The sequence below is a fragment of the Diceros bicornis genome, chromosome 35 (genome assembly GCF_020826845.1).
Source record: "Diceros bicornis minor isolate mBicDic1 chromosome 35, mDicBic1.mat.cur, whole genome shotgun sequence".
NCBI lineage: Eukaryota > Metazoa > Chordata > Mammalia > Perissodactyla > Rhinocerotidae > Diceros > Diceros bicornis.
The window spans coordinates 20,570,143-20,630,315 of record NC_080774.1 but is presented as its reverse complement, the minus strand read 5'-3'; the positions used below and the strand labels follow the sequence as shown (position 1 = coordinate 20,630,315).

At 49.2% G+C, this 60,173-nt stretch overlaps 3 protein-coding genes across 4 annotated transcripts; 2 read left to right on the top strand and 1 right to left on the bottom strand.

Annotated features, from left to right (window-relative positions):
• Nucleotides 1-305: 305 nt before the first annotated feature.
• TFIP11 (tuftelin interacting protein 11) lies at nt 306-16,564 on the top strand. The gene is made up of 13 exons (XM_058531674.1): nt 306-375; nt 2,405-2,622; nt 4,557-4,710; nt 5,030-5,186; nt 7,021-7,148; nt 8,879-9,031; nt 10,899-11,426; nt 11,553-11,659; nt 12,391-12,559; nt 13,043-13,286; nt 13,789-13,931; nt 14,432-14,597; nt 16,131-16,564. Exons 2-13 carry the CDS (start codon nt 2,414-2,416, stop codon nt 16,484-16,486), a joined length of 2,514 nt encoding a protein of 837 aa, XP_058387657.1. The 5' UTR covers nt 306-375; nt 2,405-2,413; the 3' UTR covers nt 16,487-16,564.
• SRRD (SRR1 domain containing) lies at nt 16,565-28,661 on the bottom strand. The gene is made up of 9 exons (XM_058531096.1): nt 28,649-28,661; nt 27,616-27,996; nt 27,324-27,552; nt 21,747-21,787; nt 20,099-20,358; nt 19,896-19,994; nt 17,978-18,132; nt 17,493-17,538; nt 16,565-17,060 (listed from the first exon to the last, which is right to left on the bottom strand). The coding sequence occupies exons 1-9, from the start codon at nt 28,659-28,661 to the stop codon at nt 16,836-16,838; spliced, it is 1,449 nt and encodes a 482-aa protein (XP_058387079.1). The 3' UTR covers nt 16,565-16,835.
• HPS4 (HPS4 biogenesis of lysosomal organelles complex 3 subunit 2) lies at nt 27,584-53,776 on the top strand. Of its 2 annotated transcripts, none has more exons than XM_058531673.1 (14): nt 27,584-27,607; nt 29,083-29,605; nt 31,310-31,400; nt 32,927-33,070; nt 36,299-36,406; nt 36,807-36,923; nt 38,534-38,628; nt 40,253-40,325; nt 42,322-42,358; nt 43,032-43,128; nt 43,763-44,666; nt 49,285-49,417; nt 49,908-50,016; nt 52,465-53,776. In XM_058531673.1, exons 2-14 carry the CDS (start codon nt 29,565-29,567, stop codon nt 52,634-52,636), a joined length of 2,121 nt encoding a protein of 706 aa, XP_058387656.1. In that variant the 5' UTR covers nt 27,584-27,607; nt 29,083-29,564; the 3' UTR covers nt 52,637-53,776. The 2 variants fall into 2 exon arrangements, with proteins under 2 accessions (XP_058387656.1, XP_058387655.1); XM_058531672.1 differs by lacking the exon at nt 27,584-27,607 and adding an exon at nt 27,627-28,338.
• Nucleotides 53,777-60,173: the final 6,397 nt, after the last annotated feature.

Genomic DNA, 60,173 nt, shown 5'->3' with positions numbered 1-60,173 from the left:
ATACCCCCATTTTACAGATTTAGAATCCCAGACCGGCAAAGGCCACGGCGGCTCGGCGACGTCCAGCAGCCGCGACAGGCTGGGCGTCTCCACGGAGCGGGCGCGGCAGGGAGGCCAGCGCGGCCGGGAAGGCACCCCCAGCCTCTCGGGGGCCAGAACATCCGCGTCTTCTTTCTGGCGTCTCAGCCGGGCCGCTCTAGAGCCAAAGCCGCCGTAGCCTTCCGCTGCTGCCATGGCAACCAGCGCGCCACTTCTGCGGTCGCGCGACGTCATTTCCGGCGCGCCGGGCTCTGCACGTCCGGCTTCCGGCGTCCCGAGCGGCGGGGCTCTCGCGCGGAGCGGGGAGCTGTGTGTGGCCGGCGGGACCCGGGCGAGGTGAGCGGGCCGGGGGCCGGGGAGGGGGCGAAGGGGCGTCCGCGCCGGCGGGAGTGGCTGCGAGGGCTCGGGGAAGGCGGCCTCGCCGTGGGGCTTCCGTTTCGCCGACGGCTCTGCCGAGGGCGGGCCGCCCGGCGTCCCCGGGGAGTCGGGGCCGGGTCGGGCGGGGACCGAGCCTCCGCCGCGAAGTGTGCACAGCGGAGCCCGAGCCTGGGCTGAAGTCCCCGGGTGCCGAGCCCTGCCTGCCGCGGGACCTAGGGCAGGTCGTGTAACCGCGCTCAGCCTCGTTTTCCTTATCTGAAGCCTGTACGGAAACGCCGGTAGTCTCCACCTCGTGGACGGGTCTTGATGCTTGCATTATCGGCCTGAAGCGTCCAGCCAGTGCTTGGCGTGTGTGGAGGCCTCTCTAACTCGTGACAACTCTAATTATTACTCTGCCCAGCGGCGTTATTGACTCCCATGTAGCTGGGACCTCCCAGAACATCTCCCTCCTTGCACTCCTGGATGAGCGTGGGTCCACCAGCACCCAGCCAGTGCACCAGAGACTGGAACAAGCAGGGAGAACTGTGTAACAGAGCGGACCCGAGTGTGACACTGCCTGTGGCGGTAGTGAACTCCTGTCCCCAGAGGCTGCTTGCAGCAGCTGGGCGACAAGAATCACGTCGCTGTCACACAGTGAATGTATTACTGCGTAGTGCACCATGCTTGGCACTTCGTGTGCATTTAATACTCATACACTGAGTACCTGGTAGGAGTGGGATTTGAAGTCAGGCTGTGATTGTAGTACCTGATTTCACACGCACTTTGCTAGGTTCATTCCCTAATCCAGTAATAGTGATGATGATCCTAATCTTGGCACTCCAGTAACAGCTCTTGTTCCTGGAGCACTTATTCTGAGCTAAGTGTTTTTTAAGCACCATCTCATTGAATCTGACTTATAAGCATTCTCAAAGGTTGGTATAGTAGTTAATCCATTTAAGAGACAGCTAAATCTCATCACCCAGCTACCAAGAGTTGAATTCTCTATTCCAACCCATAGATGTCTGACTGCTAAGGTAGTGTTCATAATTAAGACTGCCTTCCAGCTCATCAGAGGAAAACTAAGTCTTAGGGTTTCATCATCAAGTAATGTATTTCAGAAAGCTTATTCTCAAATATCACCCTCCTGGGACTGCCAAGGGTCCAGTATAACTCTTTCCTCAATGATAGAAAAAATAATAAAGTGTAGGGTCCTGGAAGATGACCACCCAGTTTTGGAGGCAATAATATATAGAATAACATACTTATTTAGTTATTTTTGTGTGGTTTGTGTATATGTGAGTGTGTGATTTTTATGACATTGGGACTAGGAAATACATGCTTGAGAATCACGTAGACTGTTGGGACTAGTCTTTTCTTCCATCTGTTATCGTACCGATTGTTTTCTAAATGTTTATGCTGAGGAAGATTCGCCCTGAGCAAACATCTGTTGCCAATCTTCCCTTTTGTTGTATGTGAGCTCCCACTATAGCATGGCCACTGACAGACAAATGGTGTGGGTCCACGCCTGGGAACCAAACCTGGGCTGCCAAAGCAGAGCATGCAGAACTTAACCACTAGGCCATCAGGACTGGCTCTGTTCTATTTTTGCTGAGGAAGATTTGCCCTGAGCTAACATCTGTTGCCAATCCTCCACTTTTCGCTTGAGGCCCTGAGTTAACATCCTTGCCTATTTTCCTCTATTTTGTACATGGGTCGCTGCTACAGCATGGCTGACAAGTGGTGTAGGTCCGCACCTGGGATCCGAACCCACGAACCCAGACTGCCGAAGCGGAGTGCACCAAACTTAACCACTAGGCCACTGGGGCTGGCCCTTGTTTTCTAAAATAAGGTTTTAACGTCTGCTTTGTTGAATTTTAACAACGGTTTTAAGGGACCGTGAGTTTGGAGGAAGTTCTGAAGGCAGCAGGGAGTAGGACTCACAGGGAATCCTTCTCCTGCTATGCCCAGGACTCATCACAGACTGTGCCTTTTTCATCCCTTCCTTTAGTGACTGGCCATGTCACTGTCCCACTTGTACCGGGACGGGGAAGGCCACATGGATGACGATGAGGACGAGCGGGAGAACTTCGAGATCACCGACTGGGATCTCCAGAATGAATTCAACCCCAACCGGCAGCGCCACTGGCAGACCAAGGAAGAGGCCACCTATGGAGTGTGGGCAGAGCGGGACTCGGACGAAGAGAGGCCCAGCTTTGGAGGCAAACGGTACTGGCCGGCATGGGGCTGCCTCCTCTTGCTTTAGGGAAGACGGAGAGGGAGTGGGGGAGATACCCCCATAAATATACTTCTCTCCTGGCCTTACTGAGCCCCTGCGCTATGACATCAGCTAGGGAGGTCCTGTTTCCTCTTTAGGCTAGAGGGCTGCTCCTTCACTGATTTGATCATCAGTTGGTGTCTGTTGAGTGATTACGTGTATTAGGCATTGCGCTATAGACTCAGTCCTTGCCTTTCAAGATCCCAGACTCGAGTGGATGGAGACAGGCGTTAATTAACAACTCACACAATGGAAGTTCGTAACTGATTTAGGACCTAAGGGAGAGCACGTTTTAGGGTGTTGGACCTATTTGGAGAGGTCAGGAAGATTTCTCTGGAGAAGCCATCCTTGAGCTGAATGAAAGAACGTAACTAGGGTAGGAGAGGTGCGGGTAAGCAAAAACCCTTAACGGGAGGCCACAGGGTATATCCGCGAGGACGCGAAAGGCTTTGCGGGCTGGAGTGGAGAGAGGGAGGGGAGCACAGTTTGAGAAGAGGCCGAGGGTCTGTGGTAGAGGTGTGGCGTGGGGCGGGGCTGTGTCTGCACCCTTGGCTGGTGTGCAGAGTTGTCGTGGAGTCACAGTGGAAGATGGAGCTGTGTGAGGAGGCGGTGGTCCCTGCAGAGGGGGAGGCCTGGGCTAGGAGGGGGCAGGGAGATGAGGATTCAGGCCGAAAGTCCCCTCCTCAGTTTGAAGTCACGTGTGCACTGGCTACAGCTCGCTTGACCAGAGTGTGTAGCAGGTGTGGGTGTCTCCCTGTCGCCATCTGTGCCCTGTAGGCTCCAGCCCGTTGCTACTGGGGAGAAAGAGTATAGAGATCAATTCAACCCCTTCTCATCTGGCAGGGAAATGTAAAAGTAGATGGCAAATAGATCAGAGGTGAAGAATTGCATAGTCAAAAGAGAATAATAGCCAACGTCTATTGGCTGCTTGCTTGTTCTAGGTTCTTCACACGCCTGGTGTCATTTACCTTATAAGAAAGGCACCATTATTATCATCTCATTTTACAGATGAATAAACTGAGGCCAAAGGTCACACAGCTAGGCGCTGAGAATCTGGGCCTCTGACTCGAGAGTCTGGGCTCTTAACCACTAAATTTGGGCTCTGTAACCACTAAGCATCTTTCAGGAACAAAGACTCTGAATTTTATTGCTGCCATGGGGATGTTTAATTACTAGGTTGGTCATTTTATAAAACTTCACTTTATTTTGCAATATTCCCAGGGTTTTTCATTGAAATCTTTTCTCTGTTCGTTTAACCACAATACAAAGATACCAGGTTCGGTTTATACAAAGGGGAACTGAGGTTAATGACGTTATAAGTACTGTTCTTGAGGTAATCAGGATTCAGATCAGTACTTTGCATCTCACAGAATTAATTTCTTAGGTATTTTAGTCTAGTTTTCAGATTCAAATAAATTTAATGGGCATGGACTTTTTCTAAGAGTTTGATAAATTTATTAATACATTTTTTATTCATATAATCTCTTTTAATTTATTTATAATTTTTATCTATCAGAATTTCTTTCCTGTTTGATTTTTGTACTCAAAATAGTGTCCAAAACAAATGCTTTTTAAAGTAAGTTAATTAAAAAATGTATAAGGAAACCTGGATTATCTCATCATATTTTGAATTTTTAATCAACTCTGCACTAATATTGATAGCTCTTCAGCCATAGAGTTGACTTGAACACATCAGGTAAAAATATTAAATGTGGTTACAGGAAGCCAGATCTGGGTCCCTTTTGATATCAGTAAACAATTTGCTCTTTTCAAATGGGTCCCTTGAGGTCCCCTCTAAGGAATTCTCTGGCCAGCAAAGTTTCTACAAGGGGAGGCTGCAGAGGAGTTCCTTACAGACACCCTGGGTGTCATGGTTTGCCTGCAGGGCCCGCGACTACTCTGCACCGGTCAACTTCATCAGCGCGGGGCTCAAGAAAGGGGCAGCAGAGGAGGCGGAGTTGGAAGATTCCGATGATGAAGAGAAACCTGTTAAGCAGGATGACTTTCCTAAGGATTTCGGACCCAAGAAGTTAAAAACGGTAGCGTCTTTATCGCAGGATTGTGACTTGAATAATATCTTTGGAAGGTCATTGTGGCCTAAGCTGCTGGGGGGAAGGGTGCTCAGCTGGAGGCAGTTGTGTGGGTTTCTCCCTGTGGTGGCAGGTTCCTGTGAGGTGTGAGGTGGGCAGTGCAGTCTCTCTTTCCTAACACACATCACAGGTATATTTTTGGTTTGTATGACACTTTTCATAGTGCTCTGTGACTGCCAGGCCATTTTCCCATCAGCCAAGCTTGCTATCTTAGATTTTTCTTCTCCCCCCCCCCCCCCAACTAAACTTTGATTTTTCTTCTTTTCAGGGTGGCAATTTTAAACCCAGCCAGAAAGGCTTTGCAGGAGGAACCAAGTCTTTCATGGATTTTGGCAGCTGGGAAAGACACACAAAAGGGATTGGACAGAAGCTTCTTCAGAAGATGGGCTACGTCCCTGGAAGGGGCCTCGGGAAGAACGCACAGGGTATGGCACCATCGCCCTGTAGTCTGCACGAGGAGGCGAGGTGGAGGAAAGGGGCAGTTTGTGGAGGGGTTTGCTTTTGCTCTTTCAAAAGTATTTTAACTCCACAGCCTGCTCTGCCAGCACCAGACAGTTGTGCTCCTAAGCTACCTTGCTTTATCAAACACAAATAAAATATTTGTTTCAGCAGGAGAAAAAGGGTTAGGGGCTAAAACAGGCTGCAAACTGATGGGCTGAAGACAGGCTTCTTTTTGGCCTGTCCAGTGTTTCTAAAAAAAATTGAATTTGTCAGCAATGTTTAAAAATCAGTTTCACTTGAAATTTTAAATTTTGCCTGGCAGTAATTGGTTTAGCTGAATCGTAGCTGCCCCAGGACAGGGCACATGGCCTTCTCTTGGGAGCAGTCTCCCTGTTGTCCTTCACCCCAGCCCACTTCACTTGTTGACATTAATCCTGGGCCCTGAGGGCACATGAGTTGGTAGTCTCTGCTCCAAGGGTTTCAGTTTTGCAAAAACAGTTATTGTCCTTCAGGAATATCAATAAAACATTGTCTGTAGCTTTATTTGTGTGGGGAAGATCAACTCTGAGCTAACATCCATGCCAATCCTCCTCTTTTTGCTGAGGAAGACTGGCCCTGGGCTAACATCTGCACCCATCTTCCTCTACTGTGTATGGGACACTGCCACAGCATGGCCTGACAAGTGGTGGGTTGATCCGCACCCAGGATCCGAACCCGTGAACCCCAGGCCACTGAAGTGGAGCGTGTGAACTTAACTGCTACGCCACCAGGTCGGCCCCATGTGTGTAGCTTTTTTAATAGCTGGAGACACGTGGCTGTAAAGTTGCCTGAGCAGTTCCTGCATTGGTTATCTCCATCTTCTCTCAGCAGCACTGTCTCCTCTTGTCTTCACCCCTGACCCCGTCACACACGGCTCTTCTCAGACATCCTTATCTCCTCGATAGCAAAGCCATTGACACCAAGCACTTGGACTCCTCCTGTGAGAACTTGTTTTCCCTTTCCTTGACCTGTTTCCCGTGAGCAGTCACCAAGTGGATACAAATGATAGTATTCTCTATAATTCAGATCCCACTCCCTAAGTAACTGCTAAAGGTAAATCCAGGTTATGTGTTGAAAACATTAGCTGTGTGAAAAGTCCATGAACTTGAGTAAAGTTCGAATGGTGACTGGAATGAGACTGAGGGGACTGGTCTAATTTGAGATTTCAACAGGACTAACTGGAAGGGGGAGGAGGTAGAAAGTTTGGGGTGGGAGGGAATCTTCATTGAGATGTTGTAGTCCTGTTTGTAAACTCTTTCATAAGAAAAACATGTCTATTTCCAAGGCTTAAACGTGTTATAAAACAAGCATAGGAAATGTGAACTACTAAGTAGAATAGATGGAGTCTCACGTTACGTGGCAGCTTCACCTCGCTTCAGTCAGAACAGATATATTACCTGAGTTACCGTACTTTCCTTATCAGAGGCTTTGAGATAAGCGACAGGTAGGATTTAGTATGCTGGAGTTCCCAGTTGTAAACAAACTGTTCTCTTTTCTTCCAGTCCACTAAAAACATGAATCCAGGTGGAAATGGAAATCTGTGTGTAGGACATAAATAACCTAATGTTAGCACACTGTTCTGTGGCAGCAGAAATGCTCAGAAGTTTCACATCACAGGGGACTGAACAGTGTTTGAGGGCAGAGAAGGCTGTCCTTCCTGGGTAGGGTGTTACTGCATGTATGGACCGTGGAAGCGTGACTTCACCGATTGGCTTATCCAAAGACAGGAATTGCTGTGATCTAAAGTCTCTCTTTTTTTCTTTTGCTGCAATATGTCAGGTATCATTAACCCAATCGAAGCCAAACAGAGAAAGGGAAAGGGCGCTGTGGGAGCTTACGGCTCGGAGCGTACCACTCAGTCCCTGCAGGACTTCCCCGTGGTCGACTCAGAAGAGGAAGCGGAGGAGGTAACCAGAGTCAGGAGATGTGAGGGGGTGGTGTGTGTGTCATTTCACATCCTTGTTAGTTCATCTGTTCATTCATTCATATCCGGTGAGTCTTCAGATGGTTCTTGCACACCTGTTTGTAGGTGCTGTGCTGGTCCACAGAGAGACAGCAAACAGCGAACCACGGTGTGGTTAGAAAGTGCAATAAGTGCTAAGAAGTGCCCAGTAGAAAATAAGGTTGGGAGTGTGTGTGTGTGGGAGGCGCCTGAGCATACTTGAATAGATAGGGTGGGCAGGGAAGACCTCTCAGGGAAGGAAATATTTCACTTGACACCTGGCAGGAGAGAAGGCACCAGCCACAGGGCGAGTCGAGAGGCCAGAGGACGCTGAGAGAAGCTCCGAGCTTGGGTGAAGAGCCCATAAAGGAGACTGTTATGGCAGCATCCAAGCCCACCAAGCAGGGAGGGGGATCCTGGTGCACTGAGAGATGCGGGCCACACCGCCAGGCCCTGAAGGCCATCTATAGGTGCTGGGGTTTCACCTCAGGTGCAGCAGGGGCCATCTGGGGTCAGGTGTGTGTAGCTTGGCTCCAGTGGTGGAAGAAGCCGGCGGTCGTGACTGAAATACTACTCCTTGCCCCCTTGTGTTGATGAGGGACAGCAGGAGGCTGCAGAGACGCATGGCCACTTCTTGTTGCTGACCCTCTCCTTTGACCGAGGAGGGAGACGTGGGATGAGGTGGGACTGACTGCTGAGTCAGGGGCTCTCAGAATTAGAAGCCAGCAGATGCCAGGCGTGCAACAAGTGAGGAAGGTGAGCCAGGGCTGAGGCAGCGAGGAGGGGCAGGGCCTGTCTAAAGGGCTAGTTTCTAGTCAGCTCTAGGTGATTGTTGCCATTTAGAATGTGGGCTCAGTTTTGCCTGATCTTCAGATTTTCCCGAAGTAGAAGTCCAGATTTTTTTTAAGAAAAAATTACAAGTTTTAAACCAGTGTGAGAAAAACAAAATGACAACCACAAAGCCCACTTCTGTGGGCTGGACTCTGCTACCCTCAGACCAACAGCTCCCTCCTTTACTTTAGGTCTTTGTACAGAAAAGTTCTGCGAACCCTGATTACAAAAGATATCTGCCTTGAAACTTATTTACCTTCATTTTAAATTAGAAGCAAGTAAATCTTTTATGTTGTATTTCTAAGTTTCACATGAGATAAATTTGAAACTAGCATAGTCTCTGCCCATGGTAGATGCTCAGTAAGTGTTGCCTTTATCTTTTTGTTTGTGTGTGTGTGAGGAAGCCCAGCTCTGAGCTAACATCTATTGCCAATCCTCCTCCTTTTTTTCCCCCAAAGCCCCAGTAGATAGTTGTACGTCATAGCTGCACATCCTTCTAGTTGCTGTATGTGGGACGCGGCCTCGGCATGGCTGGAGAAGCGGTGCGTTGGTGCACACCCGGGATCCGAATCCGGGCCACCAGTAGCAGAGCGCGTGCACTTAACCTTTAAGCCACAGGGCCTCAGTGTTGCCTTTATCTTTGCGTTCCTCTTCCAGTCTGCTATCCTGCCTTCTGCACTTCGTTATTGTGAGAAGGTGAATGGGTGTCAGGGGTATCATTTGATGGTTTTAGTGTCACGCAGGCACAATCCTTAGCACAGAACGATGTGTGAATCTAAGATTGCGGCTACTGAATGTCTGCTGCTGGTCTCAGTGTAAAAAGTGGCCTTTCTTGTTGTACCTGACTGCATCCCTCTGGTTCAGGAGTTTCAGAAGGAGCTGAGCCAGTGGAGGAAAGACCCCAGCGGCAGCAAGAAGAAGCCCAAATACTCGTACAAGACGGTGGAGGAGTTGAAGGCCAAGGGCAGGATTAGCAAGAAGCTCACCGCCCCCCAGAAGGAGCTTTCTCAGGTCAAGGTACGGGGGCCCTCGGACACCTGGTCCAGGAGGGGGCGTTGGAAAACACGAAAAAGTAATCCTGCCCCCAGGAGCAATCACTGAACACTTTCTAAGGTCCCTCTGGGCTCCTTCTTTTTATCTTGCTTTTCTCACTGGAGAGCAGCGTGTTCCCGTTCCTACCAAGTTCCTGCTCTGTGCCAGGCACTCTTCATGGCACCTTAGTGAAGAATCAGTGTTCCCACCTTTCTGGAGTTTACAGTCAGTGAATTTAATAACATTCGTGTTACTAAAAACTCAGTGTGAACATCGCTGTTAGTGCATAATTCCAGAGAGTGGCTCTACTGTTCCTTGGCCCTGCCTCTACTGCTTGACCTGTAACTTTTTCTGGGTTGGTTTGGGTTTGTGGCAGGCTGGTTTGTGTATAAAGCCTGGCCTTTGTTTCAGACATCTTGTAAGGAAGGAGCACAGTCACCAGGTTAAGGACTAGGAAGGGATGTAAGGCTCTTAAATCCCGGGAGGGTGCAGTCGCTCGCTCGCTGACCAGGAGTGCGGAAGAGAGTCCTCAGGACACATCAGCATTGAGGTTTTTTTTTTTTAATAAATCAGATTTCAGCCACTGTTAGGTGCATATAGTCCTAGGTTTTCCGTCACTCTCCCAAGCAGCTGAAGAACAGTGGAGACAGGTGGCTGTTGTCGTTTGCTGTAGGAGATAGAGTGTGTCATAGAACTCAGATCTTGAGTGGGCTCTCAAGTGTCAGGGTGTTGTGCATCAAATCACCTGGCAGGCGGGGGCGGGGGGTGGGGGTAAGAAATGCAGATGTCCAGGTCCCAGCCAGAGATTTTAAGTCAGGTCTAGGCTGGGCCCGAGGACTCCATGGTTGTTACTTCTCCCCATGTGATTTTTTTTTTTTTTTTTGTGAGGAAGATCAGCCCTGAGCTAACATCCATGCCAATCCTCCTCTTTTTGCTGAGGAAGATTGGCCCTGGGCTAACATCCGTGCCCATCTTCCTCCACTTTATGTGGGACGCTGCCACAGCATGGCTTGACAAGCGGTGCGTCGGTGCGCACCCGGGATCCGAATCTGGGCCGCCAGCAGAGGAGCACTTGCACTTAACCACTACACCACGGGGCCGGCCCCTCCCCAAGTGATTCTAATGTGGGTGCTTCATTGATCCCACTGTTATTTAAAGTGGTGACAAGTCTGTTTCAGAAGTCAAGTCCATATTCACATTCCCTCAGTTTTCTTAAAATGTTGGAATTAGCTCATTTCCTAGGTTATCTTTGTCCAGCAACTGTTTTTTTGAACATTTCATTTTGTTTTTAAATTAAAGAAATAACTATTACAGAGCAGTGTGCAGTACATTTTAGAAAATTAGGAAATAGAGAAGCAAAAATATAAAAAATATTATTTTCCTTCCTTCCCAAAGATTACTAGTTTTAACACTTAAACATACATCCTTCCAGATCTTTTTCTTTGCTTAAATATGCATGTTTTTTACTGAAATCTGGTAGTTTGATTGTATCTGTTGTTTTATTACCTGCTTTTGATCAGTACAGCCTCTGCTTTTCCATGAAGATAGATTTTCCTCTCAGCTAAATTCTGTATTCAAATTTTGTCAGTTTTCCTAAAACGTCGTCTCCGTGTGGTTTGTCCAGAGGGTTCCAGTCTAGAACTGCTGGTTGCGTCTGATGGTTGTGTCCCTTGAGTCTCCTCCAGTCTAGGGCTGTGTGGACCCCACTTGGAGAAGCACTGCCGTCTCCAGCTCTGCTGGGTAGTGCTGTTTCACACACCTCTAGCGTCGCGCCCTCCCCTGGCCTTGGCCCTGTGTTGACGAGGGCACGTGGTGAGTGCTAACCTGCGTCCCCTCTGCCACCTTCTCCAAGGTGATAGACATGACTGGGCGGGAGCAGAAGGTCTACTACAGCTACAGCCAGATCAGCCACAAGCACAGCATCCCTGACGACGGGCTGCCGCTGCTGGCGCCGCCGCTGCCACAGCCCGGCAGAGAGGCCAAGGCCCCGGGCTTCGCGCTGCCCGAGCTGGAGCACAACCTGCAGCTGCTCATCGACCTCACGGAGCAGGAGATCATCCAGAACGACCGGCAGCTGCAGTACGAGCGGGACATGGTGGTCACCCTCTCCCACGAGCTGGAGAAGATGTCGGAGGTCCTGGACCACGAGGAGCGGCTCATCGGCAACCTCAGCAAGGTCCTGGAGATGGTGGAGGAGTGCGAGCGGCGCATGCAGCCCAACTGCAGCGACCCCCTCACCCTGGACGAGTGCGCCCGCATCTTCGAGACCCTGCAGGACAAGTACTACGAGGAGTACCGGATGTCCGACCGCGTGGACCTCGCCGTGGCCATCGTCTACCCGCTCATGAAGGAGTACTTCAAGGAGTGGGATCCCCTCAAAGTGAGTTGCCGGGGAAATCAACCTCTCTGCCTCTTGTTTGGGCCATGCCTTGGCTCCAAGAGATCATCCAGAGGGCAGGAGGGCTGTTGACTTGCTGCCTCTCAGTGGCTGTGTGCTTCTCCTCAGGACTGTACTTACGGCACCGAGATCATCTCCAAGTGGAAAAGCCTGCTGGAGAACGACCAGCTCCTGTCCCACGGTGGGCAGGACCTCTCGGCAGATGCCTTTCACAGGTAGTCCGTGCAGGGCGGGGCACTGTGCTCCTGCTGCCGGCTCCTGGGGGACTGGGAAGGATCACTACTAGGCTGGGGAAGGTGGGGGTGCTCGCCTTTAATGGGGCTCTTCTACATGCTCGCACTGCTCTAGGATTTCAGGTCATTCATTCATTCATCTTATGCTTGTCAAGTGTCTGTTGAGTGTCGTGCATGTGCCAGGTACTCGGCTTGCCCCGGGAGTAAAGCAGACAGCCTCTGTCTCCCGTAAGTGGAAAAGGCAGATGGAGAATGAGGAAGTGGACACACAAACCCAGGGTGCACACTGGGCACAGCAACAGAGGATAACAGGGGCGCACACCCGTCTGATGGAGTGGAGCTCTGTCAGAGGAGGTGACGTTCAAGCTGTGACCCAAGGAGTAAGGCGTCAGCTGTGCAGAGAGCTCTAGGTGGGAAAACACATGACACCTGGAGAGGGAGCCTTTGTTCCAGGGCCACGAGCCTGTGTGACCCCCGCAGCAACCCTGCCAAGCCAGGCCGGTGCTCCTGTGGAGACTGAGGCCCAAGCTGAGTGGGCACAGGAAGAGGCAGGCACAGGTCTGGCCAGTGGGGGCTGGCCTGACGGCTGTGTGATCGGGCTCCCACGCTGTTGCCTTGCTCTTTCTCATTCCAGAGTGGGGGTGGTGGTGTACTGTGCACACTTTGAGACCAGTCAGCGCAGTAGCCACCCTGCCCGCTGCTTTCTCTCTCAGGCTCATTTGGGAAGTCTGGATGCCTTTTGTTCGAAACATTGTCACCCAGTGGCAACCAAGGAACTGTGACCCGATGGTGGACTTTTTGGATAGCTGGGTGCACATTATCCCCGTGTGGATCCTAGATAACATACTGGACCAGCTCATCTTCCCCAAGCTGCAGAAAGAGGTAGGCCCAGAGTCGAGGAAACAGCTGTCTGTTGTCAGTAACCTTGGGGACTTGTTCAGCATTTCTCTTCACGATCTCAGTGCTGTTAAAACGCCTGCAGTTAACAGAATTCGTCAGCACAGCTACTGTCCTATAATGCTAACTCCAGCCTTTTCTCAGCACTTTTTTCCTCAAAGCCACCCTTAATAGAGAATTCATTTTCTTGGTTTCTTTAATAAAATTAAATTGTGCCATTTCTGAGATTTAATACCACTTCATGGGTATGTTTCTTTGTAGGTCAGTGTCTCTGTTTTGGGGAAATGTAGTGCAAAATGCCTAGAAAGCACCTTGGCAGCCTCTTTGTACCTAATGTGTCCCCCACACGTGGAAAGGACTGTGGACCTTGGCCAGGAGAGCATGTGGCCTCCACGCCATTAACTACACAGGGTGTCTGTCGTGCCTGCCCCACAGGCTGCATGAACTGTTTTTCCCCCACTCCTGCAGGTGGAGAACTGGAACCCGCTGACGGACACCGTCCCCATCCACTCGTGGATCCACCCGTGGCTGCCCCTCATGCAGGCGCGCCTGGAGCCGCTCTATTCCCCCATCCGCAGCAAGCTGTCCAGCGCCCTGCAGAAGTGGCACCCCAGCGACTCCTCGGCCAAGCTCATCCTGCAGCCGTGGAAAGATGTCTTCACCCCTGGCTCCTGGGAGGCATTCATGGTCAAGAACATAGTGCCCAAGCTGGGTAAGGAAATGGGAAAACGCATCCAAGTCTGGCACCTTCGGTGCCCTGGTTTCTGCAGCCAGCAGTAATGATCGTGCTGCTTAAAACACGGACTTTGAGCTCTCTGAAAAGGCTTAGCACACACGGTTTCTCACCATAAAAGCGGTGCCATCTTGTGTACTGAGGCTGAATGTGAATGTAACCAGGGTCCTTTCTGCTGCTCAGTTACAGCAACAACTAAAAGGCTGTAGTGACTAGTCAGACTCAGCGTGCCTCCCAGTTCCTGATGGGTTCGTTTGCGCTTCTGGTAACAGGATAGCTATTGGTGTTCTGAAATTTGTGATATCTGATTCAAAATATATATCAGTTATTTCTGGGTTAGAGAAAAAAACTTTTTAAGAATTGCTGTGTCAAGAGCTTAAAACTGACCTTTAAACGCAGATCAAAGACTGACATTGTCTGGTGAGGATTTTGCTCTTTGTGTGTCTGTGGGTTGGCCTTAGAGACTGGGTTTGTCTTCCAGGGATCTGTCTCGGAGAGCTAGTCATTAACCCCCACCAGCAGCACATGGATGCTTTTTATTGGGTCATCGACTGGGAAGGGATGATCTCCGTCTCCAGCCTGGTGGGGCTCCTTGAGAAGCACTTCTTCCCCAAGTGGCTTCAGGTACACTTGGTTTTGTTGGGGGTGGGAGAATTCAGTTAATTTTTTGCTCAGGTGTGACTGCAGGTGCACGATCCTTGGATAACCCTCAGGTGATAGTGCTTTATGTAACAGAAATAAATCACATGGGACGGTAGGAATGAGTTGAGCGGTAACAGCGACCACCATTTCTTCAACATCTGCTGTGTGCCACATGCTGGTGGAAGCACTTTATTTGCGTTATCTCCACTCCTCACCACAGCCCTTTGGGGCAGGGCCTGTGGAATCCCTACTGGATAGACAGCAGGCTGAGGCTCAGAGTTTACATGCAAGGGCACTCAGCTACCAAGCTGACTCCAAATTCCAGACCTGAAAGTACCAGACTGTTCAGCCCCTATAATCCCCCTACAAGTGTCACCAGCTCATAGGACCAGAATCAAAACAAAACAAATAGCCCCTTTGGAAGTTCTGCTCTCAATTGTTGCCAGTGCGGATGCAAGTTTCTTATTTGTTCTTTTTGGCAGGTGCTGTGCTCCTGGCTCAGTAACAGCCCCAATTATGAAGAGATCACCAAGTGGTACCTGGGTTGGAAGTCCATGTTCTCAGACCAAGTGCTGGCACACCCGTCCGTCAAGGACAAATTTAACGAAGCCCTGGATATCATGAACAGGGCGGTGTCCTCCAATGTTGGTGAGTGGGGATTCTGTTTGGGTGTTCTGGCCTGAGCTCTGTGTTTCTGAACACATGTAAGTGACACAGAAGCAGAGCGTTCAGGTACCTGTAGGCTGCCTAGAGCCTGGCTCACCCCCTGCTCCACAGACACTGACTCTCACCCACTGGGTTTGGCTGTGTAGTTAGCTAGCACCCCCTGCCCAGCTCTCCTGTGACTGGGAGGGGTGTTTTCCCTGAATGGAGTCTGACTTAATTAAGCTGGACTCCCACTATGGGGTCTACCTCCAGGGCCCACCTTCATAACCACTGTGCTGGGGAGCTCTTAGGGTTCCTTCGTGCATCTGCTCGACCACCGTGGGCGTGCTGCCCAAGTGTAACAGCCCACAGCGTGGAGGAGGCCAGGCAGTTTAATGCTTAGTAGGTGCTGAACCGCTCTTAGCCCCGATGTCTTTAACTGTAGACAGTATTAGTACCTACTTCTAGGTTTCTCACAGAACCTAGAGGGATTAAGAGAGTTACTGTTGGTGTATATACAGCACTCACTGGGTGGTGTCTTTGTTGTGTCAGAAGTAGGCAGTTGACTGTTCACTTAATATCTGTTCCCACAACTACTCGCTTCTAAGGAAGTCACGGCCGACATCAGGAGTTTGGGGAGTCTAATCAACCAGCCCTGTGTCAGTGTGCTCACCTCTCAGAGCAGAGGCCACCGGAGCACCGAGTCTAACCTTGTTTCACAGATGAGCTCAACAAGGCCAAACACTTGTTCAAGGTCACACAGCTACAGAGGCAGCGGGACTGTAATTTCCATTTCCTGAGCCTTTAACTCTTTCTACTTAACCTATTACATGAAAACAAAGCGTTAGAATTCATGGATTAGATACCATTTACTGAGGCAAATACACTTCTATGCTCTCTACTTATCCATGTCTTTCAAGGGACATCAATAGGCTGTCTTCATTTTCATACTTTCTAGAAATTCTTCCTTGGCCACCCTGGCCCCAAGCTCGTGGAACTGTCCCCCATCTGTACCCCTCAGTTAGCACTGGGCATTTGGGGTCCTACATTATCCTTCAACATGTATGTTTCAGCTCCCCATATAGATTTTCACTTCTTCCAGGGCCAAGGGCCTGTATGGCTAAGTTAAAAAGATCTCCAGGAGAGGCCCTGTGTTTTCAAGGTTCTAAAAGCTGCCTTTTTAGCAGTATGGAGTGAAAACTCTACCAAGCAAGATGGGAACAGGATGGTGGCTAACTGTCAAGGTTCCCAGCCCTGAAAGGATAAGTCCCTTGCGGATGTATCGTTTTACGTGAATAATAATCTCTCTGGTTGGTTACCACATATTAGCCAGAAATCTTCAGGCCAGTTTCTGTGTGATGGCAGCCAGTTGTCTGACTCCCCCAGAGGCGCCTGACCCTCTGCTTGATTCACTGCTGCGTGTCCTTGAGGCACAGCTGCCTTTCAGTGAGTCACAGGTAGGTTTCACCTGTGGCAGACCCGATTTCTGTACCTGCTGCAACAGCTCGTCTCACTCCCTGCCCTCTGTGTCTCCAGGGGCCTACATGCAGCCAGGAGCGCGGGAGAACATTGCCTACCTCACCCACACGGAGCGGAGGAAGGACTTCCAGTACGAGGCCATGCAGGAGCGACGTGAGGCCGAGAACATGGCCCAGAGGGGCATCGGCGTGGCCGCCAGCTCCGTGCCCATGAACTTTAAGGACCTCATCGAGACCAAGGCAGAGGAGCACAACATTGTCTTCATGCCCGTCATTGGGAAGCGACACGAAGGCAAGCAGCTCTACACCTTTGGCCGCATCGTCATCTACATCGACAGGGGAGTGGTATTCGTCCAGGGCGAGAAGACCTGGGTGCCCACCTCACTGCAGAGCCTGATAGACATGGCCAAGTAGACTGCAGCAGGCCAGGGCAGGCTGGACACTCGCACCTGAGAGGGACATATTTATGAATAAACAAGATTTTAAACCGTCTTCCAAAGTGTAACATCTCTATTTAGGAGATACTCCCTGTCAGGCCAGGTCACCAAGGAAGGATGTAAAAGATGAGAATGCTACTTTAAAAGTGCATAAAACTTTACACCAAGTCCTTCCGCAGCGTATCATCCTCTCAACGGGAGAGCCAAGTTGAGGGATTTCCTGGTCTCTGCATCTGGCCCGCTGCAGAGGAGTTCTCTGCAGACCCTCCGTGGCGCCCTTCCCTGGAGTCTCTGGGGCAGCTGCCGCTCAGCCAACACCGGATGCACTACAGCGAGTTCAAGTCAGTAGCTGAAGGCTCTTCCGTCGTCTTGTTCCGTATGATTTCAAGGTCCTCACAGTCCTGATAATCGGGCTCTTCCCGAAACGCCCAAGTATCCATAGAGAGCTGTTGTAGTTTCTGTACGGGGAACCACTGGATGGCGGTATCATTGAACACGTCCATGTACTGTGAAGTCTGAGGAAACGCAAGCTCCTCCAGTCCCTGTAAAATCTGAGCAGAAAAATCCAAACATAAAACGTAAAAACCTGGTGGTCATAGCAAACCCCTCTCTCCTGGGCTATATTTCCATTTTACTGGTCACCACCCCCCACTCTGTTATACTTTTTAAAAAGTAAAGACTAGGATATTTTAAGTGCTTTTGTGCAATGAATTGGAAGCCCCAAGGGCAGTAGACATGTTGGACTATGATACTGAGAATAAAGGAAATTAGGAAAAAATGAAGAGATGTGCTAAAGTGCATAGCTTTCTGGAACACAGACCCATGGAGAGAGCTCCCTGACAGAACAGTAACCTCACTGTGCCTTCAGTTAGCCCCTCATGAGCGTCCTCCCTCCTACACACCTGAAGGCAGCACTCCTCATGGTGAGGCAGAAAGTACAACTGCACACCGTTTTCCATCCCAGCCCTTCATCAGATAAATACCTTTGCAATGTAGGGGTAATTTTTCTGCAGAATACTTGTCAGCAATCTAGAAATAAAAATTAAAAAAACATGATTAGGAGATGGATCATGAGAATGGCTTTATTCCACTTAAAACATAGAAAGGCAAGATGTTGTAAATAAACCAAGAATTTTTTTTAAATGTGGGATGTAGAGTGGGTTAAATAATCAGTAGGAAGTGTGAATGCCCCAGTAACTGCCCATGTCATCAAGAGAAAAATGACAGAGCAGACCCACAGGCATCGTGAAACGGAGGGAATCAAGAGAAATCAAATGGTTTTTCCCATTTTTAAAAAACATCTCTGTCCATCATCAGGGAGGAAGGAATTACTGGCATAAAGATTCCTTAACTTGCTTCACAGCCTGTCTTCCATCTAACCCTTTGTCTGAACGTTTCTCCTTGGGGGTCAGTCTGAGGAATGGGCTTCCCCTCGGGCCTGACAGAATCCCGGTGTTCTCAAGCTTACCTCTCCTCAAGTCCTTTGAAACTGTTCCCAATGATGACCATCTTGGACAGGGCATCTACTGACCAGTTACTCCATAAGAGATTGTTGTATAGGGCTGTCCCACAATGGAGCATGTAAAAGATGGTGGGCTCACCACAAACACTCCGTTTTCCTTCCTGGGGGTACAGTATGCACAGGTGTAACACACTTCTTACAACAAGGTGAGGGAGAGGTAAGGACAGATTAATAATGAGCTGAGAGTTCTCACATCAACAAACATGTAATCATGTGAGGTGACAGATGTGTCACCTTAGTGTGGTAATCATTTCACAATATCGTGTATCATATCACATTGGACACCTTAAACTTACAAAATATTATGTGTCAATTATATCTCAATACAGCTGGGAAAATAATGAGCTGAGAGAAAGGCAAGTTCAAGTATCAAATGGAAAAAAAAAGTTCCATTGTGGAAGAGTTACATTAGAAGTGCGTATGGAATCTATAAAGCATATGGGACTAAGAGGTGGGAAATCGTGATGTCCAGGAAGAACTCATGTTTACTTAACAAACGTGTGTCCCACAAACACAGAAAGCTCTGGATTAACGAAGGGGCTTCTTGGGTCCGTGATAGCGAGAGGGACGGCAATGGTTACTGCCCCCCTGCACCGTGTTCAGTAACCCCTCATGCTTCCTGTGTCACTTGCTGCAGATCCCTATCACAATTGAGTCCTTTTCAAATGTCCCCTGGGGGGCACAGCTGCCCCCTCTTGAGAACCACTGCTCCACAGCCAAGCTCCTTGGCAGGGAACACGAGGCCCTCCCTTTGCTGTCTGGCCCCTGCCTACGTCCCGGCCTCTCCTCTCTCCCCTCTTCTCCTTGTGGCTTCCCTTATGTTAATAACAAACTGGCCACGGTTCGTAAGAGCCAGCTCTGCACAGGCCGCCTGCAATCCTGGTCCTGTCCTTCTAGCAAACTCCTAGTAGACCTTCAAATCCCAGCTCAGCCGCTGGAAACCTTCCTCCACCCCCGCAAACAGCCCAAATTTCCTTCCCGTCTCAACCCCCAGTCTATGGTTCTACCTCACTGTGCATTCGTCCTTTACTTGTTTATAGACCACATGGCTCGATGTGACTGTGGGCTCCATGAAGGTGGATCGGCTCCCATTCATCTTGGTCTCCCCAGAGCTCCTGGCCTAGCACAGAGCAGCACTCACAAAAGATGGTCTGGACTGAATGGCCGTGTTTTAGGAGCTTGCCTACATTGGCGAATGATTCCCTTCTCTCAGCGGGGCCTGATTTTCATGTTTCAGAATAAGCAACGAAATGGCAGTTTCAGAACAGAGAGGAAGCAAATGACCATTCTGTGAACCCCAAGACAATGCAAAACCAAATTCAGAGGCATTGGCCTATACTGGCTTCAGCCCTCTGCTTGTGAAATGAATTTCCTTTTTCCAGGGTTCTCAAGAAATTTCAAATCCCTGCCATTTTACAAGATGCCGGGGTGGCAGAGGATTTATCCACAACTCACAGCCAGGTGCTGTGGGTCTGACTGGGCTACAGCTCCAAAGAGGGATGTTCCATCCCTGTTATTCCCTCGCCAGGACAGGGTAAATTCCTACCAGAGCCCTCTTGGGAGGCACCGAGGCTGTGTGCCCTTTTTATTTTTTTCCAACTTAGCCTAATTTCTGGACACTGAAGTCTCATAACAGTTTTGCAAACCTAACATGTTCTGGTTCATACCATTTGTGTATGTTTTTCTGACAGGTACAACATAGGCCAAAATGTGGGTAACTGGTCACATATTACAGGCACTGGGAAAGCAAGCAGTGCACAGGGATGACTGCTGTTTCAAAGAACACGTGCCCACAGGACAGAGCCTGGGGTCAGCTAGGTGAGCAGTTACAAAGCCTCCGGCTTCCCGTTCCTAAAGCACTTACCTCATTCTCACTGAGGACAGTCACACCCAGGCTGCTAAGAACTGCAATTTCGAGTGGGCTAAACAGAGGGTCATACACCCAGCAGTGACTTCTGGGGATCTGCAGAAGGGAAGAATGAGTGGTTTATTTGAACCCGAACATCTGTGTGCGCAGCGTGTGCAAGACCAGGGGAGGGAGCGAGAAAGACAAATCTGAAAATCTACCTGGCACTTTTCCAGGAAGAGGAGCAAAAACGTTAGCTGGTTTCTAGCTATGACGCAGCTGGCAAAGTTCCCAATGCCGTAACACACACACTTCAAGTGGCAGCTTCCTGTGGCCAGGCTATCTCCTGGGATGAAGCCCGTGGCTGCATCTGATTCACCTGGCGATGAGTCAAGATGCAGGTTTCCCAGGGCTTCCTCAAGAGTCTCCACAGGGGCCTTCAGCTGTTCCAGATGTTTCGTAAGACATCTGTTGATGGTTTCTGAAAGAAAAGGCCCCCCAGTACAGTCAGAGGGCACGCTCTGGCCCTGTGAACCAGGTTATCACACAGACGAAGCCCACAGACCAGGGAGAAAAGGAGCAAGGCGGTAAAGGCTTCAACTCCTCAGAGAGAAGTGCTGCTGGCCTCCCTTCCAAACACGCCTGGACACGCAGCCATGTCCACCAACACTGACAGGCTGTCCCGGTCCCCGCACACCCACAGCCTACAACCTAAGAGAATGTTTCAAGCAAAAATAGGTTTCATTTATGGGCGGTTTCCATCTAAAACTAATGTGAACTCATTCTAATTAATAGGAGGCTCCTGGTAAATGCAGGTTAAGCTCTGAAGTATCTACTTTTTTGATTATAAGAAAGAATAGAGGAGTAGAGCTCTCAAAATCACACAATAAATGGCTGGGAGTAAATGGCTGTAAAAAGGTCAAAGAAAAATGGTAGGCTGGGGCTTCTACAGCCTAATGGAAAATACTGTTTAAATCTTCTCATGTAGTGGTGGATTCTCTTGTCTCTCCTTTTAGCATTCTAGTCCTGAATTTAGTTGAACACATCTGTATGCAAAACAAAACAAAAAGGAAAAAGCCATACATTGTCACAGGATATTAATTTTCACTTGTTAGCAAAGATATCTTTAACTAAGACCCCAGGCTAGGAAAGGTTGCATGAAAAGCTGGCTGTTTTAGTCCTTGCTGCTAAAAGAATTGACAAAAGCTTCTTGAAAAACAACTTGACAATGGATATCAAGTTGGTCCCTGCCTTTCACTTAATAATTTCACTTCTGGAATATATCCTAAGAAGATCATCTTAAATTTGGTAAAAGCTTTATGCATAAAGGTGCTCATTGCAAAGTTATGTATAATAACTAAAAAACAAAGGAAACAAACTAAATATCCCTCAATAAAAATTATAACTATAGTATGTTCACTCCATGTATTAATATTTATGTTGCTACACACATCGTTTAGGAAGAGTATAACTGCATGGGGGGAAAAAGTCTCCATTGTAACGTCAAGGAAAAGAGCAGGATAAATTTAATTTAAACAATAAGGATAATGACACCTAACACTTATTGCTTCTTGTGTGGCAGGCAAGCACTATTCTAACCATTTAACTAAAAGGTCTCATTTAACACACAAAATTATAACACAGGATATGCACAGTATCATCTCCATTTCACAGATAAAGCAACTGAGGGTCAGAGTTGGTTAAGGGCCAAAAGACCACAGCTGTGAGGGGAAGTCAGAACTAGCACCCAGCATGTACACTGCTCTGTGAAGCAAAACGTCATCTAATGAGGCTGGATTCCTTTCTTTGCCCACATTCAGGCCCTCCTCCCACCCCTACTGCCCCCAGCCTTGGCCAGGCGGTACCCACCTAGTGATAAACTCCAGAAATCAGAGATAAGCAGGTCCTCCCTGTTGAGAAAAAATGGCATGGTCATCTCTCATCCTTTTCAGGGCTACCCTAACAGTGAGACCCTCCTCCAGACCATGAGCTGGATGCGGGGAGGAGGATGGAGTGCCCTCAGACACAGAGCCCATCCTTGAGTGACAGGAGGAGGAGACACAGTGAACCGGTCCATAGCAGTACGGCTGGGGCTCAGAGAGGGCAGGAGAGAGGGCTTCCTGGGGGAGGTCTCTGATTCCTGCGGACAGGTCTGGGGCTGTTCTGTATCCTTGGTCCACAACAGAGCCTGGCACAGAGGCACAGCTCCATAACTACTCGTTAAATGCACAGATTGAGCCTCTCTGAGCTTCAATTTCTTCACCTCTAAAATGGGGATAAGAATTTTACCTATCATGGAGTTGCGGGAGGGATTAAATGGGTTAACACTTGGCACAGTGCCTCGCATATAGCAGGTACTCAATAAACAGCCTTTGTTACTATAAATAATTCCAAGGCGAAAGTAAAAGAAGAGACAAAACGAAGTGTCTGGGCTTTCTTAAATCATGTCAGCTGGTTTCCACAAACCCAAAAGTGAATTAAAAAGAACTGAATGAATTCTCCAGTCAAGGGACAGAATGGCTGAATGGATAAAAAACCAAGATCCATCTAAAAGAGACTCGCTTGAGATGTAAGGACACAGACTGAAACTGAAGGGATGGAAAAAGATGTTTCATGCAAATGGAAACCAAAAGAAAGCTGGGATAGCTATTATCAGACAAAATAGACTTTAAATCAAAGACATACCAAAATTTATGGGCTGCAGCAACAGCAGTTCTAAAGGGGAGTTCATAACGATGAATGCCTACCTCAAGAAACAAGAAAAGGCTCAAATAAAGAACCTAACTTTACACTTAAGAAACTAGAAAAAGAAGAACAAGCCTGAAGTTAGTAGAAGGAAGGAAATACAGTCATCTGTCACTGAACGATGGGGATACATTCTGAGAAATGTGTTGTTAGGTGATTACACTGTTGTGCAAACATCATAGAGTGACTTACACAAACCTAGATGGTACAGCCTACTACACGCCTGGGCTGTATGGTACTTATCTTATGGGAACACTGTTGTCTATTCAGTCCATTGTTGACCAACACGTCATTATGCGGTGTGTGACTGTAACAAAGGTTAGAGAAGAAATAAACGAAATAGAGACTAAAAAGACACTGGAAAAAAATCAATGAAAGTAAGAGCTGGTTCTTTGAAAAGATAAACAAAATTGACAAACCTTTAGCTAGACTCACCAAGAAAAAAAAGAGAGGACTCAAATAAAATTAGAAATGCAAGGGGAGATATTACAACTAATACCACAGAAATACAAAGGATCATAAGAGACTACAATGAACAATTATATGCCAACAAATTGGATAATCTAGAAGAAATGAATAAATTCCTAGAAACATACAACCTACCAAAACTGAATCATGAAGAAACAGAAAATCTGAATAGACTGATTACTAGTAAGGAGATTGAATCAGTAAACAAAACCTCCTAACAAACAAAAGTCTAGGACCAGACAGCTTCACTGGTGAATTCTACCAAACATTCAAAGAAGAATTAATACCAATCCTTCTCAAACTCCTCAAAAAAACAGGAGAGGAGGGAACTCTTCCAAATTCATTTTATGAGGCCAGCATTACCCTGACACCAAAAACTGATAAGGACACCACAAGAAAAGAAAATTACAGGCCAATATCCGTGATGAACATAGATACAAAGATCCTCAACAAAATACAAGCAAACCAAATTCAACAATACATTAAAAGGATCATACAGCACAATTAAGTGGGATTTATTCTAGGGATGCGAGGATGGTTCAGCATCTGCACATCAATCCATGTGATACACATTAACAAAATGAAGGATAAAAATCATACAGTCGTCTATACAGATACAGAAAAAGCATCTGACAAAATTCAACATCCATTTATGATAAAAACTTAACAAAGTGGGTACAGAGGGACAGAACCTCAACATAATAAAGGCCATATATGACAAACCGCAGCTAACGTCGTACTCAGTGGTGAAAGCTGAAAGCTTTCCTCTAAGATCAGGAACAAGACAGGGGTGCCCACTCTCACCACTCCTATTCAACACAGTACCAGAAGGTTTAGCAGGACCAGTTAGGCAAGAAAAGGAAATAAAAGGCATCTACATTGGAAAGGAAGAAGTAAAACTGTCACTATTTGTGGATGACATGATTTTATCTATAGAAAACCCTAAAGAGTCCAAGAAAAAAACCTGCTGGAACTAATAAACAAATTCAGTAATGTTGCAGGATACAAAATCTGTACACAAAAATCTGTTGTGTTTCTATATACTAATAATGAACTATCACAAAGAGAAATTAAGAAAACAATCCCATTTACAATTGCATTAAAAGAACAAAATACCCAGGAATAAATTTAACCAAGGAGATGAAAGACCTGTATACTAAAAACTATAAGACATTAAGGAAAGAAATTGAAGAAAACACAAATAAATGGAAAGATATTCCATACTCATGGACTGGAAGAATTAATATTGTGAAAATGTCCATACTACCCAAAGCAATCTACAGATTAAATGCAATCTCTATCAAAATTCCAATGGCATTTTTCACAGACAGAGAACAATCCTAAAATTTGTGTGGAACCACAAAAGACCCTGAATAGCCAAAGCAATCTGGAGACAGAAGAACAAAGCTGGAGGCATAATGCTCCCTGATTTCAAACTCTATGACAAAGCACAGTAACTAATATAGTATGGTCTTGGCATGAAAACAGACCCATAGATCAATGGAACAGAATAGAGAGCCCAGAAATAAACCCACGCGTATGTGGTCAATTCATTTTCGACAAAGGAGCCAAGAATATACAATGGGGAAAGGACAGTCTCTTCAATAAATGGTGTTGGGAAAACTGGACAACCATACGCAAAAGAATGAAACTGGACAACTATTTTACACCATCAACAAAAATCAACTCAAAACAGATTAAAGACTTGAATGTAAGACCTGAAACCATAAAACTCCTAGAAGAAAACATAGGGGAAAAGCTCCTTGATATCGGTCTTGGTGGTGATTTTTTGAATCTGACACCAAAAGTAAAAGCAACAAAAGCAAAGATAAACAAGTGGGACTACATCAAACTAAAAAGGTTCTGCACAGCAAAGGAAACCATCAACAAAATGAAAAGGCAACCTACAGAATGGGAGAATATATTTGCAAATCATGTATTTGATAAGGGATTAATATCAAAAATATATAAAGAACTCATACAACTCAATAGCAAAAACCAAACAAGCTGATTAAACAATGGGTAGAAGATCTGAACAGACATTTTTCCAAAGATGACATACAGACGGCCAACAGGTACATGAAAAGATGGTGAACATCATTAATCATCAGGGAAATGCGAATCAAAACCACAATGAGACATCACCTCACGCCTGTTAGAATGGCTACTATCAAAAAGACAAGAAATAACAAGTATTGGCAAGGATGTGGAGAAAAGGGAACCCTTGTGCACTGTTGGTGGGAATGTAAATTGGTGCAACCACTATGGAAACAGTAGGGAGGTTCCTCAAAAAATTAAAAATAGACCTACCATATGATCTACCAATTCTACTTCTAGGTATTTACCCAAAGAAAACAAAAACACTACCTTGAAAATATATCTGCACCCCCTTGTTCATTGCAGGATTATTTACAATAGCCAAGATATGGGAACAACCTAAGCATCCATTGATGGATGAATGGATAAAGAAATTGTGGTATATATACAATGGAATACTACTCAGCCATAAAAAAGAATGAAACTTTGCCATTTGTGACAACATGGATGAACTTGAAGGCATTATGCTAAGTGAAATAAGTCAGACAGAGAAATACAAATACTGTATGATCTCACTTATATGGGGAATCTAAAAAACAAACAAAAAAACCAGAGTTTATAGATACAGAGAACAGACTGGTGGTTGCCAGAGGTGGGGGGAATAGGGGGTGGGTGAAATGGGTGAAGAAAGTCAAGAGGTACAAACTTTCAGTTACAAAATATATAAGTCATGGGGATGTAACGTGCAGCACGGTGACTGCAGTTAATAATAATGTATTGCATATCTGAAAGTTGCTAAGAGAGTAGATCTTAAAAGTTGTCATCAGAAGGAAAAGAAATTTTGTCAAAAAAAAGATGGATTTAAACCAACAAGCCATAAGCCAGCGTTCGGGGGCTCAGAGAGGAGACAGAATTGGAACAGTCTGCCCAGAGGCTGCCCTCAACGTTCCTCACAGAGGGCAGAGGAGAGCTCTAAGGGTCAGGGGGAGCTTTGTAAACTGGCGAGTGCCTGCTCAGAACGGCAGGTGAAGTGCTGGGCTCCTCTGTACAGAGCGACCGCGACTGCACCACACTTGGGGGTACAGGTAGAAGCAGGGAGCTCCTGGGGGACACTGAAGCGACCGAGGAGGAGTAACAATGTCAAGGCATACGGAAAGCGCCTTAAGGGCTCTCCAAACCCCTAGGCACACTCATTCTGGTTGGCATCTCTTCCGAAAGCCTAGAAAAGTCGCTGCTGCCTTTTCTCAGGCTCAGGCAGCCGATGAGCCAACTGCTTTCTTCCAGTGCTGACCTCGGAGTCACCGCCGCCTCCCGACCCCAATTCTGGGGGAGGGCAGCACATAAAATGAGTCTCATTTCTCAGGCCCTTCAGCTGTTGATCTGAAGAAGCGCTGAGACCAGCTGTCATTTATTGAGCTCCCGGAGGACTGCAAACAAATCACTGCAAACGCAAGTGGGGAACACTTGCCGAGTGCTTCCTTGTGTTAGGCACTAAGGACTGTGTAAGGCACGCTTAGCAAGGCGTGGAGGGACGGGCGATGGGGGGAGCCGCATAACGGGGGCTCCGGAGCACGGTTTCGGAGCCGCCAAGTCTGCGCGCGTCCCGTATCTCCGTAAGACTCGGCGCCCTGCCAGGGTCCCCGCGCAGCCGAGATGCTCACGCGGGGACGGTGTGGGACGCTTACGCCAGGGCCAGGCACGCAGCAGCTCCTCGGTCAACTGGTGACACTCGTGCAGACGACCACCACGTGCTCGTGTTGCTTCCCTGGTGTCGGCAATGCCAATGCCAACCGACACCGGCATGATACTAACACCAAACACTGGTACTGCGCTGACCACGCACCAGGCCCTGTTCGAAATGCTCCACACTGACCAATTCACCGACTCCTCAAAACAAGCCTACGTAAGTACTATTTCCATGTCCACCTCACAGAGGAGCAAACTGAGGCACAGAGCTACGTAACCCGCGCGGGGTCACGCAGCTGTAATTGCAGTCAGTGGAAGGACAGCCTTTATCGAGCGCCGACTACGCTCCCGTCTGCAAGGAGCGCGTTAGCTGCGTTACGAAAGGGGAGCTCACAAGACCCCCTTTCAAGGGTCTGCAGTTAACGCCCACTCTACAGATGGCGAGACTGAGGCTCAGAGAGGGTTCCCACAGGCGTGAGGGTGCCAACTCAGGGCCCACCTGGCACTCACCCGGCCTCCCGGATGCGACGAAGCACGACCCCACGGTCCGCCTCGGGCTCCGCTTCCGGGCCCCGGGCCGCCGCCTCCCTCCGCCGCGGGCAGCGCGCCGCAGAGCGCTTCCTCCGCGGAGCCGCGACCCGCCAGGCATCCAGCGCCGCCGCCGCCGCCATGGCCTCTGACGTCATCGGCGCGCGGCGCGCCCGGCCTGCGTCATCGCCGCGCGCCGGCTGCCCTGGAACTTCAGGGGGCGGTAGGCGCGGGCGGCGCGTGACCCTGCGGCCTGTCCGTTACGCGTAGGTACGGGGCAGGGGTCGCCGGCGCCCCCGCTCTGGGTCCCGAGTCCGAGCCCCGGGCCGCCTGGCTACTCCGGCAGGCGGGCGGCGCGGGGACACCGAGGGCGGCACCGGCCGAGAGCGCCTCTCCGCGGCCTCTGCGCGCCCTGCCAGGCCGCGGTCGGGCCGCGCGCCTTTGCCCGCCAGTCCCCAGCCCGCTGGGGCTGGGCACTTCCCAGTGCTCGTGGACGGTGGCCGGTCGCCCCCGGGCCCCTCGCAGTCATTAGCGCCCCCTTTCCTGCCCCGCTGAGTCGCTGAGGCCGCTTCCTCCACCGCCGCCGCCCCCAGGCCACTGTCGGCCACTTCTTGACCCCCTAGGTCCTTACTGCCGCTTCCCAGGTTGCCGGAGCCTTCTCTGGTCGCATCCCAACACCTGCCCTACCCGAGGCCATCCCCGGCCTCTTCTGGACCTTTCGGAGATAAGAGAGTGAACCTTGGCAGTTAGGGCCCAGGGGTAGGGGGTTTCAGGCTGCTGTCATTGGTTCTGAAAGCTTAGATGGCCCCCCACAGGCGTCCAAATATGCTTCAAAGAATACCATGAGTATCACCCTGCGGAGGCCCACCCCAAGATATCTGGAACTGAGAAAAGAGATTTTACAGGCCATCAGGGATTCAGTGGGGTCCTCTCTTGGGACTTCTCTTTACCAAAGGAGCTTTGAAAAATTCTGTTGTGTTCCCAGGAGGCTGACATGGTGAGCAAGCATTTGAAACCATGTCTCTGGGGACATTAAGCTTGGAGAAAGTGACAGTGGGAATACAGTTTTGAAGGGACCGAAGGGCTGTGGTGTGGAAGGATTAGACCTTGTTTTGTTTTCCTGGAGAGTGTCGTCCAGACTGATGTGTGCAGTTTCTGGAGGCCAATTTTAGCGAGGTGGAAGGATAAATTGAACACACTGAACTGCCTGTCTCTGGAGGGAGTAAGCCAGAGACAGTGCAGGTAATTTCTGAAGAAGAGTACAGGAGATGAGGATTAGAATAGATGAAGCCAGGGTCCCTTCTCACCCTGAAATTCCATGATACCCTGAGTTTTCTTTCCTCTTGTGGAAATTTGAAAGCCACGTGTTAAATTCTCTTTTTGTCTTTTGGAAACGCCCTGTGGAATTCTACGTGTTCAGATTACTTTTGGACAAGGTGACAGTTCCTTAATTTGAGTTCCATTATTACTGGAGCAACCGCCTTATTTGTTTAGCTGCCCTTGACACCCAGAGCATTTTCACACCAGTTATTTATTTTTATCTTCTATGAGACATAACTGCTCAAGAGACTAAGGGACTTAATCTGAAGTCCTGCAACCCTCTCTTCTGTCTCTTGAAACACAATATTCAAGTTTCTAGAAAGCTCTTTGGAAGTATACCATTTGCTTAACCCTGCTGGGTCACATGCTCTCTCGTGGGTTTCTGAAATAATCTATCCCTTGTGTTTATTTTATGACTAAGGCTCTGATGTTTGAACGGGAAGCTTCAACACTTTTAAAAGAAACTTCAGAATGGCTTTGAACCAGACGAGCTAGAAATCACTTCAGGACACCGCTTTCAGCATGCATCTCCCCTGGTGGGCTTTCCTGGCGAGGAGCTCTTTGAAGAGATCGTTCTGCAGAGAACCGGAGAGCTGATGCTCATGGAACCAGATGAGTGGATTCGACTTTTCTGGTAGGATTCTCTTGCTTTATTATATTCTCTCCCGGAGTTCTAAGAGGTGTGGAGGTATTCATGGAACGGACGGGCCTGCAAGGAAGGGAAGTAGCACTTTCACGCTGAATGAAGACTAAGCAAGTAACGGTTGTGACTGAAAACACTTAAACCGCCCACGTCCAGAGTCACTGGATTGGGGAGGCAGAGGAACGGTCACCGCTGGAGAGAAAGAAGTGATACTGGAAAAGAAAACCCAAATGAAGAGAATGAGGAGAACTGGGAAGTAAATGGCCGCCTCCAGCTCAGCAGAGACGAAGCCCGCCTCCTGGTGAGTAGCAGGGCCTGCCGTGGTTCAGGGCCTGCCAGGCTGCTCGGCAGGTTTGGGGTCAACTGAAAATCCCCAGCCAGAATGTCTTGATGTTATGAAGGAAAATAAAAACGCCATTTTCCTCAGAGCAGCCGAATCGAGTGTGTGAGCCATTTCTCTGACATGTTAGAACCTCGCAAGCCTCTTGTGGTGTTCGAATGAGTCCAGGATTGCTGGTAGATTGTAGAAAAGGGAGCCACGTGGCCAGCTTTGACGATAATGTGGGCATGGTAGTCTTCACTTTTGAGAGAGAAGAAATGGTTACAGTGCAGAATGACGCCACGAGAAGAGGTTTGGCTAGACTGGCTCTTGAAGGGGATTATACAACGTCTGCGTGACATTCAGTTCCCTTCTCAGCTCCAGACGAGTTAAGCCTCTTTCATAACTTGGTCCAGCAGACGTTAACCAAGGAGATGACAGTGAAAGGCATGGTTCAAATGGAATGAGCAGAATTTAGTGACTGATTATATGTGTGGAAGTCAAAAAGATGGAGCAGTTCAAAATGACACCCAGGTTTTCTTTCATGTGCCTGGAAGAGTAGGGGTGAGAGAAAGATAGAAAAGATAGAACGAGGCCCGGTCATCGGGTTTCTGAGTTGGGTTTGAAACATTTTTGAGGCTTTTTGATCTGGACTTGCCCTGCAGCTAGTTGCTCATCTGGACCTAGAACTCAGGGAAAGCAGATTGTGCTAGAAACAGAGTTAATGCTTGTCACCAGGAAGATGAGGTGGGAGCCAGAGTGGATGGTCGGGGGAGGGCGTAGATCCAGGGAAGAAGAGCGCAGGTGACAGAGTGGTCCTCTTAAGCTCCCCGTATGCTCTCGCCGGATACGTGTGCTTTCAGAGATTTAGAGGCAAAACCCAGGTCCAGCATTTGGGGAGTTGGCTTTGTGTTTTAAAGAGGTAATTATAGTCATCCTGCCTAGTTGACTCTAAGAGTCTTTAGGGAGGAACCAGACAGTTACGGAAATTGAGAAGAGCGATACCTCTGCAGGGGACAGTTAGAGGTTTGAGTTATACTTAAAGGACTGGTGAGGGTTTGAGGGGCAGAGAGGGGTTCGGTGCTCCTCTGTGAACTCTTGCAGGCCGTCATTTTTCTCCTTATAGCCTCTCTAGCCTTAGCTTGAAACTGCATGTTTCCTGGGCTCCCTTTTATGGCCACAGCCCCAGGGCTGGTGGGCGCAGCACACAGCGTAGGTCCTCTGTAAACATTTGTTAAGTGAACGCACGAATTCCTGGTAGAAGGGGTGTTTCTGGAGATCTTAGTGCCCAGCGGCTGTGAGGAGTGCCTCGAAGACATCCATCACTTATTTTGTTATCAGAGCTTTAAAGGACAGTTTACCAAACCATGTGGTTCTGCAGTTAAGGTTCAGTGTCTCCAATAAGAGGCGTCCCCGTGGGCTCCGTCTTTCCTTAGCTGCCCTTCTGTCTTTTCGGGCAGATGGTGTGACGGCTGGATAGAGGCATATTTTTAGTTTGACTCAACTGCGCTTATGAAATGGCTTTTATCTGTTTGTAGCTGCTGGGTTCTCTCTCCTCCGGGGCCACCAGAAGCCTTTCAAATACTGAGTAATGAGCCCTCTCGGGCTGGGAAATAGGAAGCGGGGTTTTAAAGTGCCCTATCACTGGATGGAAGGAAGCATGGCTCCTTTCTGTTCTCTTGCCAGGTGGAATTATTTTTTCCTTTATGATGGTTCAAAGGTAAAGGAAGAAGGAGACCCGACGAGAGCTGGCATTTGTTATTTTTACCCTTCTCAGGTAAGCCACACAGCGCGTTGCTGCTCAGTGGGGATTCCGCGGCCTCCAACTGGTGACTTTTCAAAAGTCTAGGGTTTACCTTGGGAACATTTTCTTTGCATAATCCAGGCATTTGACATTTCTACTCTCTTATTCTTCGCTGTACTATTTCTTGTTGTTCTGGTCTCAAAATCCCCCGTCGGCTCAGTACTTCCATCTTCTCGAGCTCTTTGTTACTATCGTTATTTTCTGTCTGCCTCTCCTTGCTCCCAATTTTTGATCAGCTCATTTAAAAAAAAAACTTTTATTCAAACATATACAAAAGTAGAGAGGAGGGTATCGTGAACCCTCATATGCCCATCACTAGCTTCAACAATTATTAGCACTGCCAATTTTATGTCACCGATCCTAACCCTCCCCTTCTCTTTTTTCTGGAGTATCTTGAAGCAAATACTAGACATTGTGTCATCTCACCAGTATCAAGTAACATCTCTAACTGAAAAGGACATTTTTTTTAACATGTCAACACCTAACAAAAGTTACAGTAATTAGTAACAGTAATTCCTTAGTATCACCTGATACTGTCTATATTCAGATTTTGCCTTTATTATCTTAGATGTCACTTAGTCTGTCCTTCCTTCCTTCCCTCTTTTTCTCTCTCTCTTTTTCCTAATCAGGATCCAAACAAGGGCCACGTATTCCATTTGGTTATTTTGTTTTAAGTCCCTTTATTAGATAACACTCCTTACCCACCCACCCACCCACCCTTTCTTCCCCTATGCCATTGAATTACTGAAGAAACCAGGTCATTTGTGCAGTAAAATGCTAGAACCTCCCACACTCTGGATTTGGCTGATTACTTCCTCATAGTGGTGTCATTTAGTGTCTCCTATCCACTGTGCAGTATTTCCTTTAAACTAGTGGTAAGATCTAGAGCCTTGATTCGGTTCAAGTTCACTTCTTTTAGGCGGGTCTTCTGCACAGGCCCTGTGCACGTTTTCTGTTGCATCACGTAGTATCTGGCTGCCCCAAGCTTAGTTAATGCCAAGATCGATTAGGAGGGCTGTATACTTGCTCATGTGATTACCCTCTGACTTGGACAGCTGGGATTAATCCAGGCTGCTCTGGCTGCTCTGCTGGGATTTGAAAAGAGATGAAAAGCTCATGCTTCCACCCACGCACGTACCTATAGTCCTAGGAACAACAATATAGTTCTGTGCAGTCATCTTCTGCATTCACTGGAGTGTTCTGTGATGGTTCAGTTATCCCGAGCAGGGGTCGGCAAACTTTGTAGCGGGCCAAAGAATGAATATTTTAGGCTTTTCCAGCCACATAAGGTCTCCGTCACATATTCTTCTTCTTTGTTGTTGTTTTGACAACCTTTAAAAAAATATAGAAACCACACTTAGCTCATGGGCCGTGTAAAAACAGGTGGCCAGCTAGATCCGGCCTCCAGGCTACAGTTACCACCCTCTGCTCTCGGGAATGGGAATGATGTGGAGTTCAACAGTTTCAGCTTCCTGTCTGCAATGTGCTCCTCTCCGTAGACCCTGCTTGACCGACAGGAGTTGCTTTGCGGACAGATTGCTGGAGTTGTCCACTGTGTTTCTGACATTTCCGGCTCTCCTCCCACTCTCATTCGTCTGCGGAAACTTAAGTTCGCCATAAAGGTTGACGGAGATTACCTCTGGGTAAGTTGAACAGGCAGAGCTGGTCCCGACAGGGTTGCCTCTACCCTGAGTCGTTTGTCTTGGTGATAAGTATCGTGATGATAAGGTTTAGAAAGTAGTGAATGCTTTCTATGGCTCTTAGGCCAAGAATTTCCTCCCCTCCCGCCCTGTGTTGTGTCCGGTGTCGTCCACCATTCCTGGGTCACTCTCTGCAGGTGCCCGTCATGACTGAGTGCTCTCCAAAACATTTCTAACATATCCTGCATTACACATGGCTGGTTTCTCCTCTTCTTTGAAAGGCTTAGGCCAACCTGTGGAAATTCCGTCTATTCTGTGATGCAAATTGAATTTTTAATCTGCCTCTTTTCTTCATACTCTCTGTAGTTCCCTGTACACTGGAGAGTGTACTCTCCACACTTACTGGGTAGATGACCTAGAAACTCTAAGACACTGACACATATATGTTAGGTTTCAAAGAACCGTTTTTAAAAAAAGAATAAAAACCGTTTCTTTACAGCTAGTAGTACCATATACCTTTAAGTCCTATTTTCCCATACCTACACTTATTTTAAACTATTCCTGAGGTGAAGGGATGCTTAAGTGTAAGGAAGTATATTCAACTGTAGGTATTATTTCCAACATTTTATTATGAAAATTTTCTAACATACCAAACAGTTCAAAGAATTTTCCAGTGACTACTCATTCCTCCTAGATTCTACAGTGAACTTTCCATCATAGTTGCTTTATCACATACCTACCTATTCATCCCTTTGTCCTTCTGTCAATACAGTTTTTATTTTAATGCTTTTCGAAATTGCCCACATTAGTATACCTCTTTCCTCCTCCCCCAAATACTTCATCATGCGTAACATTAACTAGAGTTCAATATTTGTTTGTGGTTCTTTTTTTCTTCAGAGGTAAAATTTACGTATGATGAAATACACAGATCTCGAGTGTACCATTTGATGCTTTTGGACAAATGATGCGCCTGTGCGCCACAAATCCCTGTCAAGAGACTGGATGTTAGCGTCCCTCCAGAAGGTCCCTGATGTCCTGCCCCAGTTAATTCTAAACCCCCATCCCAGGCAACCATTGTTTGGAATTTTTTCTGCGATAGATTAGTTCTGCCTGTTCGGGAACGTCATATGAGTGAAATAATGTGTGTAGTATTCCTCTTTACAGGCTTCTGTCATGCCACTTAACGTTTGTGAGATTCATCCATGTTGTTGCATGTATTGAGAGTTCGTTCCTTTTTGTTGAACAGTATTTGTATGAATATATCACAGTCTGTTTATTAATTCTCTTTTTTATGGTACATGAACTGTGTCCAGTTTGGGGCAATTAAGAATAAGGCTCTAGGAACATTCCAATGCAAGTCTTTTTGTGGACACGAATTTTCATTTCTCGTGGGTAAATATCTAGGTGTGAAATTGCTGGGTCAGAGGGTAAGTGTAGGTTGATTTTGTAAGAAACTGCCAGACTTTTTCCTAAAGTGGTTGCAGCATTTTACATTCCCACCAACAATGTCTGAGAAATGCAGTTACTCCACGTCCTTGTCAGCACTGATGTTGTCAGTCTGTTTAATTTTAGCCATCCTGCTGGATGGGTAGTGGTATCTCATTGTGGTTTTAATTTGCATTTCCCTAGTGAGTAATGACAGTAAGCCTTTGTCACGTGCTTAATGGACATTTGTATATCTTCTTTCAAGAAGTGTCTGTCCACAGCTTTTGCCCATTTTTCAAATTGGGTTTTCTTTTTTTTATTGAGTTCTTTATATATCCTGGATATCAGTTCTTTGTCAGATATATATATTACAAGTATTTTCTCCTAGTTTGGGATGTGCCTATTAATTTTCTTGATGTCTTTTGATGAGCAGAAGTTTTAAATTTTAATGGAGTCTAATTTATCAGTTTTATCTTTTGTGGTTATTGCTTTCTGTATTCTATCTAAAACCATTGCCTACCTTGTTGGAGAAGATATTCTCCAGTTTTTTTGGTAAGATTTATAGTTTTAGCCTTTAAATTTAGGTCTGTAATCCATCTTGGATTAACATCTGTGTATGGCGTGAAGTAGAGGTTAAGGGTCCTTTTTTTCCATATGGGTATCCAGTAGTTCCAGCACCATTGTTGAGGAAACTCTCTTTTCCCTATTGGATTCCTTTGGCTCCTTTGTTGAAGATCAGATGACATTTAAGTGTGGGTCATTTCTGGGCTCTCCATTCTTTTCTATTGATCTTTTGGAAGATCCTATATGAGGACTACTACTGTGTTGATTTCTGTAGCTTTATAATAAGTCTTGAAATCAGATAGTGTAAGTCCTCCCACCTTATTATTTTCCTAGATAGCTTTGTATATTTTAGGTTCTTTATATTTCCATTGTAGAATCAGTTTGTCGGTTTCTAAAGAAAAGCTAGTGGGATTATAATTAGAATTGCATTCAATCTATAGATCAATAGGGGAAGAAGTGAGCACATGCTGTGTGCCAGACTGTTCTAACTCTTGGATTAATTACATCAGTGAACAGAACAAAGAGCCTTACCTTTGGAGCTGACATTGAGAGGGAATTTTTTTTGTTTATTTTTTTTCTGTCTGGGTTTGTTTGTTTGTTTGTTTCTGATGATTCCCTTAGGAAGGAGTCCTAGAGGTAGAATTACTGAGTCCGAGAATATTAACTTTTTTCAGGCTCTTTAAACATATGGCCAGATTACTTTCTGACTGAGCAAGTAGTTATGTTCTGTGGAACTAAGCACTGCACTCAGCATTTTCGACTCTAGAACGTGTGATGATCCAGTCAGTTCCTGTTCTCGAAGCACTTCATCCAGCTGGGGAGACGAGATGGCCATTCATGAAACAGTTGGAGTCCAGTGTTTGCAGTGAAACCCAAATTAAACATCCAGTGTCCACATAACAGTCCTAACGATACAGGGGCCAGAGAAGAGGTCAGCATTGGCTGGAGTGATCAGAGCAGGCTTCATGAGGACTCTGCGGTGGGCACTGAAGTGGGGGGAGAGCCCTGGGCAAATGAACAGGAGGGAGGAGGGCATGTCAGGGTGGGCAGCGTGAGTAGGTACAAAAGGTACTTGTTCTCTGTGGAGGCCAGCTTGGCTGGAGTGGAGGGTGTGGGCCGGGCAGCAGAAGATCAGTTTTGATGGGCCCATGGAATTCTAGCCACAGAGAGCCCTGGATGCCAGGATCCACACTGGACTCAGAGAAAAGGCAAGTGCCTGTCTTCCTGGTGCCCCTCTTCCAGGTGCTGGGCTGTGCCGTGGAGCTCCCTGACGTCAACTGCACGCAGTTTCTGGATCAGCTCATTGGATTCTTTCATTTTTACAACGGTCCTGTTTCTCTGGCTTACCAGGTATGAGGATAGTGTTGAGGAGTCACGTGGGACCTCTTGAGCAAAACCGATGTTGCCAAACACGGCACTTACTCTGGAGTCTCTTATACTTTCATAAACGCGTTGTGTCCAGTGGCAAGTTAAGGGCCCTTGGAGCCCCTCACAGACACCTTTGTTCCCCAGGGGCATGGGTCACATTCATTCCAGATGTTTATGCCCATCTCCTCCTCCCTGGATGGTTGGAAAGAGCAGGGCTGTGGGGTAGGAGGTGGGAGCTCAGTGTATGTGGGAGGTTCAACACAGGCCCTCCCTTCCAGCCAGTTTCCTGTGTGAGGAGCAGTTTTTGGGGTAGTTGGAATCCTTGCCAAAGAGTGTGTCTCTCAGAATCTCAGATGTTGACCTCAGGCTGTTTCTGTTTTAGAACTGTTCTCAGGAAGAACTGAGCGCTGAGTGGGACACCTTCATTGAACAAATTCTAAGAAACACCAGTGATCTGCATAAGATATTCAATTCCCTCTGGAACTTGGACCAAACTAAAGTAACATGCTCATCCCCTTTCTCGTTTCATGTATAGGAGTAGAGCTTTTTCCTCTCCTTTAGTGAACTGTATCTAGAGAACTGAATAGAACATGTCATTTCTTGGTCAGTGTGATGGTTCAGACCTGCACTCAGATTCTAGCCGCTGCTCACAGGCTGGGTGAGCTTGGACAGGTCGCTCAGCTCTCAGGACCTCACTTTCCTTATCCATAAAGTCACATCACAATACCTGCCTCCCAGAACTGTTTTGATGACGAAATGAGACAATACCTAAATGACAAAGAGAAAATACTCACTAAAGGGCATCATTTTGCTAATGCCCCAGAAGTGTTGAACTCAGTAATGTGAAGGTCCCCTTCTTCCTTGATAGTAATATGTGATATAATTATTCCCAACATCAACACTGCTTGGTGCTAACGTTTTAAAAACAAGGTCGCCGTGTCTGGGGGACAGCAGTTGGCAAGGGTTTTGTGTCTTTGAGCCCCTCTGGTTGCTGTTGGCATTCAGTGGGAGGTAGGCTGCTTGTGTGGTTAGCCTGGCCACCTGCACTGCCTGCTGTGCCGTGGCTGTGATCTTGGAGACCATCACTTCCCCATTGTCAGAGGGCCACAGGGAGATGTGAGGCTGGCCCCTTAAGAACTGACTGCCTGTGCCCTGAGCATCTCAGGAGATGAGACCTGGTCTGCGCTGCCAGCCCTCCATTACGTGTGGGCTGGGTCTCCTGCTGTGGTTAGTGGTGTCCCTTTAACAGGGCTGTGGCCCCGTGACTCTGCAAGAAGTGGGGAGGGTTTTCCCACTCCTGTTTGGAGGGCATCTTGAAGTCGGCCGCAGTGCTTTACAGAATGCTGGCTAGGACTGGGCGCTGTCCTGAGGCCATGAAGGAATAAACTCAGCTTCCTCACGTGGCAACAGCTCCAGAGCTCAGCTCCGTTAACACTCAGCTCTGACAGCTAATGGGTGCTCACAGGTTCTAGCTGCCAAACAGGAAATACGAAGAGGCTTTTGGTTATTGCTGGCCATTCTCGACCAGATTCAGATTTTTTTCTGGTATTTTTAGGGATTTCTACAACTGACTCCTTACCAAGGGTATGTAACTGAAGCATATTTCTCTAAGTGAAAGACCATGTGTTTTCATTTTATGTTATGAAATAGAGTTACAGGACCTGGTCAGGCATCAAGCCACCTGTGTCACAGTGGGACTTGTGCTTCAGAGGGCAGATGGGGGGGGTGCATTTCACCTGGCGCCATTGTCTGCATTTGAGGGGTGGGCTCTCCTCCCCTGCTGCCTCCTGGTCTCAGCATTGATAGTCAGGGCCTCCTAGTCAGTCTACTTTGTCCCCTCTGAATAGCCATATGCGTGTTCACTGTACCTCCCAGCTTCCAGAGAGGCCTCGTTGTTTGGAGAATTTGGCATTTGGTGGTGTCTGCGGTTCTGGGTATAGAGAGGTGGATTAGACCCAAGGTGTGACACAGATTTTACTGTGTGGCACATTCTCCTCTTTCCAGGCTTTGGGTGATGACCTGTCCGTCTGTTCTATGAAGGCTGCTTCCCTCTCCTCCCTTGCTGATTGTGAGCATGTGAACTCGTGGCTTACTTCTTGCCCTGCACAGGTGGAGCCCCTGTTGTTGCTGAAGGCAGCCCTCATTCTGCAGACCTGCCAGCGCTCGCCTCACGTTCTGGCTGGCTGCATCCTCTATAAGGGACTGTAAGTAATGCCAGACCCCTCTCCCCACCCCAGCCTCCTGCTGCAGAACTGACCATCCAGGTCTTGGCCACCGCCAGATCACGGGTGGGGAGCTCTGTCTCTGGCCAGTTCCAAGGGGACTGGTTTGGCAAATATCAGTGGTTTAGCTTTGAATAAAGCTGGGAAACTGGAAACTGTTGTGTCCAGGAAAAAAAAAAAAAAAAAAGTTAAGAATATAAAGGGCAGTTTTAAAGAGATCCATATAATTCTCAGGATGGAGCAGCCCTTATAGTCGTCAGTCTACAAGATGCTAATACAGAGCCCCCAAGGTTGCCAGCAGGCAGCCTCGTAAGTGAGGGGGAATGGAAGCCTGCCCCGGCTGTCCCCTACTGCCCGGGCCCTGGTGCGCTGCTGCGGCTCAGCTCAGCACAGCAGTGTCTGTGCTGCCACCAGGCTCCTGCCAGCCTCTGGGCGGGGCCCGTCTGTCTCTTGGTTGGCCTCTGAGATCTCACTACACCTCTTTACTAGTTGGAGGGCCTCTTCACAAGCCCGAGTGTCTGAGAGCCACTCCACACCTCTTGCAAGGCTGCTCTCCTCGTGGAGGGTTTACTCTCACAGCCCAGGGGCAGGCCGGGCCATTGCTCTGTGCCCAGAGCTTTCTGCTGACCAGATGAGTGAGCGACTGGAGCAGCTCTCCAGGGCCCCGGGGGCTCTGGGGCCTGGCAGGCTGGGTTTCCAGTCTGGCTTCTCTTCCTCCCAGCTGTGCCCTGGGCAAGTGGCTTAATCTCCCTTTTCTCTTCTGGGAAATAGGGGTGCTTGCTGGAGAATGAAATGAGATGAGAGATGTGGAAGACCGAGCACTGTCTCTGGTTTCCAGTGGTCCTTGACACCTTAGACCCCTGATCCCATCCCCTGTTTTCATTATGATGCTTCTGAGTCACCTTGTGGTGCTTCTAGGCTCACCAGTGACATGGCATCAAAGGTGGTATTTTTTTCCTTATTTTGCATTTCTTATTTATTTATGAATTATACACCCAATGCATGAAACGTTCTCACTGTAAAAAACGAACGGAGAGAGACATACAGAGCACAATTTAAAGTGCCCCTCCCTCTCCCTCACTCACCGCCTGTCCCCACTGTTAGCAGTTTGATGTGCATCCTTCTTTTGTTCTGTGAGTTTTCACACACCTGTACATATACGCATATATTGGTTTTGTTTATTTTTGTTGTCTGTGTAAATGAGATCTTACGGTTCCTCAATTTAATGTGTAGAGATTTTTTTATCAGTCTGTATCAGTCCACCTCATTCTTGTAATAGCTGCGCATTTTTTGGTGTTATGGCCGTGCCATGATTAACTGCTCTCTTTTTGATGGACATTTAAATTGCCCATTTTTAAATGATTTTACCATTTTCCCTGTAATGAATATTCTTCTACATAGTTCTTGGTATAAGCCAGGACAAAGGATTTGGACATTTTAAGTTTTGGTAGGAACTGCCAGAGTGCCCTCCATTGGGGCTTTACCATTTGAAACTCCCACCAGCTTGTCCCCAAGATCCTTGCCACCATAGGGTGTTAGGAATCTTTTCAGTTCGTAGTCCTACAGTGTATTTCTTCTCACAGTGTCCTTGTGTCTGACCTCCTAGGATTGTTAGCACCCAGCTCCCACCCTCCCTCACGGCCAAGGTCCTGCTTCATCGAGCTGCACATCGGGACCAGGTATGCTAAAGTCCCCTGCCCGGCTGGGATGCTTCATCCAAAGCGTCTGTCTGCACGTGGCGGCCGCTGGCAGGCCGATCCCTAGTGCTGGATGGACGGGGCAGGTGCTGTGGCTGGGGGGCAGTTGTTTCCTTTAATCTTGTCGGGACCCCAGGGCCATCAGTGTGGTTGTCCTCAAGAGGGAAGTCCTGGCAAGGCTGGAAGAAGATGTTTTCTTCTATGTGGTAGACTTGGGTAGCTGGTTCTTCTTCAATCCAAGTGGAACTAGGGGAATTTGACTTCTCAAGGATGGGCTTTATGTCAAAGAGATGTTGGATTTTCCAGAGATAGCCTGTAAAGGATGACTTAGAAATACAGAAACTCCTTTGAAATACCTCCGTCTTTATTTATTTAAGTGCTTTCATAACGAAAAAGTCATACGTGCTCATGGAGAATGAAACAGCCCGTGGTTGGACTGCACAGATGGTCACTGCTGGCAGCTGGCATACTTCCTCAGTCCTTTCTTCTTTTATCTTACTTGCTTATTCTCAGCGTCTGAAGCTTTAGTTTTAAATGTATCATATGGCTAGGTTTTTACACTTGTTAAATCAGTAGACGCTTAAATCGCATGTGGGGCTCTATTCAGGCCTTTTCCCCACTGTTGGTGGAGGTGTCATTAGAACAACCTTTCTGGTCAACTATTCGATAATGAGAACATTAAGAGTGCCCTTTCCTTTTTCCTAATAATTCACCTTCTGGGAATTGATCCTAAGGAAATCATCTAACTGCTAAAAAAGTTTATACTCAAAACTATCGCAACAGGGTTTATGAAAGTGAAAAATCAAACACAACTTAAATGTCTAAGATAGGGGTTGGCACACCGTGGCCCGTGGGCCGGTTGCCTGTGCAGTGCGATGGGGCCCTTGTGAGCTGCAGCAGCAGGTGGAGTAGTTGCGGCGAGACCCTATGGCCCATGAAGCAAACACAGTACCGCCTCACCCTTTACATAACAAGTTTGCCGGTCGCTGGTCTAGAGTAGGGAAAGGGTTAATCCACCTCCCCACTTGAAACTTCATACAACTGTAGTCAGCCACTTAAAAGGGCCAAAGATGGTTTAATGACAGGAATTGTATGCTACTCTTTTAAGCAGGGAAATAGAATTTTATATAATGTGGTCTCAAAGTATTAAAAAATGCATAGAGTTAAAGGAAAATATGCCCAGTATGAGCAGTATTAGCTTGTGGGTGAGGGAATTATATGTGGGTTTCTTTTCTTTTGAATTTTTGTCTAAAGTCAGCTTATGTATATAACCTGAAACATGAATTAAAAAAAAAAATCACCAAAAAAGAAAGAAAGAAAGCCATATCATTTCATAGGCGTGAACGTCATTTTGGCTAGAAGAGCAGTTTTTGTTTGTTTTTTGTTTTGTTTTGGTGGGTCCTTTTGGAAGCTTTAGGTTGAGATGTCTGGAAAGCTCTTTGGAGAAAATTCCTAATTTCCTAATTTTTGAGAAAATTGGGTTTCTTACCTGGATTGTGAATAGAATAAGCACAGGAGGTCTGTCATAGTGTCTTATTCAGGTCAGATGCTTTATCATGAGGGTCCCAGGACTTGCACGTTTTTGTTGTAACGGAATTTGTGAATTCTGTGCCAGGGTCATGGCAGAGGTGGCTGTATTCTAGAAGACGTGTTCTCGGAAGGCATAAAAGATAGCACAAATCCTCGCTTCATCCCCAGAGGGGAGAAGCGGAGAATCAGACGGGAAGCCTGGTGTGTGTCAGGGTGGAGCTGCTGCCTTGCAGCCTGCATCAGCCCAGGTTCTCGCCTGCCCCCACCGCCGTGGTGAGCAGGCAGCTTGGGGAGCTTCTGTTCCTTCTGCTCTGCCGTTGGCTTGTGGTTGGGACAAGCATTCTGGGCCTGGCTGAGTGTTATGAACAGATGGCACAGTGCGGTCCTGATGGTTAGGTCAGGAGGAGAATGTGGTGCCCAGCACCAACTCCTGTGTGTTTATTTCCAGAGAATACCTACAGGAGGGGAGGCCCTGCAGGACCATGGTAAGTAGTCAGGCACCCCATTGCATCTTGAGGATGCATCTCTTATGCTACCTGTCCCTGTACAAGCCCTGAGAAAGGCTGACTAGTCCCATATGGTTGTTTCATCTGCTCCTAAGATTAGGAAAGTAGATACACCAGAGCTTCAAGAACAGAGCTCCCCAATTGTAAAGCTCATGACTTCAGGCACGCCTTTAAATCCATGTTTTCACATCCTCCTTAACTCACCATTATGCGACTGCTCAGACAAGTTCCAGGGGATCGTGATTAGGAGAGGGTGACATAAAGGGGGGTAAGACTGCCAGAAAGACCTTTTGCAGGATGTGGAGGTGTCGCCAGAAGGGTTATTTTATTTTATTTTGAAGCAGAAGTTGGAATAGATCCCTTTTGTCAGTTGGAAGTGCTTTTTTCCAGCTTACGTCTTTTTTTTTAAGTCCCACTAAATTTTCTTCCACCATGTGTCACCCTTCTCCACAGCTGGGAGTGAAGTTGCCCACATGGGCTCTTCCTTGCTGGTCACAGAAATCGTAGCTGCAGTTTTGTGGCCTTGTTCTGGGCTGAGGAAAGCATCCCGGCACTGTTCCCTGGATGCATCACCCCAAGGACAATTCCTGCCCCCCCCCCCGGCTTCTCTAGCCCAGGGGACAGCCCTGCCCATGTTGCTTTGCTGTTCTAGAAGCAGCACTCCCCCTGAATGTCCAGATCATGCCTGTTTTCCTGACCGAAGAGGAAGCCGTCAGTCTCCGTGAGTTCCCGGGGGAGCCAGTAACGAGGTAAGGGAGCTCACAGGGCGGGGCAGGGGGCATCGTAATCCATGCTTTAGACACTCCCTCACATGGGTCTCTCCAAACCGACCCCGGGAACATCCCATCCTTCCTTAACTCCCTGTCCTCCACGCTCTGCCTTGGAAGGGTATCTGGAACTGCAGCGTATAGGTAAGAGGCAGCTGACATAGTGAAATGACTGGACTTTAAGTCCCGGATCTGTTGCTTATCAGCTGTGTGACCGCGGGCGAGTCCATTCCCTCCGTGAGCCTCAATTTTTTCATCTGTAGAATGGATCCAGTAATATCTACTTCATGGTCTCGTTGTGAAAATTGGAAATAAGTCTGTGTAGCACCCAGTATAGGGCCTGTGTAGCACCCAGTATAGTCCCCCCCCAAATGTGGGGACTCTTATCCAGTGGGCCCTGCCATTTTCAGTAGGTGATCTTGGTATCACTGCCGAAAGTCCTGAGGGCCAGGCATTGCTGTACTTTTACTCCTGTGGTTTGACGATGAGGGCCTCTTGGGCTCTGTGGCCTCAGGCACCCACATGTCACGGATGCCTGTGCTTTCTAGGGAAGTGGTGCTTTAGTTCCCCCAGGGAAGGGCACTTGCCCCTTCCTCATGTCTGCCTTGCTCGCCAGCTCTCCTGCACCTCCAGCCAGACTCCAGGAGTGCGCATCTGCCCTGAGAGAAGATGCCCCCAGGCATGAGGAATCCACGGCCTGGACCTTAGCCACCACCCCTGAGCCCACGTCCACTGACATTTCTTGGCCAAATGGCAAGGGAGAGAATGGACATGTGTCTGCCCACGATCTGGAGCGCATCAAGCCTGCAAAGCTGCCCCACACTCCGTGGGACAGGGGTCCTGGCCTCGGCTGCTCCCTGCTGAAGGACCCTGGTTCGTCCAGGAGGATAGAGGACCTGGACCTGTCTGAACTCCACATTCCAGAAGCTCAGGACATGGAAACATCCTCAGGTTCTCTTGCCTTCCTGTGTGTGCGCGCCCCAGATGCTAGTGGTCCCCGCTGCAAAGAATCTGTCAGTGACTCTGGCAACCCAGAACCCAAGCCGCCTGAGGCCCTACCTGTGGGCACAGCCATTGGTGGCTTCGTCTCTCCCTCTGCTCTGGAGATGCTCTCCCTCAATGGAGCCCTAGAACAGCGTGAAGACCTTCCTGGTGACAGCAGCCCAGCCTCCATTCCCAGAGAAGACTGCCTCCCTAGAAGGACGAGCTGGCCGTTGTTATCGCCTCACTTAGATTCGAGGCAGACAGAAACTAAGCGTCCCATGGGGGAGCAAGGCACACAGCAGCGTGTTGATGGAGTTCACGAGAGCCGCTCAGCCCCACACCTGGAATGCAGCTCAAGCTCGGGAGACTCTCAGAGCGCTGGCCCCTCTGCAGATGGAATTGACTGGGGGTCGACCCCAGCATCCCGCGCGGGACTCGTGCGGATGAACCTCTACACTCACAGTGTTAAAGGGCTGGTGCTGTCCCTGCTGGCCGAGGAGCCGCTGCTGGGAGACGACGCAGCCGTCGAGGAGGTGGTGAGTCTGCTCAGACCTCCCCAGCCCCTGTAGCCTGCTCTCGGTCTCCTAGGAAGTGGACAGGGAGAGCAGGTGCTCCCCTCAGCACTGCGCTGACGCAGGGGGAAGGGGCAGGGCTCAGCCTTCAGCTGCGTGGCCCTGTGCAGAGCGTTTTTGTTGAGGCAGAGGGGATGGTGATAGTACCTGCTTCCTGGGGTTCTGTGTGGAGTGAGTGAGGGTGGGTCCAGTGCAGAGCACAGTGCCGGGTGCAAAGGCATCCACAGGCTTCGGCGCTCTTGCTCGTTCCTGTTTCTTCCACTTTCTCAGGGCACAGGCCTTGGAGGAGTCCTGGCTCTCGCCGTGTGATCATGCACACAGGCCTTGCCCATCTGAGCCTCTAGCTCCTCCTTAGCTGTGTGGGGGTGCAGCGTGACCACGCAGGCGTGATGACCGCACGCACAGCCATTGTTGTGCCCCCACCGCCACTCACGGCCTCACTTCCTCGCCTGGCAGCTCTAGGTTCTGTGTTGGCTGGAGTCTGCCCTGCACGTGTCACAGCTTGGGTTAGAAGTTCTCTGGAAGCCCCATGTTTCTCTCCATGTGAAGCTCCTTCCTAGAAGGCCTGGGACATCTGAAATGCTAAGTGGCTCCAGAAGGCTCCTCTTAACCCATTCCAGCCCTTCCCCACTTCCAGCGGTAAACTGACCTTCTGGGGCCCAGGCCCACGCTGGAGATCCAGTTGCTATAGTAACAGCCTAGCTTTAGCTGGCAGGGAAGTGGTAGCAATAACAGCAGGTTGAAATTGCTGCAGGGCGAATGGTGGGGGGGGCTTCCCTAGTTTTTGTTCTTAGATCTGTATCATTGTAAGCCGATCTTATTAGCATGCAGTGCTTGTGACCCTCCATAAATGAGCCAGTCACCTTGGGGCTTAGAGGAGGAGGGAGGGCACAGAGCCCCAGGTGAGAAACTGCTCCTCTCTAGCCCTGTCTTGCTTGTCTCTCCCCTTGCCACTGTACCCTGTCGCCCAGTGGTGGCTTGTTTGCTGCCCACATGTCCGTCACCAGACTTCTCCGCCTCCTTCTTACCACAACCCAGGGCCCCGTGATAGCAGTTTCATGCATCTCCTCTCCCCGGCCATGCCTGGGTTTCCATGGTCTCTTCTGCTTAGTGCTGAGCTGTAGACTTGTTATTTTGAAGGCCCAGTGTTTGGATGTAATAAAGTGGATATGATATCTCTCTTTTTTACCTTCCTCCAAAAAGAAAAAGAAAAAAAACAGCATTGGCTGCTCTTGGAGAAGGAAGTAAATTAAGATGTATTCTGCATTCACTGTATGCTAAATACTTGACATATATCATTTTAGCCAAGCCTTAGAACAGTTCTGAGGGTCGGCATTGGAACTCACATTTTACCAGTAAGAAAACAGCCTCATTGAGATGAAGACCTAATGCAAGTGGTGGGTCCGGAATTCTTGTTTCTCATCCCCCGCCCCAGCCTCTCTGTTCCCCCACTGATCTGACCTGGGAATGATAGGTGGGAAGGTAAAGGAGTAAATGCCCTGCCTTCTGTGGCTCTTGATCTGTGGCGTGTCCCTTGGTTTGTCACGGCCCATCCAAGGTGATAGGACAGTGGCCTCCATGGGCTTTCATGTCAAGAAGGGGTTGGTGTTGGGTAGGCTCCGGGATAGAGAGTGCAGTTGAATGGAAGAAGAAAGACTCGTCTTTTCTAAGAGTAGGGTGTAACTGACTCTGATCAGCGTGCTGGTTTGAGAACAGGGTTGGCCGATCAGACCCAAAGGCTATTTTATAATTGGGAGAGATCGTTTATTGCCTTTTTGTCCCAGACCTGCATACAAAATACTTGACCTGATTTCCCTCTAGCCCGTGTGCTGCTGTCTAGAAAAGCAGGTCCCCTGCAGAATGGTAAACTGCAGTTCAGATGTGACAGTGAGCACAGCCTCTTGAAAGGGCTCCTTGATTATGTTACACACCACCAAGGCACCCTCGCGTCATTTGGCCATCTTGTCTTCCAGTGGATCACTGCCACCTTTTTATGTTTGCCAAGGGTTGGGGGCAGGTGGAAGGGGGCATTCGGGGAGCGGCCAGGGAGGTTGACTGGTTCAGAGGGAGCAGAGTAAGCTCACACCAGGGGGCAGCATAGAGCCACAGACAGTTTGCTGCTCAAAACCCTAGATAATCTCACTGGCCTTCACATACAGCGATCAGACCAGTTACTCATTGCTGCAATAGGACATTGAGCTGTCTGTGTATAGTAGATGAGCCTGAGGTTAGTGCAAGAGTGTTAGTGTAAAATACTTTATGAAAAGCACCCCTCCCCCAGGAAACTGGTGCTTCTGAGCGAATGTGTGTCGCTGCATGTCCTGGCCCACAGTGACATGCGAGCCACCTGCTTTGCCGTGGACTGGAAGCAGGGTACCCGGGAATTAGCCCCAGCTCCGTGTCTCCTGGGCTATCGTGAGGGTCACGTATGTGGTAGGACTGTCAGCCATTGGCAAACTTTTAATGGAAAAGAACACATAGCAGATACTTTCTGCACAACTATTCAGCTCTGCAGATGTCCTATAAAAACCACCATAGACAATGTGTACATAAATGGTGTGGCTGTGTTACAGTAATGCTTTATTTTTGGACATGGAAATTGGAACGTCATTTAATTTTCACATCACAATACTATTATTTTGATTTTTTTTTCCTAACCATATAAAAATATAAAAACCATTTTTAGCTCTCAGGCTATACAAAAACAGGCAATGAGCTGGATTTGGTCCACAGCCCCTGGTTTGCTGACCCCTGGTATCTATGAATGCACTTGATTACCAGTAAATTGTCCACGTGTCATCTGATATAACGTCTTGTGATTAACTGTGTGTATGGTTAAGTGATTTTATCTTGAGCACAAGTTAGGCAGAAGATTCTAGAGTGGAGCTTGGTGCCTACAGGGAAAACTCGGGTTTTGGCATGGCTCAGTCTCTGTTCCCATCATCCCTTCCTCTGGGCACCGGCTGGGGATGGGAAGGGTGACTGTTGCCAGATTCCTGAGGTGCAGAAGCTTCCAGTGAGGCTGTGGTTTGACTTCGTGGTGAATGCTTGTACACACACACACACACACACACACACCTGTTCAGGTAGGAGCCTCTCAGCATCTGTGACACTCTGTGTTAGTTAGGCTTTCACAGGAGGGACTGTGCTCGTCTTCCCTGAGCGCATGTCCTTTCACTTACTCTGCGCCTCCATCAAAACCACACAGCTCGGAAGGTGAGTGTGCTTGGCATCGGTTATGCTCGCTTACCTGGTCACTTGGTAGATGTCTGTTGAGCACCTGCTAGGAGCCGGGCACTCTGCTAGGCATTGGGGATGCAGAGATGAGTGCATAAAACACATCCTTGTGTGCAAACCTGCTGCCTTTAAATATCATTTCTAAGACATTCAGATAGAAAAACTAATTTAAGCCTAGTACACTACCAAAAATAACACTTAGCTCCATGATATTCACCTCAGAAGGATTCTGTTTGCATCTCTGTACTTTTTATGTGCGCTTATTTTTTTGCACAGCTGTTGAAAAATAGTCAATCCACAGAGAAGTCCTAGGTGCTCATTACAGAGATACTGCTTCCTTAATAAGGATCGTTTTCATTTCTTGACTCTATAAAGAAGCCTTCCCTCAGGGCAGCACTTCAGAGTTTACAAAGGACGTTTATGTATGTTATTTCACTCAATCCACTCAGCAGCCCTGTAGTATTCCCATTTTGCAAATGAAAAAAAAATCAGGCACAGAAAATTGTCACTTGCCCCTGGTCATCTGGCCAGGAAGAGGCTGAGCCAGGATGTCCTTCACCTGGGAGTCATCTGTGCCCTGGGACTGCAGCCTTCTTATGGCCAAAGCAGCTTCAGGGGAGCCCCAGGTGCCCTGTTTCAGACCGAGTCCATTGGATGCGACTGACGTACATGGTCAGGTCCGAAGTGGAGCTCAGCGAATCCCACACAGCCATAAAAGAGTGACGTTGCGGGGGAACAGTTTCAGGACAAAGAAAGTAGTTCATGCTCTATCATTGCCTTACAAAATTCATATCAATTATTATTTGTGGATTGATCCCATTTTTATTTTATAAAAAAAGAATCGTACAAAATGGTATAGTCCAGTGTTCTCAACTGTACCTTCCAAGAACGGTGTCTGGCTGGTCCTATTCCAGATGCGCCAGAGAGAGGGGAACTCGTTGCAGACGGTGGAGGCCTTCTCAGCCCAGGCCGGGGTTGGGGGAAGTGTGTGTGTGGGGTGTGGGGCGTGGGCCTGGCCAGCTGTACTGTGAAAATGTGCAGCGGGGTGGAAAAGTCATGGTTAGAAGGAGATGTACCGTGGTGGTGACAGTGGCTATTTCTGGATGGTGAGATTATGGGCCATTTTTCTTTTTTTTTTTTCTTTCTAAATTTGTTTTTCTGCTCACCCTCTATTTTCTGATTTTTCTACAATTTAAAAAAGCACTAGAACCTAAGGGTGGAAGTTAGTACTTGTCTAAACACAGGTAAAAACACTGGTCAGAGCCCTTTGGGGATTATTATTTCCTGAGTCTGCGGCATGCCAGGGTTAATCCTGCAGCCCGTGACCCTGGCCGGCCCTTTGCAGTACCACAGTAGCCTGGCGTCCCTGAATGGGCTGGAGGTCCACCTGAAGGAGACGCTGCCCGGAGATGAGGCTGCCCCCACAAGCAGAACATACAACTTCACGCATTTCGACCGCATTCAGAACATGCTGACGGGTAAGGAGGCTCGTGTGCGTGGGGCCCCGGGCGCCTCCTAGAGGCGGGTGAGGTGAGAACTGGGGCCCAGGGCGCCGGGTGGGTGCTCTGCCCAGAGCCGTCTGCCCTGTAGTCAGGATGCTGCTTTCTCACTTGGAGCCCAGCTCCCACTGAGTTTAGAATTCGCTTGGCAAACACTTTTTCTCTCATTTGTGTTTTTTTGGTTGTTTCTCCAACATTTGGAGAGAAGCACACACATGTTCAGATGTCTGTGACAAGGTCTGTCTCAGAATTTTGATATTCATATGCAGAAGCCTGGTGTTGCTCATTATTGGGAACAGCGTGTGCTCTGTGGTATGGTGGCAGCTGTGGGGGCCAGCACCCTGGGCCTCTGTCTGTCTCCCCGAGGCGCCCGCCCTCATGGCTGTGAGCCACGCTCTGTCCCGGTTTACAGTCCTGGGGGGGTGGGGAGGAGTCTGCTGTTCACAGCTTGTGTGTTCTCTTCCGGAAGCGAACCTGCCTCAGGTGGCCACGCCCCAGGACCGCCGCTTCCTCCAGGCCGTCAGCCTGATGCATGCCGACTTTGCCCAGCGGCCTGCGCTGTACGAGATGACTGTCAGGTGAGCTGTCCCCGGGTCACTCACAGTCCTGCACCAGGGGCCGCCTTCACAGGGGCCCGGGTGGAGCCTTTTTCGTAACTAGATGAAGAACTATTACTCCAGGGAAGGCCTTCTTTGATCTGCTCCTGTGGCTGCCATCATCTGCTCTCCTGCTTCCTGTGTCGCATGTTTTCTGGGCCCCTTCCTGGGGCTCGGACCTGCTGTAGACACTGGGGTCCAGTAGTGAGGAAACCTGGGGTCCTCACTCTCTCGGAGCTTCCCTGTTACTGGGGAAGGCGGGTCGCTGTCTCCCTGCATAAATGGTGCTGACGTGATATCGTGTCTTCTCTTTAACAAATCCTGTGTGCTCAGTGTGAGAACGTCCCGACTCCCCCGAGATCTGTCCAGTGAACGTTTCCTCCCCCCGCACCACACACCCAGAAGATGCCCACAGTTAGCAGTTTGTCTGTGTGACTCCAGGTTTGGTGGTGGTTTTTGGGTTTTATTTTCTGCATATAAAATATAGATTATTTTTATTTTAATTATTTTAATAGTCTCCTAAAAAACAGGATCATACTAACGTGCTGTTTTACAGGTGCCTCTTTTCACTTGGTTGCATACCTTGGACACCTCCATGCTAGCAGATATAGATCTATTAATTATTATTGCAATTTACAGTACTTAACCAACGGAATTCTACTTTTTCTCCCGACATGCTTCTCTCATGAAACCAGTAGCAGAAAATAAGGCAAGTTAGAGGATCAGAAAGGGAGTGCCTGCTGTGCGTATTGAGACTTTGGAACGCTTTGGGCAAGCACGTTTTTTATCCTCGTTTTACAGATGAGGAGTCAAAGCACAAGTAGGATACGTGACTTGTCCCAGGGTCACGGTCTTATTCGGTGCAGAGCCAGGATTTGAACCCAGGGGTCTCTGACTCGAAAGTGCCTGTTCTCTCCACATGTGTTTCCAGTTTCAGGGCAGTGTAGTCGAGAGGGAGGGTGGGGGCTCTGCACTCGGCTCCATGGTGACAAGTGCTAATGCTGTCCTGTGCTACATTTGAGTGCCAGGCATTTCTCCTGCTCAACGCCATCCCCCGCCAGTATTTGAGTATATCTTTCCATATATCTTTCCATGATAAATGTATCTTCTCTGGCTTTAAGTCAGAGCTGTCCCAGACTGGCAACCTATAGGTGTGGTTTGCAGCTACAATCACTGGTTTGGGAACTGGGGTGTTGTGTGTGCGTGTGTGTGTGTGGTGCGGGAGGTGGGAACAAGTGAAATGTCAGCATATGATGCATCGAGCACCTGTGGCCCAGCAGTATTCCATCTTCCTTGGAGCTGAGAGAGTTTCATTGTTGGGATACGAAGCTCAAGGCATTTGTTGAGAGATTATTTTTATAACAGTAATAGCAACAGCAGCAACCATTTCTTAACCCCTCACCATGTGCTAAGCAATTCATATATATTCCTACTCATTTAATCTCTTAAATCTCAATGAGGGGATGTGCTGTTGTCCTACCCATTTTACAGATAAGAAAGCTGGGATTCAGAAAGGTTGAGTAACTTAGCCAAGGGCACACAGCTGGGAGGTTGTGGGGCTGGGATTAGCACTCAGGAGCGTGTGACTGCAGATCCGTTCCTGTGAGGTCCTAGAAGGAGAAGCTAGAGAAGGATGGGATTCTCCTCCTCCTTACATGGAGGGAGAGATCTGGGTAGGAGAACCTCAGTGGTCCCTGACTCCACCCTCTCTCTCTAGATGTGGGGAACCGAGGCCCATGGGGAAGCAGTTTAGGACAGGCAGAATCAGGGAACCTGGTGCTCGCCAGGCCTTGGAGTCACTTCCTCCCAAGTGGGTCCTCCTCTGCACGGGACCCTCCTCCATCGCTCTAATTCTGTGTCCACAGGGTTTTTGTCACTTGATTTCACTCTCCACTCTCCTGTCCCCTCACTTGCCTCACTGCTCCTCTGTCCACCCCGGTGTGCGAAGAGGATTGGACCCCTTCCTGGGACACGGTCAGTGCTTGTCACGGAGGCCCGGCAGCATCGCCACCCTCTGGGCCTCAGGGTCCTCGGCTGTCCAGGGGGGTAATCCCACTACTGCCTGGCGCTGAGTGAGGAGTAAGCCAGGCTGTAGGAAAGGCATTTTTCTTAGCTGCTGTTATATTAGCAGAACATGCACCCACCAATGCATTCCTTCAGTTTTTATCGCTTCAGGCTCTGTGGCTGCAGCCACCGCAGACTGTCCCGCCACAGACAGTCCCAGCATCCAGCGAGTTGAAAGGAAGGAGAGACAGTTAGTATTGGTGTATTGGCGCAGAAACTCAAGTGAATAAGTGGAACCCCGAGCCGGGACAGCTGCCCCCGCAGCGTTTGGTGTGCTAGGCCACTGACGGGCACCTCGCGGGGTCTCTGTGGCCTGAGGTCTGCACAGGCGGTGGTGGACGGTCGTCCTCCTTCTTGCTTCCGCAGAAATGCATCCACAGCTGTGTACGCCTGCTGCAGCCCTGTCCAGGAAACCTACTTCCAGCAGCTGGCGGCCGCAGCGCGGAGCTCCGGCTTCCCCAGTCCGCAGGACGGTGCCTTCAGCCTCCCGGGCAAAGCCAAGCAGAAGCTGCTGAAGCATGGGGTGAACGCACTCTGAGCTGCGCCGCGGGAGGACGCACCGCACCCCAGGACCTGACTGCCAAGCGAGCACCAGCAGAGGAAGCTCTGCCTTTTAAACGGAGAAAGCCCCTCTGTCATTGTTCTCAGAGTAGGCCCTTAGTTAGGAATGTAGTGGTGCTCGAGTGTTTGTTACTCCTTTGCAGATTGGGCTTTGAGGGGTCGTTCTTCAGGGCAGCAGACCTAGAGCCCGTGATAAAGCCCTTTCTTCCCTTGGTGGTGTCGGGCCAGGCTGGGCGCTTTGGCCCTTTATACCAAAGAGGTGCCAGGCCAGTGAGTGTCCCTGTCACACTGAGCCCGAGCCAGCTGACAGTCCTGCTGCTGTTCCAGCCTAGTCTAACCAGTACCACAGAAATTCAGGTTGGCATTTTTCTAGGACTGTTGTCCCCAGTCTGGAGTTTGTCCAGCCCTGTGTCCAGGGGGCGGGATGAGGTGTGACTGCACCGTGAGGGGTGGATTGTTAGCAAGCAGGCCGGACTCCCGCTTCTCAGTGAGGCTGTCTCCCGAGTGTCCTGGGAGGTCTGGATCCTCAGTGCCAGGAGGCGGGGATGCCAGGCCACCTTGCGTGAGTTCTTCTGGGACTCTATTCAAAGCCAGGAGCCTGTTCTTGGGCATCCTGCAGTGGGGGCAGATCTTCATAGTGTGCGTGGAAGGGGGTTTGGGGTAGAGAGAACCCTGAGGTGCCAAGCCCGAGAACCGGGTGACGACAGACCAGGCTGAGCTCCTTTGGTTAGAACTGGGCTGTGCAGCAGGTTCCTCTTGAGTGAGTGTCTCCAAGTGGGAGTTTCCACAGTGTCTGGGGGCAAAATCAGAAGTGCTTTGCAGGGGTGTCTGTGTGAAAGGGAACAGCATTCCTTTGTTTCTGGGCCGGTGTGGTACTTAGAATATCAGTTCTATTACAATATAGTCAGACATTTTTTGATAATATGGTGCAGATCACAGGATGAAAATATTTACCAAAATCTTAACTGAATGTTTACTGGAAGTACCTGAGATTCCATTTGAAAATTGCAATGTTGTTAATTTCACATCAGTGAACAAATGTCTAGTGTTTATAGAATGGTGCCTTTTTCTTGAAACAAGTTTCCAAGGGCTAAAAATAAAATAGCCAGAAATGCCATTGAGTTATGAGTAATTAAATAGCAACATCTCTAGTGACAAAGTTAAGGTCAGGGTTAAGATATTATATGTATGCATGTGTGTATCTTGTGTGGACACGTGTCTCTTCCCCTTCGTGATCCAGCATGGCCAGCTGAGGAGGGTGCACGTCAGGATGGTTTGTCTGCCAGGGTGAGCGGCTGCAGCCGGCAGCTCCAGGAACAGCAGCTTCAGCACGGCTGGCGCGGCACGCCAGCCTGTGTCACCCTCTCTCCCACCTCTCTCTGGGATCCCTCCTGCCACTGGCTGCCCTAAGAGGGTGATCTTCCCAGATGGAGGAGGATCGTGCCTCAGGCTAGGATAAATGTATATTCTCCTACTTCTCTGCAAAATTCTCCAAGAGAAAATTCATTACCAGCCTCTGTGCCAGCTTCTCAAGGAACCTTCCCATGACTGACTGACACATACCACGTTCCTTTTCTGTTGTGGGTATTTTTAAGTAGCCAAACTTTTCCGTTTGCTCACGGATGCTCCAGAATTGCAAGGTCCTCAGTTTTGGAGCTCAGTGAAATTACAGTCTGTTTTGTGTTGAAACAGGGACGGAATTTGGAGCCCATTTTCACCTGCCCGCTGATAGCTCAGCTAACTGTCTTTGTTCGAGGACTCGTCCACACAGGGTCTGCTTCACAAGGAAATCGCTTGGCTGTCACAGGGCCCATGCCTAGCTATCAGACCGTTGGCAGATCTTAATCTTATTTACTTTGCTTTCAGAAACCTCTCTTCCCATCTAATTTCCCAGGGCTGCTGTTGGGTCTAAAAATGCTTTTAATACAAGATGCTTTGGTTTCTGAGAAGCAGTGCACAAGGCAGCCAGGTGCTTCCCTTTAAGTTGAAGTCTCAACAATCACAGCAGCAGGTGAAGACCCACATGGCGATGGTCACTTTAAAATATGTCCACAGGGCCAACCCCGTGGCTTAGCGGTTAAGTGCGCGTGCGGCGGCCCAGGTTCAGATCCCGGGCGCGCACCGACGCACCGCTTCTCCGGCCATTCTGAGGCCGCGTCCCACATACAGCAACTAGAAGGATGTGCAACTATGACATACAACTATCTACTGGGGCTTTGGGGAAAAAAAGGAGGAGGATTGGCAATAGATGTTAGCTCAGAGCTGGTCTTCCTCAGCAAAAGAGGAGGATTAGCATGGATGTTAGCTCAGGGCTGATCTCCCTCACAAAAAAAATATGTCCACAAATTCTTTGCTACAAATTAGGGACTGAATTCCCCTCTCAAGTGTGGGCTGTACTTAGTGATTTGTTTCTAATGAGTAGAATGTGGCAAAAATGACAGTATGACATCTGAGAGTAGGTTATAAGACACATGACGGCTTCCATCTCTCGCTCGGCTTACCTGTTTTGGGGGAAGCTGACATTCAGGCAGCCCTACAGAGAAGCCCTCGTGATGAGTCTCCTGCCAACAGCCACGTGAGTGGACCTTCTGGAAGCAGGTCCTCCAGCCCCAGTCAAGCCTTCAGATGACTGCAGCCTTATGAGAAGCGGAACCAGAACCATCAAGCTAAGCTACTTCTGAACTCCTAGCCCTCAGAAAGTGTGAGATAATAAATGTGTGTTGTTTTAAGCCACTCTTTTGTGGGGTAATTTGTTACACAGCAATAGATAATTAGTACACTTGCACGCTCCTATCCCATCCAGAAACTAGGTTCTTCACAGCTTTGGCACCGGGGACCCTTGAGCCAAATGCTAGACAGAGCATCCATCTCAGATCCCAGCCACCTCCTTTCCCACCTTGGAGAACTGGGCTGGACAATGAGGAAGAAATCGTGAGCACTCCCTCACCTTTCTTCCTACAAGTTCCGGATCCTGACACTAATGGCCAGCTGGGTCCCTGCTTCCTCTCCTCTGGACCCTGCCCTGGCCCCACTTCCTTCTGTAGCATCCCAGATGCCCTCAAGCGGGCCACCCTCATCTGAGAGTGGATGTCCATCCAAATGGCCCCCGAGCCCCCAGCCTTCCTGGCCCACCCAGCCAGCCTCTCTGGGCGGGAGGTGGTGGAAGGCCCCAGGCAACTGTGGAGGTTCTCCCTGCAGTCTGAGGACACTAGGTGGGTGCTGGAGGATGGGCAGCGTGGTGGGAGAAGTTGGGTGTGGGTGGTCCCTGAATGAGGATCATTCCTTGGTCCTAGGATGCATCTGTTGGGGCTGGCGAGGGGTAGTTGGCAGGAGGAAGAAGGGAAAAGGGTCAGCCCTCTCACCTTATTTCTTGTCAAATAGCCAGGGGTCTGCCTGGAGAGTGGCCTCCCGTGTGTGCATTTCCACTGTTCCTGCCAAGCCTGTCACGCCCTGGCCATCGACCCAGTCCAGCCCTCCAGGCTCTGGGCTGTGGCTGCGTCAGCACGTTCCCCTCCTCTCCTCCCAGTGTCCTCAGTGCCAGGCCCAAGAAGACAGCTTTATAACGTCCTCTGTGCTCTGAGCCTTCTTCCACCCCCACCAAGATCTAACCCACCAATCCTACCCCTTGTGTGTGGAAAAGGATCCCCCGAGGCTCATCCACCCAGGATTAATTCAGAAAAACTAAGTCCAGAAACACGTCCAGACACACTCCCTCCCTTTGCGTCTCTGGTCCCATCTAGTTTCTGCTCTGGTCTTGTCTAGTGGAGCTCAGCTCGGTCCCCTCAGCTGCAGCCCTGATGGCGACTGTGGCCCAGAGGCTCCTGGAAAAGGAACGCTTGACCCTTCGTCTTCCTGTTCAATATCTCAGACGTTCGGGGGCTCTCAGGACCTTGTTTAATGCACAGCCCCAGGCCCATACCCTCAAAATTAGCCTCTACACACCAGGCGCCCCAGAGCGCGGCCTTTCCTGCTGCAGTGAGCCCCACGTCCTCGTGGTGCTCCCCAGGGAAGGCGGCACTGGCGGGACAGCCTGCCCTGCCTTGGCTTACAGTTGACACCAGAGTGCCACTGTCGATCCAGGACAGCCGCCTCCTGGGGGCTGGAACACTGGAGGAGGGAGAGGACGTGAAAGGCTCTGTGTTGAGGGTCAGGCCCTGCCGGCTGCTCAGCATCTGCCACCTGTGAACCGTGAGCTGTAAGGATAGTGTCCTGTGGAGGGATTCACAGCGGCGATCAGATGCGCGCTGGGAAGGGACCTCTGCTCCCTAGGGGGCCATCTGAGCCTAGTCCAACTGCCTGTCCCCTGGAGGGAAGCATCTGGGCTCATCTCTTACCTTGACTGTGGGTGCAAGAGGAGTCTGGATCTTGGGTGAAGTCACCCCTCTGGTGTTTAAGCCCCTTGGCGGTCCTTTCCCATGCATCTGAGATGCTCTCCACATCCCCTCCAGTGAGCACGTTCCGAACACCCCATCCTGCGGTGAGAAGCGACGCGCCCTCCACTGTGCGAGCATCCTCACACGGCCACAGGCTGCCTTGTGGGCTGACTGGTAGCCCCAAAGGTCGCAGGTCCTCATCCCTGGAGCCTGTGAGTGTTACCCTCTCTGCTAGAGGTTTTGCAGGCGTGATTGAGTTAAGGCTCTGGCGATGGAGAGAGCATCCTAGATGATCCAGCTGGGTCCTAAATGCCATCACACCTGTGCTTATAAGAGAGCGGCAGAGGAAGAATCTTCACACAAGAGAAAGCGATGTGAAGGTTGGGGCAGAGATTGGAGTGATGAGGCCACAAGTCAAAGAACACCTGGGCCACCAGACGCCAGAAGAGGCAAAGGATGGATTCTGTCCTAGGGCCTCCGGAGGGAGTGCGGCTCTGTTGACACACTGATGTAGTCCAGTGAAACTGACTTGGGACTTCTGGCCCCTAGGAGTGTGAGGGAATAAAGTTCTGTTGTTTTAAGCCACCAAGTTTGTAGTAGTTTATTACAGCAGCACAGGAATCTAATAGGCCCACCCTGCAAACTTGATGTGATTGTCCTGATGATTCCAAGCACCCTGTCTTTCAATAGTGCAGCGCCCCAGAGCACAGGTGGGGAGAGATGGGGCAGCACCACAAAGGGCCTAGCCAGGTTACCGAGGCCCTGGGCCCAGGGGAGCCTGTTAGCAGGGCAGTGACCTGGTCTGGTTCTCATTAGAAAGGTCACTGGCGCCTGAATGGATGACGAGCAGGGCAGGAGTGGAAGCCATCAGGAGGCTGGCCTGTCCAGGTGGGAGCGGATAGTGACCTGGAGCAGGGAGGTGGCCGGACAATGGAGAGACATGGGCAGACTTGAAGCATACTCAGGAGACTGGAGGTGCCTGCACTGGCACATGGATTGGGTTTGGGGCGGGTAGAGGGATGTGCCTACTTTATGACAGGCACTGGCTTCAGGTGGAGGAGGCAGCCGGGGACAGCCCTGCTCTTCAGGAGCTCGCAGAGGTTGTGAGTGAGCAGGAAACCGATGGCTGACAGTCTCAAACTGTGTGCAGTGCTGGTGTGTGTTCACACCCTTCCACCACACACAGCCCTGTCCCCACCCCTTCACCTGTCCTGGGAAAAGAGCAGCAGGCAGGGGAAGCTCCCTTCCCCGACTGGGCCCCTCTGTGCAGAGACTGGGGAGGGCAGGGTGTAAGATCAGCAACCACCATCCTAGCTTAGGGCAAAAAAGATACTTGGGATTCCTTGAATTTAGGAAGTTTAAGGGGAAAGTTCTACGGGCTTTAACGTTAAAAAAGGATACTTCCTCTCTGTTTATTTTAAACGTCCAGACCTGAACCTGAAATCAGCTATATTTTTCCTGGGAATAAAACCCAGAGTGCTTTTTGCATCCTGTCAGAGCCACTTCTGACTGCCGGGTGTGCTCGGGTCCACGCCGGGAGCCAGCCTGCCTTCCTCATCAGCGGGGCCCAGCGCTCCCGGGGAAGGGCCCAGTGAGGCCGTCTCGCGGCTCCCTGTGAGCTGGTAAAAGGCCCTGCGTGTGCCCTTACCCTCCAACCAGCCCCAGCTGGTTCTTGCGGCAGGAGGAGCACGTGGGAGTCGGGGTCAGAGACCTGGCTCAGATCCCAGCTCTAGGACTGAGGCGCAGAGCTACTTTATTTCTCTGACCTTCAGTGTCGTCTTTAAAATGGAGAGGAAAAGGTAATGCACGTGAAGGCGTGGCATATTGCGGACCCTCAAAGCGGGGTTCAGTGTGATTGCCCTGAGAAGGCAAACGGCCTCCCCAGGGGGTCCCCGTGCAGAGTCCCTCCATGGGCCATGGAGAGCAAGGCCTGAAGGTGTGACGAGTTCAAAAGACGCTGAGCTGCGAGCCTGGATACCTGGCTGCCAATTCCAGCTCGTCCACCCGCACCACAAGACCTTGTTCATGTCAGCCGCCCGCTCTGAGCCCACGTTTTCTTGTGTTCAAGGTGTATACCTGTCCTTGTTTACCCAGTGTGGATAATAACGTGTGGAAGGACTCTCCCAGAGCACATGGTGCTCTCTGTACTCCGGGAGGAAAGCTCTCTCATCCTGAATCTGGGGTGGCTAAGGCATCGGCAGTGGGGGAGGTGGGGAAGTGTAGGTAACCAGAAGTGAGGCCCGGTGTGTGTGCCGGGGTAGGAGGCAGAAAGTAAACCAGTGTCTGCGTGTGCTGCCTCCTGCCACCTAATGCTGCCATCTGCCTGAGGATCTTCACTGCCATCTGTCAGGAGCTCTAAAGTACACGGCCTTGTTCCGCCTGTTCCCTGTGTTGACGTCTGGTTAGTGAGGTTCAGCGGGGAGGTAAATGTTTTGGGGAGGGTGCTGGCAGCAGGACACACTGGTCCTTCAACACAGCATTTGTACTTAGCCTGTGCTTCTCATCTTTACGTTTAAAATATATATGGAGCCCTTCCTTTCCACCCAGAACTTCACACAATATGATCTTGTTCAAACCTCACTTTACGCCTATGAAAGCAGGCATTAGGCCCATTTTGTAGATGAAGCTCCGAGTGGATCAGGACTTTCCGGTGGCAAGGCACAGAAACCACAACTCAAACTTGGCTTCAGAATTAAAAGGGAGTTTATTGACTCAAGTAACTTAACAGTCCAGAGGTAGGGCTGATTCCAGGCAAAGCTGTGTTCGGGACTCAGACGATCTCCACAGGGTGGGACCTGCTTTCCTTGTGGATTCCACTCTGATTTTCTTTCCACCAGCTCCCCACCTGCACCCCATGAAAAGGTGCCTCTCTTTCTCAATGGGCCCAGCAAAGGAACTTGGACGATGCGCCCAGCCCTGACCCAATCCTTGAGTGGCCAGGAGTTTGGAAGGCTCTCATTGGTTGGGTCTGGATCATGTGCACAGCCCTGACCCAATCCCTGAGTGACCAGGAGTTTGGAAGGCTCTGATTGGTCAGACCCTGAGCCCAGCCCTGCAGCAAGGACTGAGAAGGGGGACGTTACAGGCTTGCAAAAGGCTCAGCAGGGTACCGCTGGAGGACAGTGTTAGCAACAGTGGCTA

Bases quoted from the DNA above. Each gene is read 5' to 3' on its own strand.
- TFIP11 (XM_058531674.1), top strand. From the start codon at position 2,414: ATGTCACTGTCCCACTTGTACCGGGACGGGGAAGGCCACATGGATGAC. The intron at 11,660-12,390 runs GTAGTCCGTGCA...TTTCTCTCTCAG, and splicing joins TCGGCAGATGCCTTTCACAG to GCTCATTTGGGAAGTCTGGA. The intron at 14,598-16,130 runs GTGAGTGGGGAT...CTGTGTCTCCAG, and splicing joins GGCGGTGTCCTCCAATGTTG to GGGCCTACATGCAGCCAGGA.
- SRRD (XM_058531096.1), bottom strand. The intron at 27,553-27,615 runs GTACCTACGCGT...CGCCCCCTGAAG, and splicing joins GCGCCGGCGACCCCTGCCCC to TTCCAGGGCAGCCGGCGCGC. The intron at 21,788-27,323 runs GTGAGTGCCAGG...TTTTCTCAACAG, and splicing joins CGTCGCATCCGGGAGGCCGG to GGAGGACCTGCTTATCTCTG.
- HPS4 (XM_058531673.1), top strand. From the start codon at position 29,565: ATGGCCGCCTCCAGCTCAGCAGAGACGAAGCCCGCCTCCTG. The intron at 31,401-32,926 runs GTAAGCCACACA...TCCTCTCCGTAG, and splicing joins GTTATTTTTACCCTTCTCAG to ACCCTGCTTGACCGACAGGA. The intron at 36,924-38,533 runs GTAACATGCTCA...TGCCCTGCACAG, and splicing joins GGAACTTGGACCAAACTAAA to GTGGAGCCCCTGTTGTTGCT.